General features: G+C 31.5%; 1 protein-coding gene across 10 annotated transcripts; it reads right to left on the reverse strand.

The window, feature by feature from the left end:
• Nucleotides 1–24,618: 24,618 nt before the first annotated feature.
• LOC143242747 (RNA polymerase II-associated factor 1 homolog) lies at nucleotides 24,619–48,938 on the reverse strand. 10 transcript variants are annotated; one of them, XM_076486232.1, is made up of 7 exons: nucleotides 48,819–48,938; nucleotides 47,090–47,352; nucleotides 41,531–41,597; nucleotides 41,114–41,215; nucleotides 38,247–38,352; nucleotides 32,282–32,350; nucleotides 24,619–24,870 (listed from the first exon to the last, which is right to left on the reverse strand). In XM_076486232.1, exons 2-7 carry the CDS (start codon nucleotides 47,112–47,114, stop codon nucleotides 24,841–24,843), a joined length of 399 nt encoding a protein of 132 aa, XP_076342347.1. In that variant the 5' UTR covers nucleotides 47,115–47,352; nucleotides 48,819–48,938; the 3' UTR covers nucleotides 24,619–24,840. The 10 variants fall into 10 exon arrangements, with proteins under 10 accessions (XP_076342347.1, XP_076342341.1, XP_076342344.1 ...); XM_076486226.1 differs by lacking the exon at nucleotides 48,819–48,938 and adding an exon at nucleotides 48,246–48,795; XM_076486229.1 differs by lacking the exon at nucleotides 48,819–48,938 and adding an exon at nucleotides 48,246–48,795 and having other exon boundaries at nucleotides 47,090–47,430.
• Between the last annotated feature and the right edge of the window lie 23,151 nt (nucleotides 48,939–72,089).

The raw sequence follows: 72,089 nt of genomic DNA on the forward strand, positions 1-72,089 counted from the left end.
CAGTAGTTAATCCATGAGAAACAAATAAATATATTCACCTTATAATTACACATTCCAGTAATTAATCCATAAGAAACAAATGAATATATTCACCTTATATTACACATTCCAGTAGTTAATCCATAAGAAAAAATATATATTCACCTTATACTACACATTCAGTAGTTAATCCATAAGAAACAAATAAACATATTCACCTTATAATTACACATTCCAGTAATTAATCCATGAGAAACAAATAAATATATTCACCTTATAATTACACATTCCAGTAGTTAATCCATGAGAAACAAATAAACATATTCACCTTATAATTACACATTCCAGTAGTTAATCCATAATAAACAAATACATATATTCACCTTATAATTACACATTCCAGTAGTTAATCCATAAGAAACAAACAAACATATTCACCTTATAATTACACATTCCAGTAATTAATCCATACAAATAAACATAGTCACCTTATACCACATTCCAGTAGTTAATCTATGAGAAACAAATAAATATATTCACCTTATAATTACACATCCCAGTAATTAATCCATGAGAAACAAATAAACATATTCACCTTATAATTACACATTCCAGTAGTTAATCCATAAGAAACAAATAAATATATTCACCTTATAATTATCTCCAGTAGTTAATCCATGAGAAACAAATACATATATTCACCTTATATACACATTCCAGTAGTTAATCCATAACAAATAAAAAACATAGTCACCTTATAATTACACATTCCAGTAGTTAATCCATGAGAAACAAATACATATATTCACCTTATAATTACACATTCCAGTAGTTAATCCATAAGAAACAAATAAATATATTCACCTTATAATTACACATTTCAGTAGTTAATCCATAAGAAACAAATAAACATATTCACCTTATAATTACACATTCAGTAGTTAATCCATGAGAAACAAATAAATATATTCACCTTATAATTACACATTCCAGTAGTTAATCCATAAGAAACAAATAAATATATTCACCTTTATAATTACACATAGTAACATAAGAAACAAATAAATATATTCAACTTATAAATACACATTCCAGTAGTTAATCCATGAGAAACAAATAAACATATTCACCTTATATTACACATTCCAGTAATTAATCCATGAGAAACAAATAAACATATTCACCTTATATTACACATTCTGGTAATTAATCTATGAAACAAATAAACATATTCACCTTATAATTACACATTCCAGTAATTAATCTAAGAAACAAATAAACATATTCACCTTATATTACACATTCCAGTAGTTAATCCATAAGAAACAAATACATATATTCACTTTATAATTACACATTCCAGTAGTTAATCCATAAGAAACAAACAAAACATATTCACCTTATAATTACACATTCCAGTAATTAATCCATAAGAAACAAATAAACATATTCACCTTATAATTACACATTCCAGTAGTTAATCCATAAGAAACAAATACATATATTCACCTTATAATTACACATTCCAGTAGTTAATCCATAAGAAACAAACAAACATATTCACCTTATAATTACACATTCCAGTAATTAATCCATAAGAAACAAATAAACATATACACATTCCAGTTAATCCATGAGAAACAAATAAATATATTCACCTTATAATTACACATTCCAGTAATTAATCCATGAGAAACAAATAAACATATTCACCTTATAATTACACATTCCAGTAGTTAATCCATAAGAAACAAATAAATATATTCACCTTATATTACACATTCCAGTAGTTAATCCATAGAGAAACAAATAAATATATTCACCTTATAATTACATTCCAGTACTTAATCCATAAGCAGAAACAAATTCCAGTAGTTAATTCATGAGAAACAAATAAATATATTCACCTTATACATTCCAGTAGTTAATCCATACAAATAAACATATTCACCTTATAATTACACATTCCAGTAGTTAATCCATAAGAAACAAATAAACATATTCACCTTATAATTACACATTCCAGTAGTTAATTCATGAAACAAATAAATATATTCACCTTACAATTACACATTCCAGTAGTTAATCCATAAGAAACAAATAAACATAGTCACCTTATAATTACACATTCCAGTAGTTAATCCATGAGAAACAAATAAATATATTCACCTTATAATTACACATCCAGTAGTTAATCCATAAGAAACAAATAAACATAGTCACCTTATAATTATACATTCCAAGTTAATTCATGAGAAACAAATAAATATATTCACCTTATAATTATACATTCCAGTAGTTAATCCATAAGAAACAAATAAACATATTCACCTTATAATTACACATTCCAGTAGTTAATTCATGAGAAACAAATAAATATATTCACCTTATAATTCCAGTTAATCCATAAGAAACAAATAAACATAGTCACCTTACAATTACACATTCCAGTAGTTAATCCATGAGAAACAAATAAATATATTCACCTTATAATTACACATTCCAGTAGTTAATCCATGAGAAACAAATACATATATTCACCTTATAATTATACATTCCAGTAGTTAACCAAATACATATATTCACCTTATAATTACACATTCCAGTAGTTAATCCATGAGAAACAAATAAACATATTCACCTTATAATTACACATTCCAGTAGTTAATCCATAAGAAACAAATACATATATTCACCTTATAATTACACATTCCAGTATTAATCCATGAGAAACAAATAAACATATTCACCTTATAATTACACATTCCAATCCATGAGAAACAAATAAACATATTCACCTTATATTACACATTCCAGAAGTTAATCCATGACAAACAAATAAATATATTCACCTTATAATTACACATTCCAGTCCATGAGAAACAAATAAATATATTCACCTTATAATTACACATTCCAGTAGTTAATCCATGAGAAACAAATACATATATTCACCTTATAATTACACACCAGTAGTTAATCCATAAGAAACAAATAAATATATTCACCTTATAATTACACATTTCAGTAGTTAATCCATAAGAAACAAATATACCTTATAATTACACATTCCAGTAATTAATCCATAACAAATAAATATATTCACCTTATAATTACACATTCCAGTAATTAATCCAAAAGAAACAAATAAATATATTCACCTTATAATTATACATTCCAGTAGTTAATCCATATGAAACAAATAAACATAGTCACCTTATAATTACACATTCCAGTAGTTAATCCATAAGAAACAAATAAATATATTCACCTTATAATTACACATTTCAGTAGTTAATCCATGAGAAACAAATAAATATATTCACCTTATAATTACACATTTCAGTAGTTAATCCATAAGAAACAAATATATCACCTTATAATTACACATTCCAGTAGTTAACCTATAAGAAACAAATAAACATATTCACCTTATAATTACACATTCCAGTAGTTAATCCATAAGAAACAAATAAATATATTCACCTTATAATTACACATTTCAGTAGTTAATCCATAAGAAACAAATAAACATAGTCACCTTATAATTACACATTCCAGTAGTTAACCCATAAGAAACAAATAAACATATTCACCTTATAATTACACATTCCAGTAGTTAATCCATAAGAAACAAATAAACATATTCACCTTATAATTATACATTCCAGTAGTTAATTCATGAGAAACAAATAAATATATTCACCTTATAATTATACATTCCAGTAGTTAATCCATAAGAAACAAATAAACATATTCACCTTATATACATTCCAGTAGTTAATCCATGAGAAACAAATAAATATATTCACCTTATAATTATACATTCCAGTAGTTAATCCATAAGAAACAAATAAACATATTCACCTTATAATTACACATTCCAGTAGTTAATCCATAAGAAACAAATACATATATTCACCTTATAATTACACATTCCAGTAGTTAATCCATAAGAAACAAACAAACATATTCACCTTATAATTACACATTCAGTAATTAATCCAAGAAACAAATAAACATAGTCACCTTATAATTACACATTCCAGTAGTTAATCCATGAGAAACAAATATATTCACCTTATAATTACACATTCCAGTATTAATCCATGAGAAACAAATAAACATATTCACCTTATAATTACACATTCCAGTAGTTAATCCATAAGAAACAAATAAATATATTCACCTTATAATTACACATTCCAGTAGTTAATCCATGAGAAACAAATACATATATTCACCTTATAATTACACATTCCAGTAGTTAATCCATAAGAAACAAATAAACATATTCACCTTTAATTATACATTCCAGTAGTTCATGAGAAACAAATAAACATATTCACCTTATAATATACATTCCAGTAAAGTTAATCCATAAGAAACAAATAAACATATTCACCTTATAATTATACATTCCAGTAGTTAATCCATGAGAAACAAATAAATATATTCACCTTATAATTACATTCCAGTAGTTAATCCATAAGAAACAAATAAACATATTCACCTTATAATTACACATTCCAGTAGTTAATCCATAAGAAACAAATAAACATATTCACCTTATAATTACACAGTTAATTCATGAGAAACAAATAAATATATTCACCTTATAATTACACATTCCAGTAGTTAATCCATAAGAAACAAATAAACATAGTCACCTTATAATTACACATTCCAGTAGTTAATCCATGAGAAACAAATAAATATATCACCTTATAATACACACATTCCAGTAGTTAATCCATAAGAAACAAATAAACATAGTCACCTTATAATTATACATTCCAGTAGTTAATTCATGAGAAACAAATAAATATATTCACCTTATAATTATACATTCCAGTAGTTAATCCATAAGAAACAAATAAACATATTCACCTTATAATTACACATTCCAGTAGTTAATTCATGAGAAACAAATAAATATATTCACCTTATAATTACACATTCCAGTAGTTAATCCATAAGAAACAAATAAACATAGTCACCTTACAATTACACATTCCAGTAGTTAATCCATGAGAAACAAATAAATATATTCACCTTATAATTACACATTCCAGTAGTTAATCCATGAGAAACAAATACATATATTCACCTTATAATTACATTCCAGTAGTTAATCCATAAGAAACAAATACATATATTCACCTTATAATTACACATTCCAGTAATTAATCCATGAGAAACAAATAAACATATTCACCTTATAATTACACATTCCAGTAGTTAATCCATGAGAAACAAATAAACATATTCACCTTATAATTACACATTAATCCATGACAAACAAATAAATATATTCACCTTATAATTACACATTCCAGTAGTTAATCCATGAGAAACAAATAAATATATTCCCTTATAATTACACATTCAGTAGTTAATCCATGAGAAACAAATACATATATTCACCTTATATTACACATTTCAGTAGTTAATCCATAAGAAACAAATAAACATAGTCACCTTATAATTACACATTCCAGTAGTTAATCCATAAGAAACAAATAAAATATATTCACCTTATAATTACACATTCAGTAATTAATCCATGAGAAACAAATAAATATATTCAACTTATAAATACACATTCCAGTAGTTAATCCATAAGAAACAAATAAATATATTCACCTTATAATTACACATTCCAGTAATTAATCCATAAGAAACAAATAAATATATTCACCTTATAATTACACATTCCAGTAATTAATCCATAAGAAACAAATAAATATATTCACCTTATAATTACACATTCCAGTAGTTAATCCATAAGAAACAAATATATTCACCTTATACATTACATTCAGTAGTTAATCCATGAGAAACAAATAAATATATTCACCTTATAATTACACATTCCAGTAATTAATCCATGAGACAAATAAATATATTCACCTTATAATTACACATTCCAGTAGTTAATCCATGAGAAACAAATACATATATTCACCTTATAATTACACATTTCAGTAGTTAATCCATAAGAAACAAATAAACATAGTCACCTTATAATTACACATTCCAGTAGTTAATCCATAAGAAACAAATAAATATATTCACCTTATAATTACACATTCCAGTAATTAATCCATGAGAAACAAATATATTCAACTTATAAATACACATTCCAGTAGTTAATCCATAAGAAACAAATAAATATATTCACCTTATAATTACACATTCCAGTAATTAATCCATAAGAAACAAATAAATATATTCACCTTATAATTACACATTCCAGTAATTAATCCATAAGAAACAAATAAATATATTCACCTTATAATTATACATTCCAGTAGTTAATCCATATGAAACAAATAAACATAGTCACCTTATAATTACACATTCCAGTAGTTAATCCATAAGAAACAAATAAATATATTCACCTTATAATTACACATTTCAGTAGTTAATCCATGAGAAACAAATAAATATATTCACCTTATAATTACACATTTCAGTAGTTAATCCATAAGAAACAAATAAACATAGTCACCTTATAATTACACATTCCAGTAGTTAATCCTATAAGACAAATAAACATATTCACCTTATAATTACATTCCAGTAGTTAATCCATGAAACAAATAAATATATTCACCTTATAATTACACATTTCAGTAGTTAATCCATAAGAAACAAATAAACATAGTCACCTATATACATTCCAGTAGTTAACCCATAAGAAACAAATAAACATATTCACCTTATAATTACACATTCCAGTAGTTAATCCATGAGAAACAAATAAATATATTCACCTTATAATTATACGTTCCAGTAGTTAATCCATAAGAAACAAATAAACATATTCACCTTATAATACATTCCAGTAGTTAATTCATGAGAAACAAATAAATATATTCACCTTATATACATTCCAGTAGTTAATCCATAAGAAACAAATAAACATATTCACCTAATAATTACATTCCAGTAGTTAATTCATGAAAAAAACATATATTCACCTTATAATTACACATTCCAGTAGTTAATCCATATGAAACAAATAAATATATTCACCTTATAATTACACATTTCAGTAATAATCCATAAGAAACAAATAAACATAGTCACCTTATAATTTACTCCAGTAGTTAATCCATAAGAAACAAATACATATATTCACCTTATAATTACACATTCCAGTAGTTAATCCATAATAAACAAATAAATATATTCACCTTATAAATACACATTCCAGTAGTTAATCCATAAGAAACAAATAAATATATTCACCTTATAATTACACATTCCAGTAGTTAATCCATAAGAAACAAAATAAATATATACACCTTATAATTAATATAAAGAAATATATTCACCTTATAATTACACATTTCAGTAGTTAATCCATGAGAAACAAATAAACATAGTCACCTTTTAATTACACATTCCAGTAGTTATAAGAAACAAATAAACATAGTCACCTTATAATTACACATTCCAGTAGTTAATCCATAAGAAACAAATAAACATATACACCTTATAATTACTCATTTCAGTAGTTAATCCATGAGAAACAAATAAATATATTCACCTTATAATTACACATTTCAGTAGTTAATCCATAAGAAACAAATAAACATAGTCACCTTTTAATTACACATTCCAGTAGTTAACCCATAAGAAACAAATAAACATATTCACCTTATAATTACACATTCCAGTAGTTAATCCATAAGAAACAAATAAATATATTCATTTTATAATTTTACATTCCAGTAGTTAATCCATAAGAAACAAATAAATATATTCACCTTATAATTACACATTCAGTAGTTAAACTGTTTATAGAACAAATTCACACCGTAATTAAACTATACAGGAGTTAATATATAAAACATTTATTCTGAGATTAAAACATTCTTATTTTATCCATACGAATTATACAAAAAATATGTTTATCCGGTAGATAAATAAAGTAGTGTTTAGTACAATAATTATATATAAAACTAATTTATCCGTTAGTGAAGCATGCTAATATTTATCCATAAGTGGTACAAAACACATGGTATGTATGTTAGAATCCATGATAAAACAAGATATCGTATGATTCAGAGTATATAAAGAAACAGTGTAATATAAATAATTAGGTGATTTAGTTCACTTATCCATGTATTTCACATTGATTTTTTTTACTTTTCCACCTTCCACTCCCATCTTTGCTCAATAAATTCTTTCGGTAGAGCAACAAATAATACTAGTTACCATATAAGACAATTGTATTGTGCAACGCTTAGGGTGTGGACAAATATATAATCAAACTATAGTTGGAAATCTAAAAAATAATCAGATAAATATACATGAAAATAAGATCTGATCGTTATAATTTTTTTCAAGCATTTTTAAAACTACCCAAGAACCCCTGTCCCCCCCTGTACCGGAAGTGTTGACTATAATGTGGCAGAAATAAAGTTAAAATTATGTTCCGTTGCAAAAACATTACGGTACTATAGCTGTATACACTTATGGTAGTTTAGGTTTCTCCATATGTACCACCAGATGACTCTTGTTGTTGCTTTATTGTCTTTAATTGAAACGTATTAAACGGATTTCGTTTGTTAAGCTCTTTTCTGCTTCAGACAGCATAAATATCGTCCAGAGATCATCCAAATGTTTAACAGAACAGCACATGAAAGCATGTCCTCATGTCTGTTATCATCATCCGATACTGACAATGTTTTGACAAAACAATAAAGAATAACATTATACATATATCCACCAAGTTTAATCTCATCATTTTAACTGAGTTATAGAGCAAAAATCAGTCGAGTCAACAGATGGGTATTTTTTTCTCGTGACTTGTTATGGTAACCCAAACGTTTTACGTTTGGTCATATTCCAAATATATAACAACTTTTGTCAAAATCCATTCAGTCGTTTTCGGCAATTCTGCAAACAAACAAACACACAGGAGTGAAAACATAATGACGGTGGCAGTAATAATGTCTGGAACCTGTTTCTGTGTAATGTTTTTTAAAAATGCTTCGCGTAATTGGGTGCAATACTAAAATAACTTAAGTGTTGTGCATCTTTGTGCAAAGCAAATGGTGATAACAACTGATTAAAACAAACTACCCACAGGTATTATACCTAAACGTCTCCTCAATACTGACCACAGCTAACTTAATATCCGGTTCTTGTGTTCTTATTTATAATGATTGGATACCCTCACCAAATGTGGTGTTGGATACCCTCACCAAATGTAGTGTTCCATAAGTTGGATACCCTCACTAAATGTGGTATTCCATAAGTTGAATCTCACTAAATGTAGTGTTCCATAAATTCCCTCACTAAAATGTAGTGTTCCATAAGTTGAACCCTCACCTGTATTCCATAAGTTGAATACCCTCACTAAATGTGTGTTCCATGTTGGATACCCCTCACCAAATGTGTAGTATCTCCATGTTGATTACCCTAAATGTGGTATTCCATGTTGTTGATAAATTCCCTCACTAAATGTGGTATTCCATAAGTTGATACCCTCACTAAATGGTATATTCCATGTTGGATAACCTCACTAAATGTAGTGTTCCATAAGTTGGAAACCCCCACTGTTGATGATGAAATCCTTTTATTTATTTTCCACATGCTCTTTCCACATCTTTGAAAGGTTTTCCACACCACATTTATTTGTAAAGTTCCACACACACTGAGAAGTGGATCTCTTTTACTTGAAAACAAATTAATGTCTTAGAATAACAGAATAATGTCATTTGTTGATGATTTGATGATGCCAAAATATAGTCAGTTTACCAAGAAGTAAGAGATAGCTCACCAGATAAATAGTTGTCCTGACTAGCTAAACAGTAGTACGTGTTATGGTATAGTTGACTTGGACTGAATATAGCAGTTGTAGTGTGCAGTTAATTGACATGGTTGATGCAGACTGGACATATAGCTGGACTGGAACTATAGCAGTTATGGTATGGTTGATTTGGGCTGAATATAGTAACTATAGTATGATTGATGGAGATTGGACATAGTAGTTATAGTATGGTTTAGTTGGACTGAACATAGCAGTTGGTGGTATGGTTGACTTGGACTAGATATAACAACTATAGTATGATTGACTTGGACTGGACATAGCACTTACGGTATGGTTGTCCTGGATATAAAAGCTACAATAACCTACTTTTATTTTAACTTAAATTGTTATAAAACTATTTTAATTTTCTTATATTTCACACAAAATGTCAACAAGTTATTCACTATTTATCAACAAATAAATTAATTTTTTTCACTTTGAAAACATATATTCAGAGAAGGGTTGGAATCATTTATTCAACTCTGACGAGACAGAATGCCCGTGGGCAAAAAAACAAGTAACAAAGCCACATCTACTAGCCAGAGGAAATCGAACCCCTGAGCGTTGTAAATCCGGAGACTTACCGCTGTACTAGCGGGGGGCACAAGTAACCTAATCAGCTCAACTGGGAGATAAGACTTTAAACGTTTTCTTATATTACGTTCTCATCAAACGTGTTTCTGTACTTTTTGTTTCCAAAAACATTTTGTGTTTTCTTCTTGTGGAAAAAAAAAACTACTTTATTAAATCTTCAAAATGGAAATTTCTGGGGATTTCTAACCTGTTTTCAAATGTTATGAAAATTCCTTTGACGTCTGAAGTCGAAAGGAGATTTCTGGAGCATGCGAATGTCAATGGCGGTGAATATTAACATCTCAACGAATACATCAATACGTTACTTTATGTCAGTTTAACGAATACATCAATACGTTACTTTAGGTTTAAAACAATACTCTCTTATCCCACTTTTTATTTGTAACGTATTATAATTTATTTCGAAGGAACCTCTGACTCATATGTCACGTATTACGATTTCAAATAGCCGGAAATATGAATATGAATTTATAAGTCCATTGGATGTCCACGTATATCACATTTATTATATTGTCCAACAAGACCGATCCACACAATTTTCTTCCTTAACATAAATATACAGCAATACACTTTAATAACAGTTAATACCAATATTGCAAATAATGATTTATATACAAGAGTTTTATAAACGATACTGAGTCTTCTATCTGATCTGTTACTGAATATTTTATCGACGATTCACAATGAGCGAATTAATCCTATGTTGAGGTACACTCGACTCTCGCAGTTTACAAGTTGCCTTTTCTCCAACGAAGATATCTAATATTCTAATACTAGTGTACGAAGTCAATTCTCTGAAATTGAACCGTTGATAATTTCTATAAACGATCCTGGTCAAATAACTGTAGTTTTCAATTAATAAGCTTTAACCATAATTATAGTTTCCGAGGTTTATTGTTTAATAACTGCAGCAATCCAACAATATTAAGCAGTCTCTTGGCATCTAGATTTAAAAAAGAATTCTCGAAAGTTCAGTTCGATGTAAAACATATATTGTTGATTCCTACACTCGAAGATCTCCTACGAATTTAGAGAATAAGTAGGACTTTTAATATGAGTATAACAATAAAAAATAAAATACATTTCTAAATAAATATACTTAATTAAAACAGAAATTGATAATTAAAAATATACATTACTGAATTCATTACAGTGTGTTTACCCAATTAATATAAATATTACGTACGTTACAAGAGCGATATGAATCATAAATGGTCGCTTTCAGTTAAAGACTTTGTTTAATATTACACATACATATACATAAATATTTGCAAATGTGTTTTTTAAAGAAGTTAAACAGAATTAACATATACATGTTGTTTTGACTAGTTAAGCCTGGTAAGAACAAGCTAGATATCGTGGAGGGTTACTTAGAATTTATATGATGGACGTTATTATTTGCTATTGCACAAAGGGCTATCTGTGCTCTGCTCACCACAGGTATTGAAACTAGTGATATAAGTGTGCATACATAGCACTGGGGAAGGGAATCATTTTTGAAGAACCCAGTAGAAGTGTTACAGATTTTAATTAGAGACAGACTTACTTCGTGAACAGTTAACAACCAGGAGACGAAATTAGCTCTAAGTTTTCATTAGTACATGTTGCTATTGCTCCTGTAGGGTTTTTCAAACTATCGGCAATTGAATTTGTAATTTTATGAATATTATTGAACGACCAGCTTAGATTTTAAACGTATTTCGCTGAAAATTATATATGTTTATCTCTTTCAACCGTCACATTTTCTTTGAAAATTTTCATTTCTTTTAATTTATGACTTAACTTGTCGTAGCATTAGATATTAAAATATTGCCCCTATCTATTGGCATAGTGTCATATCTGCAAATTGGCAAAGCTATCACTGCGTTTCCATACACGTGGGTAGAGCACAGATAGCCCACCGTGTACTACATGCGCTGTACAAGTAACTCTCAAATCCCAGTGTTCGGTTTAAAGGAATAATCCAAGAGGGTGCTGTTGACTAACTGCCTCTCTCTTTGTTTATAAACTCAAAATTAACATCACCTGTACCCAGACATTTTTTTTTTGTATAGCTGCGTGAAAATTCTAAAGAAAAAACTGTTAGTAAAAAATAATTGACTTTACCTACACATGGTAATAAATTTACAAATAACTTTTACCTTAGTCACGCATAATTTAAATCCAATAAGCCTAGAATTAATTTTGTTGTATTCATAACGAAAAACCACAAACATAGGCCTTTACGTAAAATATAAAATTAGGTAGACCTATGATGGTTTTCCTGTTTGTTTTTGAATTTCGCGCAAAGCTCAAGAGCTATCTGCGCTAGCGTCCCTAATTTAGCAGTGTTAGACTAGGAGGAAAGCAGCTAGTCATCACCACCCACCATCAACTTTGGGCTACTCTTTTAGCAACGAATAGTGGAATTGACCGTAACATTATAACACCCCTAGAGCGGAAAAGGCGAGCATGCCGGGCCAGTTTTCTATAAAACAGGCCATACGGAATGAGTCAATTTGCATACATTTATTAATTAGCAATAACTTTTTCCTAATAGCGACGTATTCATCCCTAAACTCTTCGTTCTAAATCAAAGTTAATGGTTATTGATCCAAAAAAATATTTTGAAACATCAGTTTTTTGGACTAAAACCAGCACAAGGTTTTAGTAGTAGGTCAATGGAAATGTCATTGCCTTGCATTACGGGATTTTATAAATTGGACCTGCAATCTAGAGTCTGATTTATGAACTGGTAGTTCATAGTTAGGTTGCTCTGAATTGTCTTTGAGCTATTTTGAAAACAACTGAAAGTTCGACATTATGATGTACTCGAACAATTTAAAAGTCCGGCATATCCAGGTGGCTAGAGTGATCGACTCGAAATCTGAGGATCGCGGGTTCGAATACCTATCACACCAAACACGCTCGCCCTTTCAGTCATGAGGAGTTATAATATTTTGATCAATTCCACTATTAGTTGGTAATAAAGTAGCCCACGAGTTGGTGGTAGTGAGGACTAATTGCCTTTCCTCTAGTGTTATGCTGCAAAATTAGGGACAGCTAGAACAGATAATCCTCGTGTAGCTTTCCACGAAAATTCAAAACAAACAAACAATCATTTATTCATTCTCTTCTTCAAGATGAAGGTAAAGGTTAAAATGTTAAAAGGTTAGATGTACAACATTTCCCTATTGTGGGTAAAAATACATAACTAATGTAAGACATTCTTATACAACAAATGGAAACACAGTCTAACATTCTACAAACATTCTTATACATCAATTACGACAAATGACTGGATATACCATATATCACAACAATCATTCTTAGACATCAATAAGACAAGAGAATAAATACACCATCTATCTTTCTATACCCATTCTTTACATCTATAAGACAAGAGACACTGGCTACGCCGTCTATCATTGTACACACATTCTTATAAATCTATAAGACAAGAGATTGGATACACCGTCTATCATTGTACACACATTCTTATACATCAGTAAGACAAGAGACTGGATACATAGTCTACCATTCACACACATTCTTACAAATCTATAAGTTAAGAGACTGAACACACCGTCTGGACACACACATTCTACACATAATTAAGACAAGAGACATTCTTGTTTAACAATAATAAAAAGAAACTGGATACATAGTCTACACATTCAACACACATTCTTACAAATCTATAAGTTAAGAGACTGAACACAATAATTCTAATAACAATAATAAAAAGAAACTGGATACATAGTCTACTACACACATTCTTACAAATCTATAAGTTAAGAGACTGAACACACCGTCTGGACAATAACACATTCTACACATAAATAGACAAGAGACATTCGTTTAACAATAAAAAGAGACTGGACGGCCTACACACACTTATACATCCATAAGACGAGATACTGGACACACCGTCCATCATTCTACACACATATTTATACATCTATAAGACACTGGATAGACCTCTATTTTTCTACACACACTTTCCTATACATCAATTAAGAAAAGAGACTGAGTCATAGTTTATCATTTACACACATTCTATACATGAATTAAAACAATTAACTGGATACACCGTCTATTCTTTTGACACACATTCTTATACATCAATAAGACAAGAATCTGGATACACTGTCTGTCATTCTACACACATTGTTATACATCAATAAGACAATTGACTGGATACACCGCCTATCAATACACATTTTAGACATCAATTAAGACAATTGACTGGATACACCATCTATCATTCTTTACACATTCTTAGACATCAATAACACAATAAACTGGATAAACCGTCTTTCATTCCACAACATTTTATACAACTATAATACAACAGACACTGGATACACCGTCTATCATTCTTCACACATTCTTAAACATCAATAAGATAAGAGACTGGGTAATCCGTCTATAATTCTATACACATTCTTATACATCAATAAGACGACAGACTGGATGCAACGTCTATCATTCTACACACATTCATTTTAATCAAGTTACAATTGACTGATACACCGTCTATCATTCTTACCACATTCTTAGACATCATAAGACAAGAAACTGGAAACACCGTCTATCATACATTTTTAACATCAAGAAGATAAGAGACTGGATGCATAATCATTCCGTACACATTCTATACATGAATTAAAACAATTGACTGGATACACCGTCTATCCTTTCACACACACATTTGTATACATCTATAAGACAAGAGTCTGGACACACCGTCTGAACACATTCTTACACATCTATAAGACAAGAGACACTGGATACAATTGCCCACCTATCATTCCAAACACATTTCTACATGAATAAAACAAGAGACTGGATATACCGTCTATCATTCTACACACAACCATACACCACACACAAATACACCAAGACTGGATAACTGTCTATCATTGTACACACATTCTTATACAACAGTAAGATAAAATATAATTACTGATTGAATGTTAAGTTTAAAATAAACTCACTAGTGAAAGGTAAACCTTATAATGTAAACTCACTTTTATTTTAATAAATAAGTTACTACTTTTATTTCTTTCCAAATGACGGAAATATATATAAAAGCACTAATTAGAGGCTACCAACTATTGTTTTTATTACTAACCACTTGCTAGTGAAGGATTTGGAGAAAATTCTGAACCTGTTTTGAATGTAACTTTCATTCATACAAGATTCGCTATTTATTACCAAGTAGATTTCTTATCTTCATCCGCTAGCAGAAAATAAAGTTGAGGTAACTGATTCCTCCGATAAAAAAAATAAGTGACTAAAATCTATGAGCTCGTGTACCAACTAGGAGTAGTAAGTGCGAGTATTTTGTCCATTTCATTTTGACTTTTTTTTTATGTTTTATCCAGCTGTTTGTGACAGACGTTTACCAGGACCCACAATGAACTAAAGCACGACAAAGTAGATATACCCCCTGCAGCAAATGTATATATCGCAAACCTAAAACTCCGGTTCGTTCTTCTCAAATTTGTCAGGTGTAGACGTGTCGCGCGCTAGATATAAATCCACGTGGTTGGAAGCTTCACAACTTGAGTAATCTTCGTTCTGATGCTTTCCACACATATCTGTGTTTGAACTTTTATTGTACACCGAAAAAAATATATATATATAATAATTGAATTGAAAACAGCAATTTTCTTTAAAGTAAAGAAAAAAATTCTCAAGAGCTTATCTTGTTAGGCTGTAGATTACATATTGCAGGTGGCGTTAACAGTGTGATTCTTGTTAGGCTGTAGATTCCATATTGCAGGTGGCGTTGTGTGATATCGGGTATGCTTTACACTATTAACTTTGAATTAGTGTTCTTAGACTGTCTTTTGTTTTGAAGTTACAAAGCTACACAATGGGCTATCTGTGCTCTGCCCACCGCGGGTATCGAAACGCGGTTTTAGCAGTATAAATCCCCAAACATACAGCTCTGCTGCTGGGGCTCTGAGTATGTTTTCTATCATTAATACAAAATAACAATAATTGAAGCTATCCGTAAAGAAGAATGTTATGTTCTTTCAATTTCTATTATACAATTTTCTAATTTTGAAAATCTATAAGAAACTAGATAAAAGATCGATCACGTGTTTAAACGTATAACTATATAACAATAGGTCCAATACTAATTTATTATGACAAGTATAATTATAATCACTAACCGGTTACCCGTGACGCCAGTGGTTAAAACCGCGTGTGACGTATTCATGACGTCATATCTGTACCCTGATGGATAAAAATAAAGGTCTCCGTGACAGGAAACGAAGGCGAAACTGAAAAATCATGATCCTATTGCAAATCCTCATCCAGACAAGATAAAAATTTCGCGAAGTTGTTGCACATCGCGTAAAAAAAAAGTGTTTCCAGTATCATATAACCAACAGTTCCATTACAGTATCATGCTTCTTCATCTTGTAAACGGTGTTCACACCATAACAGTTGATCATATATAAGTAGCGTTTCGACCACTACTTTATTTATTGTATTTTGTCGGCATGAAGATTCTGGAGAAATGCGTCGTCAGCGATGGATGTGGTAAATAAAGTGTGGTTGGAATGTTATTATACATTACTTTCATTTTAAGCTCCTTAATGTACTGGAAAAAGAACCTAATGTTAGAAACATAATAGGTCTAGTACTGATGTCTTTTGAGAAATACAATTATGAACAAAACGATTTTATTTCTTCGACAACCAGCCCCAGGTAACTAATGATAGATCGAACTTCACAAGAAATTGTATCATTAGAAATTATACTCATTACTTTTCTAGTACGTTATTTGTCTTATATATCTATTATCTGTTGAAAACACAAAAAATTACAGCTTTATAGTAACTATTTGTTTGTTTGAAGTTAAGCACAAAGCTCAAATTGTCATCTGTGCCCTGCCCAGCACCACGAATATCGAAAACCTGGGTTATATGTCATAACATATAACGCTTACAAAGAAACAAACAAATCTGGTTCAAAGGCGGAAGACTCGACATGTCGTCCTTACACTTGTGTTTTACAACCATTTAACTAGGTTTCATTATGAGTGGTGCCTAAACAATCTATCAAAAAACAAATAAATAAAAGTTTTAATGAACAAAGAATACTAAATATCATGCTAATAAATTTTAAATCATATTAGAAAGTACTTATCTGCCTGTTTGTTTATTGTGTAAAATAAGAAATTATGCATATGAATGAAAATACGTATGCATCCAAATTTATTAAATTTTAACGCGTAAAAGTAGTAGAGATTTACGATGAATTTCATTCATTTAAAACTGCAATAACTTAGTGTCATCTATCGGCTAATTTGAAAACTAAAAGTGTAAAGTGTAATTTAGTCCCAAAATTATGAATCGATCGATGAGAAATTACCATGTTTTGGTGTCGACTTTGAAGAAGAGAAAACTATTCGACCAATTTTTCACATAAACTTTGCATAAGTTTGTCCTTCGTTGATAAATACAATAAAAGTTTCAAAATACTGTTCATGAAAAGTGTTGATGGAAAGTCTTTCCAAAACATTATTGAGGCCAATTTCACTTTGATTGTTATTTCCACGGTAGAAATGGTTGTAAACATTTCCATGACATCTACGATACCCCAAATTTGAGAAGGAACAATAAATGTTACACAACCATTTCTTATTATTGTTATTGGTTAAGATTTGACCAATCATGTCTAAGTTTGTATTTGATCACTGAATGGTCTAAGCCAATGAAAGTGGCTACAATTAAAAGTATCTAATCGTTAACATCTCTCTCGTGATTCTAGTCTTTTGTGATTGGATGATTAAATTCTAACGTGATTGGATGATTGTATTCTAACGTGATTTGATGACTGTATTCTAACATGATTGGATGAGTGTATTCTAACGTGATTGGATGATTGTATTCTAACGTGATTGGATGTGTGTATTCTAACGTGATTGGTGGTGTATTCAACATGTGATGATTGTATTCTGACGTGATTGGATGTGTGTATTCTAACTTGATTGGATTATTGAATTCTAACGTTTTGGAACTTCCTTTTCCACCCCTGTACATTCAACATTAACTGCGTAATAATATGCAATTTTCACACTTTGCAATGTTGCACTTGTAATTTACACTAGGTAAATATAATTTTTGGATATTCTCCCATTATATTTTCAGACTAATACTAAAATTAGGTCTTTTGCGGGTTAATCACTTTAGAGAAGACAATGGGCTTTCATGAAAATATTTACCAATTTGAGAATAACTTATTTTCAAATCTAGATTTATCTGATGAGCACAAAACTCATTGTTCAAAAAATAGTAATTCTAAGTTATTGTTGAAAACTGTAATTCTAAGTTCTTAGCTGTAATTCTAAGTTAGCAGTTTTATTGTATTTTCGTTTGCCATATATTATTGTGAAGGTTAAGTTAGCCACTAATTTCTGTACGATCAAAGCCTAATTTTAGGGTTAGATATATACTTATATATTAAGTGAATGGAAACAACATATTTCTGTATTAAACAAAAGTATCAACACAGTATTTGAAGCTTACTACTTTAAAAATATTTATTTTAATTACATTTACTCGTTTCCTTAGCCTGAGGGTGGCGGGTCGAACCCAAGTCGCAAACGTGCTCGCTCTTTCAGCTGTGGATAGATTATAATGTGACAGTTAATCCCACTATTTGTTGGTAAAAGAGTAGCCCAAGAGTTGACGGTGGGTGGTGATGACTAGCTGCCTTCTTCTAGTCTTACACTGCTAAATTAGGGACGGCTAGCGCAGATAGCCCTCGAGTAGCTTTGCGCGAAATTCAGAGACAAACAAACCTTAACCTTTTCCTTCCTGGGAAAAAAAAAATGTACACTCGATGTACTTAAGCCTAAATGTTGAACTTAAAAGTATGAAAATATATAAGAATTATTAATTGGGTCATTTTACGGATTCTTAGTTATTTAGTTTCAAGAGTGCGCTGTGTAACTTCTAGTGACCCACAATTTCTTGTACCCTGGTTGATGACATCAAATGACATTTACCACAACCTTTTCTACGTAGTTCGATTGAAGATAGTTGAATCTTGATCACATTTGCTTTCAGTTATTCTTACAAAGCCATTCAACCATGTTTGTCTTCAGTCGGACACCAACGGTTGACAGACATATATTCCTATTGATTCTCACGTTTTATATACTGGTCTGTTGTTTTCAGATTAAATGTCGTGAAATTTAATTTTGCCTTTCACGCAGACAGTGGCATAATCAGTTGTTTCGGTTTGTTTTAAATACGTAAATGTTGGGAATGTTGTCGCGTGAGTGTAGGATATCCAGAAACAAAGCTAATCAGTTTGTTTTGTTTTTATAGCAAAGCCACATTAGACTATCTCCTGAGTTCACCGAATGGAATCGAACCCCTAGAGTTGTAAATCCGAAGATTTACCGCTGTGACAGCGGGGCCTACTAATCAATATAGGATTTGATGGTCTATTCCCTCCAGTAGTTTAGCAATAAGTCTGAGAGCTAACACTGATAAAACCAGAATTTGATATTTGTGGTCGGCACAATATAGATAGCCCATAATGTAGCTTCACTCTTAACAACAAATAAATTCATGCTCTATAAAGAAACAACCCAGAATAGATAATTTTTTAAACTCTGTAGATTAATACAGAAGTTTTGAAACATTTTAGGTAATTGCTCTAGTTTTATTTACAAAATGCCACAAAATTATTTAAATTCAGTGTAACAGTAACTATACAAATCTATGAATTTGGTTACTATTTCAACTATCTAGGAACGCAGACCAAAAATATTTTGCTTTTTTATTTATTCGTTTTGAATTTTCACGTAAAGCTACACGAGGGCTAACTAGCTGTCCCTAATTTAGTAGTGTAAGACTAGAGGAAAGGCAGCTAGTCATCACCACCCATCGCCAACTCTTACCTCTTTTTACTAACGATTAGTGGATTCATAGTCACATATAACATCACTACGGCTGAAAGGGCGATCATGTTTGGTGTGACGGAGATTCGGATCCCCGCCAAGTTACGAGCCACGCCATCTCGGCCATGCACCTTTATTTATTTATTTTGAATTTTGTCAATACAAAGTTACACAACGTAGGCGTACTCTCATTACTTCTAGTATTGAACGCCAGTTTGTTTGTTTTGAATTTCGCACAAAGCTACTACTAGAGCTGCTAGCTGTCCCTAATTTAGCAGTGAAAGACTAGAGGGAAGGCAGCTAGTCATCACCATCCACCACCAACTCTTGGGCTACTCTTTACCAACGAATAGTGGGATTGACCGTCACATTATAACGCCCCATGGCTGAAAGGGCGAGCATGTTTGGCGCGACCGGGATGCGAACTTAACACGCTTTATGCTGGCCCCAGTTTTGTCGTAACTATGTAAACTTACGGTTTAGTTTGAGTGTTTATTTATTTATTTTAACTTTGTAATAAAAAAAAATGTTACCAAAGTTCAGAGCTTTTGTTCTTTTGAACTATCGTTTTCTTAAGAGAAAAATAAATTATCCATTAAAAACAATCTCAACAAATGTTGTTACCAAAAGTTATACACATGTATAGAACTACGTTCCTGTGGCTCGGCTCTGAAACTCGCGTTGAGATCACTGCTATCGACACAACGTAGATTGTGCACCTTTTCGCTGTAAACAAATATACAGAACTCTTAAATTACTATTTCTACGTAAAACTAAAGACTTGTTCCCTTTTTCAATAATTCAAAAGAGATAAAATTAGTTAATAATATTTTAAGTTGAATATGTATTATTAAATAATATATGAAAAAAACAACCAATAACCATTATTTCTACTTTTAAACTGCAGCCACGATGTAATGATTACGAACAATATGATCCTTCTAACAATATGTCTTATTACGAATATTTTTTCGGGTACAAACCAAAGCACGTCTTAATTTCGCAACTGAACTGTATAGTTATTTTCCTGAACACCTAATATGAGTTATCAGTAATAAACAAGATGTTAAAATCAGATAAGGAGAATTACTTGTTACCTTAACCATCGTTTTTTTTATTGTTTAAGACTTTTTTTTTATTTTAATGGGAGTCTGAGAAATATGGGAAAGATTTTTATTAATTTCATTCTATTTTACTTTCACTAGATGACGCTACTATCGCCATAATTTCATTCACACCTTTGAAACCAACCTGTAAGGATACGAAACGCGGAAGATTAAGAAAGTAAGTAAAAGTTTGAAACAACATTTCAGCTTTAACGAAGTATTTTGACATTATTGAAAAATGTTTTTGTTTAGAAATAACATGTTGGTTAAAATAGAATAGGTGCCTTAAAGAAGATTAGTTATAATACTTTAGTAATATTATGTTTTTGTCATTGATAAAGCACAGTCTTACTACCACTGTGTTAGTGTTACGTACCGTTTCTAACTAGAAGTAAAGCTGTGTATTTAGAGAGCAACGCTGCGCCATTAATTTTTCATCATACGGATATAATACTATCCCAGACATTTTGTTAATTAAAACGCGACATCTTGGACTAGAACTATAAAATATACTGTTTTTATTGTGGAAGCATACAGTGAAAGTGGAGTTAGCGGGCTGGAAGTACGTTGTCCCTGGCGCCAACTCGCGTGTAATTATGAATAATTGTAAGCAGAGCGTAGCACGACTCAATTACTTTAACAGTTAAATTTATAACGTAGTTTAATATATAATACACAATTCTTTATATGCATGATGTTAAATACATTGCAAAATTACAAGCAGAATAATTGAATGGGGATGTCCAAATAACACGATTTAGAAGCACATAATAAAGCAAGAATATTTATAATACTATAATAAGCACAGTAAAATTTATTCATTACTGGTAACAAACAGTGTATTTAACATCATTGCAATACTATACAGGCACCAATGTATTATGACTAAAGTACAATATAAAACAAACTAAAAAACACTGTAATACTATAACAAGCACAGAATAATTATGAACACATTGTAATACTATAACAAGCACAGAATAATTATGAACACATTGTAATACTATAACAAGCACAGACTAATTATGAATACATTGTAATACTATAACAAGCACAGACTAATTATGGAATACATTTGTAATACTATAACAAGCACAGAATAATTATGAATACATTGTAATACTATAACAAGCACAGAATAATTATGAATACATTGTAATACTATAACAAGCACAGAATAATTATGAATACATTGTAATACTATAACAAGCACAGAATAATTATGAATACATTGTAATACTATAACAAGCACAGAATAATTATGAATACATTGTAATACTATAACAAGCACAGAATAATTATGAATACATTGTAATACTATAACAAGCACAGAATAATTATGAATACATTGTAATACTATAACAAGCACAGAATAATTATGAATACATTGTAATACTATAACAAGCACAGAATAATTATGAATACATTGTAATACTATAACAAGCACAGAATAATTATGAATACATTGTAATACTATAACAAGCACAGAATAATTATGAACACATTTGTAATACTATAACAAGCATGCAGAATAATTATGAACACATTGTAATACTATAACAAGCACAGAATAATTATGAACACATTGTAATACTATAACAAGCACAGAATAATTATGAACACATTGTAATACTATAACAAGCACAGAATAATTATGAACACATTGTAATACTATAACAAGCACAGAATAATTATGAACACATTGTAATACTATAACAAGCACAGACTAATTATGAATACATTGTAATACTATAACAAGCACAGAATAATTATGAATACATTGTAATACTATAACAAGCACAGAATAATTATGAATACATTGTAATACTATAACAAGCACAGACTAATTATCAATACATTGTAATACTATAACAAGCACAGAATAATTATGAATACATTGTAATACTATAACAAGCACAGAATAATTATGAACACATTGTAATACTATAACAAGCACAGAATAATTATGAATACATTGTAATACTATAACAAGCACAGAATAATTATGAATACATTGTAATACTATAACAAGCACAGAATAATTATGAATACATTGTAATACTATAACAAGCACAGAATAATTATGAATACATTGTAACACTATAACAAGCACAGAATAATTATGAATACATTGTAACACTATAACAAGCACAGAATAATTATGAATACATTGTAATACTATATATAACAAGCACAGAATAATTATTAGGTCAGTTCTTGGGATTGAGCCTGTCGTGAGAAAGTTAAACAATGAAGAATCAATCAAAGTTTTCATGTTAGTCACACACATTCTTTAACGTTTTAGGTTTGAAACATTATTTTTTGGACCATTTGGTTCTGGACAAGTTATTAGAGCTCTCACTAACTTATACCTTATTGTACTTTTCAGTCTTGTGTCCTTTCTGAGATATTTTATAAAGTGATATAACAGTAATTTTGAAAATGTTTTCCTACATTTCCTTCTAGTGTAGAACAGGAGGGTGTTTGTTTGATCTCTCTTTACAGTTAGCTATAATTGTGGTAGGAAGCAGTTCGTTAACACCGTGGTGGAAGTGGGTGTTCTGTAAGTTTTTTAGTTAAAATAGATATTTATTGTACTAATTTCATGTAAGAACATTTTCTATGACAGTTGGCTCATTCTGAGACTTAAGAACTGTGCTGTAGTTTTTTTTTAAAGTGATTTTGATATTTTCAAGATTCATAGTTTATTAATGTTCAGTCAAACATGTAGCAAGTCATGTTTCGTCTGATGAGATGTAATTTGGCATTAGCACTCCCAAGTAAATACAGTACTAACTCTACTGTTAGTAAACTTAATACAGTTTTACTACTGTTACCTTGTACGTTAAAACACAAAATTATTTACTTTAACTGATAGTAAAAGACTTAGGTCATCGAAAGACTTTCCAAACAGTTTCATGTTGTGCTTTACCAAACCTCTGTCATGTCTCTAATATTGATTGCTGGGTGACGAATTAGTGAAAAAAATTACCATAAATTATCATTAAAAAAAATGAAAAGCGACACATCCAACGTTTGTTTTGCTTGTTACACTTTGTATTTCCTTCTATAACATTTTTTTTTCAATAATACTGTGAGATTCTAATCTCAAAATCAATTTTAAAGTTTTAAAGATCCATTTTATACAGACTAGTTAAATCCAGTTTCTGAGTCCTCCACAATAAGTTATCGTGTATTTTAACTGTATCTAGTTACCTCAAACTTACCACTGCATTTTACCTCTTATCATCATGAATATGATAGTACCTTTGGATATCTTTGCATATGTTCACTAGTATAAATCCAACTTTTTACAATGCTCGGGCATGGCCACGTGGTTAAGGCACTTGACTCGTAATCCAAGGGTCTTGGGCTCAAATCCCCCGTCACACCAAACATGCTCGCCCTTTCAGCCATTATAATGCGGTAGTCAATCCCATTATTCGCTGATAAAAGAGTAGCCCAAGGTGGTGATTACTATCTGTCTTCTGTCTAGTCTTACACTATTAAATTAGGGACACATAACCCTCGTGTAGCTTTGTGCGAAATTTCATAATGATAAGGTAAGATCCTACTCACATGAATCCAAAATTTAAATTTCAAGCATAACATCTTTAAAATATATGCATAAATTCTCACCAAATTTTTATTTTTGTAATTTTAAGTTTTAAAACATGGATTATATATATTATGATCTATGATTAATTTACAGATTCTATGAATAAGGAAACCTGTCAAAAAGCATAATGAAAATTATAATCTGTTGAAGTGTGTTCTGACTTTACTGGATAAAAGTCATTTTAATCATTTTTTACAACTTCATTAACAATATATTTATAAAAAACTAATGCTTCTATTATTAAAACCTATATAAAATAAGTTACAACAAAATAACAATTATTCATAACATCTTTCCTGAAATAGTAAGTTCAGGTTTTTTTATATTATTTTAAAGAAACATTAATATTGCACATTGATGTCATTTCAAAATTTTATTGTAATCACCCTTTCAAGACAACAACTCTGAGTTCTATCTTAAAACATATTATTTTACCTACATAGTAGTTGGATCATTTGTTAAGCCTTAATATGCTGTGCTCATAGATTATTAATTGAAAAATAACTTGTATGAAGTTTTAACATACTATAAAACACTTAGCCTTTCTTTACCATGTTTACATTCTACAATCTATGATATCAAAACTTCATCAAAGGTCAGTAGACTTAAAATAAAATATGTTGTATACTTGTGGTTTCCATTTACATGTTATCTCAGTAAAATATGCTATATAGATCATAAAATTACTGTGAAAGTAGCCAATAGAAATTTCAAATCATCATTGTGCCAATTCAATGGATAATATTATATTTGAATTAAATTAAGAGTTTACACAGTACACAATTTTATACTATTTTAATCATCAAGTGTTAGAATAAAACTGTGATCAATAGCTAGAAATACAAAGTCTAGTTTGTGGATTCAGTTATTTACATTACAGTAGTTGAATAAAGGAGAACAGCAAGAGAAATCCATTCACTTTATAAAGTAACAAATAATGCAAACAAAGCACTAGCAATGTAAAATGTTAGAAATAATTGTAAAGTAAAATTAAAGTCAAGTTTTGCTTTACAATTAAAATGGTAAACACTGATTGCAGAGATGCCAACCATTACGATTTGAGCGTAACCATTATGACTATACGTTCATCCAGACAAATATTACAACTTGTTGCAACTCCCAAATTATTATATATTATATAGGCCTATACAATAAAGTGATAAATTGTTCCCCAGGGCTTGAAAGGGGTGAAAAGGAAATTTCTAGTGAGATACAGATAAATTTTGATAATAAATAAAGACATAGTCCAAATGGCTACTTGCAATAATCATGTTTGTGCTTGAAATAATAAAAAATATTTGTATCTCTGACCTCTACCAATAGTTTGAGTGTGGTGCTTCCCCATACTGGGTACATGGGGAATCTATAGTTACGTCATCAGTGCTTGTCAGCCACTCAAGCTCGTGTAGATGGGTATTTCTATTGGCATAGAAACACCAATGTGATCGATTCACAAGATAAAAAAAAAAAAAGAGGCCTCGCTCACCAGATTGTCTTGTTTCTGGCAAATCTAAAGGACTAAAACTGTGAATCAAAAATTTAGAAAAAGAGTATAGTGCAAAATTTTCGGTCATTGCATCAAAAGTCAGTGACAGTTATGTGTTTTGTACAGTTTGTCATATCGATTTTTTTGTGGTGCATACAAAATTAGCATCTCACCATAAAAAGGCTGAGGTGAAGACAAAAACGATGCAGATAACGACATTTATGAGTAAAAATTCAGAATATGAAACCATAAATGCAGAAGTGATGTTCATGTAATTCGTCATTGCTCATAATTTACCCATAGCTGTAGCCGATCATGCAGGACATCTATTCAGAAAAATGTTCCCAGACTGATATAGCAAAAAAATATGGTTGTGCTAGAACTAAAACTACAGCCATTGTACAAATGTTTGGTTGTGAAGATGACAAAATGATTTCAAGCATACTTACTAACAGTGTTTACAGTTTAGCCACAGATGGATCCACAGATATGGATGACTCAAAACTGTATCCAGTGGCTGTACGATATCTTGACCCTTTACTTGGAAAAATTGTTTGTTCTCTTTTGACAATGGTGGAATGGAAAGAAGCTTCAACAGGAAAGAATATTTAAGCTTTTGGACCATGAACTGACAAAGAGGAAAATTCCATGGGAAATCTGTCTTAGTTTTCTTCAGACAATGGCTGGTATAGGTAAAGGTGTGATGGGACACATCTCAAGATGACAGCCCAGCATTTACTTCATGGGCTGTGCCTGTCACCTCATGAATATTGCTGCCCAGAAAGCTTCCAGAAAACTGCCCTGCCTAGTTTCTGATATACTGATATATATCTACTATTTTCTGGACAAAAGTGCTAGCAGAAAACAACATTTCAAAGAGTTTCAAGGATTGTATGACAAAGAAACAAGAAAAACTCTACAACTTGTTAACACAAGATGGCTATCACTTGGGATGTGCCTCAACAGAATATTGGACATGTGGAAGCCATTGAAGAAGTATTTTTCACTGTGAAAGGAAAAACTAGATTCAAAGGAGCTAGGCATGCAGCTCAGTCAGGTAGCAAGACTAACAGTCAGGATATCCTCTCAGCCACACAGAGAGACACAGTCAAGACACCCTCTCGCCACACAGGGACACAGTCAAGATATCTTCTCAGCCACACAGGGACACAAGACAACAGTCTCCAGGGACACAAAAACAGACAAAGAAACATTTGATATCACTCAATATATGTTTAGGCAGTCTGACCTTGAACTAAAGAAGAGACAATCAATGAAAAAAAAGAGAAGAAAACAAAAGCTAGCAAGGAAGTAACCAAGAAAAGTTATGTGCAGAGCAAGTTAGATAAGTTGACAGTTTCTTGGACAACAAAATGAACTTGTTATTTTGTCTTTTACTTCAGTCGGCAATTCCTTTATTTGAGAAAGCCAATTTGATATTGCAAAGAGAAGAACCTTGCATACACATTATGCATAGAACTCTGATTACACAAGTTAAAAATATACTTGTCAGATACATCAAGCCAGTGAAGGCAACATCACTGAACTTGATTACAACAATGAATCCTTATACAAATCTGATGAGGCAGTTTCTATTGGAAATGCTGCCAAGGAATACATTGTTAAATATGAAAAGGACCTGGACCTGATCAGCTTCTACACCAGTGTCAATAAATACTATATTGCAGCTACAAATTACATGATGAAACATTTCCCTCTAAATGATGAACTTCTGATTCATGCAGAGGTTGCTGATCCAAAACTGAAAGTAAGCAAAGATTTCTCTTCTCTACACTTCTTCACAGACAGGTATTCTGTCCTTGCAAATACACATGAGCACAACACTATTGACAAGTTGGAAGGGCAATATTTGAACTATTAAATTGATATTTTCTCAGAAACTGTCCTTCAGTTGAATGTTGACAAGTTTTGGGTTCAGCTGTCTACAGTTAAGGATGGAAATGGTAACCAGAAGTATGACTTTCTGTGTAGGGTTATGCTTGGAATTCTTACAATCTTCCATTCTAATGCTGACAGTAAAAGGATATTTAGTTTAGTGACTAAAAACAAAAGCAAGTTCAGACCAAACTTGAGCACCTCAGTTTTGAGCAGTATTATAATGCACAAGATGTGTATGCAGTCAAATGGACAATGTTGTTGTAACTCCCAACCATCCAGAGACATTCTCATGAAAGCAAAGGCTGCAACAGCTGCAAAACTATTACAATAAGCATCATAAACATGATATAAACTAGTCCTTACACAAAGGCTTTTTCTGCTTACTGTTTGTGCATGTTCAGTGTTGTTTTACCAGTACATTTGTTACTCTGAACTAAATAAAAGACATAATTTCAAAATATTTTTTTTAAATTTATTTATTAAATACACAAAACACAGTTATAAATGAGCAATCTATAGCAGTAATAAATAATAATAGTTATAATAATAATATAATAATAAACAGCTTAGAGACATTGGTCAGGCCTAGTAGCCACAAATGATAAAGGACTCTGTCTACAATCATTATGCTCAGTCATTTGAAATAGTTGGCATCTTTGTGATTGTACTTTAATGTGAGAATGCTTTCTAATGATTTACATTTGAAATTGTGACTGTTGAAATTACATGGAAGCAAAAAAAGTTACTAATTTGTTCATAAGTAAAGATTTAAAACAGGATTTGTGGCATTAAACTTTGAATAAAGAGTGATAAAAAGAAAAGACTGTAAAATAAAAATTAACCAATATGCACAACAATTCTTAGGCAAGATTTGCCTATTGTCATCTGACTGAATAGTGGGGTTTGAAAACCAACATTTCAGTACATCAGCAACCCCAAAATGCAAGACATTTCTGTTGCAACAGAATGTAAAATGCAAGCCCTTAGATTAACAATATGTCATATTACCAAAATGACCCCAAGCTCAGATAAAATTAACACCCCAGTGTAACCCTTTATAATCTAGTGGGTAGTATAATGCCACCTTTGGCCTTGGATTGTGAGAGTCAATAAGTAATAAAGTCACAGTAACTAAAATACAGAAACTTCAAACACACCTTGCTCACTTTGAGATATTTTAAATTATAATTTTGATTTTTTAGTTAAATGATGATTTGTAATACAATAAAAATAACTATATAACTATTAGTATGTAGCTATGCACACGGGTGTAGATTTTTTTTATACCCCGATGGGGGATGATTTTTGCAACCACTTATGTGGACTGTTAAATTTGCAAATTGGTAATCTGTGATTACGTGAACCTGAAAGCTGTAAACATGCAGTTACAGAGTAATCTTGTTGCCACGATACTTGCATGTATACTTAGGTCTACTGTCTGATACTTATGAACTATCGCTTAGATCGAAAAGCTTAGAAGCATGCCTATATTGAAGATGTACATTTCGGCTACTGAAAATGCCTACATCTAGGCCTAATTATTTAATTCGATTGGTAAGAACACGAGAATCACAAGAACAAACACACAATTTGTAGGTCTGTGATGCAATAAAACAATTCAACAGACCAAACTGAAGGGGGGGGATGATTGTATGCACTATACCCCCTACCTAAAATGAAGGGGGGATGTATACCCTCCATCCCCCCAGGATCTACACCCCTGGCTATGCATGACCTGCAACTGTTGACCTGAAAGCCAATTTTTGTACATATACTATAGCATGCCTAGTGACATCATGCTCTAGGCTATTTTGTTGAAATATTTAGATGTTTGTAGTTAACCACAGAGCTACATAATGGAATATCTGTGCTGTGCCCACAATGAGTACTGAAACCCAGTTTTTAGAATTTCACATTTGCAGATATAAGATTGAGTCACTAGGAGGCATTGTTGAAAGAACTGCTGCAGTGAATAAAACTGTCTAAAACATTAAAACCACTTTAAATACAGTATTCACTTCACTATTTTAAAATGTGAAAGTTATCTATGTCCTCTTTTTTACAACTTTATGTACATGTTTAAAGTAGACCTCATAATATTTATCTTTGTTCAAAGCCAAATTTTATGATACCCATATTTACAATGGCCTTGAAATATACAACAGTTATTTCAATGGGAAAAAAATGCCCATGACAGTTACTTTTATGATGAGTCATGGGTCAAAGGATGTCACATATATATATATATAAAACCTAAAAAAAAACAACTTTGTTTAACATCTTCCACATTCAAAATTTTAAAAAGCTTAGCGACCTATGTCCAGCAGCAACCAATTTCAAGTCTTAGCGACAACAGACAATTGTATGCTTTATTTCTTGACTTATTGTTTTATATTTCAATAAACATAAGTTTAATAATTTATTCCTAAATAGTAATAATTTATATACATATATAATGTACAATAATTGAAATGTGACTGTATATTACAAAATACTACTCCACTAAAACACAGCCAAGACAGAGAAGACTAAAGGTCAATTTTATATTATTGAATACATATCATGAGTACACTTGCACCTCATCAATGCAATTTATGTAATGTTAGCTGGGCATGACTGGAAGGATCAACATAATATAAAATATTAAATATATAGCATTATGAGACTTAATCAACTTAAACTAAACATTTGTATTTTTGTGTTATACTATGTAATCATTCCAGCATGAAAACAAAAATAATTTATATTTCCTATTTTTTTTTTATGATGGTTATGATGTTGGTCAGTTCATAGACCCCAAAATGGTATAGAAAAAACATGAAATGTCAAATCTTACTAAAACAAACATTTGAAATGTATTTAGGAGGTTCTAGAGATTAAGCAAATAATATCCAAGATTTTACAACGAAGAATAGTTTTCTTAACTATAACACAAAACCCCTTTGTACTTGGACTAGTAACAAAACAATTTTCACAAACAAATATTTAGTAAAAATATTTAATTAGAAATCTGATTTTCTGTGTACAAAAACTTATAATCTTTACCTAAAGTTTACCAAATTTTGTGAAGACACGTGCTGTATCAAAAGTTATAGTGCAAACACTTAACATGTGCAAATATGTAGACTAACTCATGTATATTATATTGAGTCTGTAGTGAGAGTTAATAAAATAAATAAATAAACAATGAAGGAAACTGTTAAGTTACTACTTTTTCATGGCATACAAATAATAAATTTTCAATAACTTATAAGACAAAACCCTGCTTAACTTTGAGATGTCTCAAAATGTATTTAGAAATTTGAAAATTGCAAAAGAAAACATGGGAATAGTTGCCTTTTAGAGTTTTGACATGATCAAATTCTCTGCTTTCAAATTATATGAACTAAGATAGCCTTAAACAAATATAAAATTACTAGATTTTTGGCTTAAAGTCTTTTACTAACAAAGTGCACTTGCATAGGTGTGAAATTTAATACGTACCACCAACAATAAAATTATAATGGGAAAAAATTAGGGCTAACAGTTTCTATTCTTTTTTAAGTACTTCATCTGAAACAAATGTTAATAAAACTTAAAAACAAACAAATAATTAAAATATCAGAATATCATTTACAGTTTTATTTTGGAGGTAATTTGAGGCTCTAAATCACAATTTTTGAAATGTTGATGTTGAGATTTGGCACACTAATTTTAGGCATTGAGTATGAAGGGTTAAATAAGGGTAAGTTTCCATTCTTGTGGCTAAGATCATTATTATTTTATAAATACTTCCTATTGGTTTAGGTAATACAATTATTAATAATAATAGGGATAACTTACACTCTTGAATAAAGCTATTATTGATACTAACCTCAAAGTCAGGAAATAGAGGCAATACTTCCAGTGGATAGACTCCAGGTTTACTGAAATGTTTCTCAATCTAACAAAAAAAAATATATATATATATATATTGCCACTGTTTGTATAGATCGTATATGCTGCATAAAATTCTATTTACTCTGAACTGTAAAACAATTTTCTATTGTATAAGTAAATGGCTTGATTCAGTGTGCTGTTTTCAAGACATACACTACAAATCAGCATTATATGATGTCCAAGTCTTATTTTTCTATTTACCCATCCCAGAAATCAATCAAAATGGTTTATTTTAGTGGCAAGTAAAAAATATTACATGATAAACTAGATTTACTTTTCTTCTTGGTAAATTTTATAATTTTAAATATGCAAAAAAAAGTACATATTTGTGTACTGGTTGTTAAAACTGAGTCACTGAACAATCTGGTTGCTCAAAATTATGTTTTCCACTAATTAGCAAGAGACTGTGTTGAAGTAACAACACTGACTCCTTAATATAGTAACTGATAAAAACTGTACATACCAATCTCTTTTATTCATCTCCAGTAAAGAACTATCTACATCTATTTTCTATAAAGTTGACCATACAACTCTAACAAGGAGTTTAAACTCTCTTGTAATACCTTAATGCAGGTGTAGCTTGAAAAATTAGTTCCATACATTGGCACAACTAATGGCTTTCAGTTTTGCATCAGAGTATCTCCTACCTCAGAATTCTGGGGACCAGTAGTTATATCACAGTTTCAAAACCACTACTCTATAGTATGCACTACCTGCATTTGTAATTGCTCATATAATGGTATGGGAACCAAGACTACGTTCTTCAATGTTTAATAGTTACCCTTCTTATTGTTGCATGACAAGTAACACTCAAGTTAGATCACAATCTTTGGAAAGCTCCTGCCAGAGCTCTTTTAATGTGAAGTACAACCACAAGGAAATCATCATAAAGTATATGGTTGTTGTCACTGCTGCTGCAATGTATTTCAGAATCTGGATTTTCACTATTTCGGTAGACAATCCATCTGCTTGACCTAGTGAAAACGTACAAGGTTGTCCTCATACAGCATTGTAATTCTAAATGTGGATATCTCTTACACATTATTGAAATTCATAAGCCATTTAAATGATATATGGTTCATTTGAATGGTAAACTTTATACCATACAATCAGTGATACTATGGTTTGACAAATACAAGATGACAGTAGTTAATTCTTTGTATACACAGGATAACATGTTATACTCCATCCTGACAATGCTGCTATGATTAACTAGAATATTTGTTAACAATGAAATCCCATTAGATTGACTGAACAGTTTGGATAGTCAACCTAAAATTTACTTCAGCTGGAGAAATTGCACAATATTCTCTCACAAGATGGAGCTGTTCCTTACTGTTATGATCCATAAACATTCCAATGCCCCCCTCAAAATGTGACTGAGAAATTCAGAGTACATATAAGCACATACTATTCTGATATGTACTTCAAGCATGCTTTCTTTACCTATTGAAAAACCATTGATTGTATACTGTAGTCTACAAAAAAACACTAAAATGTTATCCATATAAATGAGACATTTATCCAACTCTAATCCTCTCTGTCAAACTCTCAAAATGGCAAGTACATTATGCAACCCAAATGGTACAACAAAAGTTTATAAAAACTTTTTTAATCTGGGAACAGTTTACATCTGCTCTTGTTTCACTAGCAAGTTCCTGGAAGCAAGGTGTAATGCATTAGACAAGTGGACATCTTCCAGTATGTACATGAATACCCTATTTTGACCAGACTTTTATGACCAGACACACACTAAAGATTTAACCACATACACTTCCTTTCAGTACTAGATACACACATACTGTTTACACTTACTTAGATACATCTATTGACTATGTAGCGCATGTTACTGATATTGGATACAGTTGGCTATAAGATCCGACATACATGTTGGAAAATTTATTCAATATTTACTATGTTCTTGTTACTACAACGAGCCCAAATTATCTGTACAATTCTCAAATAGTGATGTCAGATGTTTAGGTACCCATGGATCTGTCCTTGGTCACAATGCATCTGAAGCAACACAAGCAACAGTTTATTCTAGTCATTTCCATTGCATTCAATGAGCTGATAATTATTTTAGCAGCAAAATGAATAGCCATTTCCCTGTAATTACAGATTAGTACTGACACAAAGCAAGCCTTTGGTGTTGTGAACAAATGCAGCTTTATTTATGGACAAAAACAATGTGTTTCACATATTGGTTCCACTACCACATCAAACACCAACTACACACTAAACTGGCTTTTTAAAAGAATCTGAAATACTACTTATAGATTGAGAAGTAATAGTGCTCCTTTCTGAAGATATTTATGCTAACATGTTGGCACTGGATTGTTTCATTAAAAGGCCAAAGCTTATTTCACAGGTCACGCCGATTTTAATTTCCACAACAAGTCTAAACCTTAGATACCAGTGCCTAATTTTAGATTAGAGACAACCATATTCATCTCTTAGAGTAGTGGTTTTACTTGAACTACCTGATACAAAGAAGAAACAACTAGAGTTCTACACCAACCAAAAATTCACTTTCTATCAGTGTAATTTTATCATCATATAATAAATGCCATTCAGTCCTTTATGAAACAAACTGATCACCATATCTTGGAATTCGATTGGACTCCTATACTCACCAGCTCAATACCCAAACTCCAACATGGACATCATTAATTTATGTTGTGGCTTTATATGACTTCCTGTGACTGTTGTGGGATTTTATAGAATTGCATGTTCTCCCTCTCTTACCTTACACAATTTTACAAATAATTCCTCTCAAAATGTGCATTTAGTTTACTGTCAAAGCATGGACTTCATCCCTCTTGTTCAAAAAGTCACCTAGAGATGTGGAGAAGAAACACTTCATGCTGCTATGAAAAACTATTCATCGAGGCTCTGAAAAGACCAGAGTTAAAATTCAGATGGTATTGGTGGAAGGAAAGCCTGTTTGAGTTCAAGCATTTTGAGATACTGGCATTTCTAATGGTTAATTTGACTGAAGGAATATTAGCAAAGCTACTAATGGATACTTTTTCCTCAAGCATGGCATCCCATGGTTTTATCTGATGTAAAGCTCATATAGTGGATCTCTTTGGTGCTTGGCATAGTCATGACTGATCCACAGACAGCTGTGATCTCTGAAAATTATTCTGGTTGAATTCGTACCACTGAAACTACTGATGTAGGCTTCTTCCTTACATGTGAAAAGCTTGATATAACTACTGCAAATCTAGTTGACACAGAAATGGTAATTAGTGCAAGTAAAGCTATATGAATATCCCCATACAGTAAAGGAGGGTGACCCTTAAAAAGCTTATAGAAAATGATATCACTGACACTTGCCGCTTCCATTGTGAAACATGTAATCCAGTTAGGAAGTGCAAGTCATCTATAAAAAACAGTCAACTTTCTTGAAGTTTTTGCTTTTGAGTTCTGAACTTGGTTTGAATGATGGTTCATTTCTTTATGAAGCCAAAATGTTGGGACAACTCAGATAAAATTCCCACAGTTAGTCATTAGGCTACTTATCTTCTAAATGTCTAGTTTGATCAATAACTGGACTGTTTAGGCACAGCACAAAGCATTTCTGATTTGTTCATTCAAATGGTGACCTTCTTGAAATGTTTACCCTTTCTTTACTGAAAAAAATATAACTGATATCCTTGTCCTTCACTTTTTACAATGAAATATTTACTTAAATTGCATGAGAACAGTATAAAGTTCTAAGTAATGTATGAAGATTCTGCATGCAACAAACCATATAATTTGACTTATTAGTAGTATTTTTTTGTTTTTTAAAAATTTCAGAACTTTTATTGTGAGACATTATTTTGAAAAACAATTAAAATACTTCCCATTTACTTCAATTTTCAAATTCTTTAATTGTTGTTTTGAAAGTTCCAATTTATAAAGTAGCAAACAAAAGATTTTTAAAAAAAATAAGTATAGTGTAGTGTAGAGATGGCAGTGCTAGAAAGTACAGAAACAAGGTGCGGTTGAATACAAAAAAACATACAAAACTTCCTACACAAGTAGCTATGAGTTAATATTACAACCCTCCCTTGTTTGTGTATTTTCTAGCATTGCCACCTGTACATCATACTTAATTTTTGTAATTTCAGTTTTACTTTTCCAATTTAAAGCAAAGATAAAATATACATTTTATATAATAAATACTTTACAAAATGTTTTATAAGAATGTAGAATACTTAAGCAAAAGATATTACAATGAAATCTTTTTGAAATTTCAAAGCTGCAAATTCAAATATATCACATATAAAAACAAGATATTCAAGAAAAATAAATTTCACCCACTTTTTTTTGTTATTTATTGACAGACATTACAGAAGTCATTTTATAGGATATTAACCAGTTACTCCTATTTAAAATCAGTTTTTAACATATGATGCTCAAAGATCCTTGAAAAAAAGCACCAGTTATAAAATGTTGAGTAAAAAATATATTTTACTAAACTTGTTTCTCATCATTCTGAAATATGGTCTCCATCCTTCAGTCAGCATTGATAACTTCAAAAATGAACAAAAAACATTTTAGTTGCAGAAGCTATACAACCTATAGAAAGTAATTCCAAAGTATTTCCCCTAGAAGTTTGTTTTTATTTTGTAATGCAATTTAACAACAGGTACATCAAAGCAGTTCACAAAAACCTCATTGAGTTAAAGTATATTAAAGTTTTGTAAATATCTTGAGAAAATATGAATAAATGTAGACAAACAGTTAGAAAATGACCTTTAGGATGTATTATGTCCTGAGAGAGGATGCCTCCCACAGTGCAAGTGTCCAATGGACAGTGGAACACATGCCAAAGACTTGTGTATCATCCACCATCTTGAAAACATGAGAATTCTGATCAAGGATAAAATTCTGCTGGTAATGAGAACCAGATATTTTTTTAAGGTGTACTATTACTGGGATTTACATCAGATGTCTGTGCATTCTATTGTTCTAACAGAAAGCTCAGAACTGTCAGAAAGCAAACCAATAAATAACCTTAAATCTCAGCAACAAGATCATGAAAGGTTATTTGGCAGATTTGATGACAAACATTACCAAACTAATCACTGCCCTATAGGGTAGAGGACTGTATATTTTATATAGGCTGTCTAATACTTTCACTTTGTCAGTGCCAGCACAAAAAAAGCAAATGGAACAGTTAAAAACAAAACTGTCATTAGGTAATTTCAATATTATGAAATGTTTTAATTTCTTGTACTGATTAAATCTTGCTTTTTTTTGAATATTTTTTATCACATTTGAATTCATTGTATTCAAACAATTCACAGAAATAAACTTATTATTTATTAAAAACTGTATTTGTTAAATATAAGCTGAATTTGACCACGAATATTGTTAGTAAAAATTACAAATAGTGATGTCATTTAGAAAGGTGAGATTCAAGGTCATCAATAGATCTTTGTTAAATTTTCTGATTTTTCTTGTGACTTATAGCTAAGAGTAATGACTACTGCAATTAGTAAAGTATCAAAAAAAGTATGTAAATGAATGTTAATGAATTGGACAGATGTAGAGTACATATTGAAAAATATTAAATAAGGTATTTTAATGTTATCTCAAAACAACATCTCACAAAATTTTGAAAACTTCCCAACCTGTAAAAACCATAAAAATAAGATATAAAAATTATTCCACATTATTTAAGCAGAAATGAGATATAATTTAGTAAGTTTGTGCTAGGTTCTTTGCATTTTATCAAGTACTCTCATTGAGACAGGACAAAAAATCAGGTGATATTAACAACATACAGAAAAGTAGAAGGATAAATACATTTACTGTTAATGTGCTTGTTGACTATTTTCACACATGCACACACATATATTAATGTATTAGGAGAGTTACTAAAATGTTATTATACTACTTACAGGTTTCTGGGCATCTTCAAAAGTTTTATTAATAGCATTAATTTGACTTTCTCTGTCCATATAAAGGTTTTCTTCTTTGAACAATTTCTTGACATTGTATCCAACTCTGCAGAAAGGTAGGTGAAATAAACAATAATTGAAATACAAATGTAAAGTGTGAGTCTAATGAGTGTATTGTATGACTGATCTGTAACTACAGTTAAACCTATGTTTAGAGATATTATAGAATAAGAAAACTCTTCAAGAATGTAGTTTTTTAAATCACAGTAAAATTTAATTTAATAGCTATTTTCACAAATGTTAAAAGACAATTAACTAAATATTAAGAAAAAACAGTAAATTAGCATATACTAAAAGTATAATTAAGTAAAAACTGCAAGACAGGTATCTCAAAACTCTGATAATACCTAATTAAATTTAACTAAAAATCAATACGTTTGGAAAAAACATACTTCAAAAGAAAAAGAATATACTTGAATTTCAAGAATATGCTTTTTTAATGGTTACATTAAGATGGTAAACTGTGTAAAACATTTCAGTTCAATTTCAAATACAAGAAATAGTCTAAGTCCTATGTACTGTATAATCACTTTCAAAAATTATACTGTCTGACAACTAAGAACATTTGAAGTTGAATATTTTTAGACTACATAAGGCAAGAACATAAAGTGAGCATAACAGATCAGAGAAATACCAACCAATTAAATCACTGTTTATATATACCTATGTGTCTCATTCAGAGCTACTTACAATGAAGACTTTTCAGTGTATTTACTGATCAGATTCAAGAATATTATTAGAAATTGAAAATATGTCAAAAGGCATGTACAGGACATACAAATTTTCTTGGTTGAAATTTACAAGTTTGCTCATTAACCAATTCAATACATAATCCTTAACATGTGGGTGCACATATTTTCAGCTTTTAGCTCTTGTTAGACATATATGCTTGAACAATACATGTATATGCTAACTGTTATGACCTAAATGTTAGCCCTATTCAACATTTTAAGCTGCTATACTTTCATTACATTTTTTTAAAGTTTATGAATGATTAATCAGATGATAAATGTTAAAACTGCTATAAGATAAAATTTGGCAGACTTTTAGTAATGTAATCCAATCATGTTACCGTATCCAATAATATAAAATTGGCCCATTCTTGGTTGTGTTTCAGTGGACTAATATTTTGTATTATACAGTAACATTTAAACTATTAAAAACACACACACACACACATTATTACTATTTAGAGACAAGTTTTGAAACTTTTCTTAAAATATAGAACAATAACTAAAAAGTAAAGCAAACAATTATCTCTTCCAGTTATGACCTTTGAACTTGGTCGCTGCTGGTCATAGATTGCTAAGTTTTTTAAAATTTCTAATGTGGATGATACCAAACAAAATATTTGTAAGGTTTTATATAAACAGTTGAATAACCAACAAATCATAAATAACTATACTGATGCAATGCCAGTCAACAGCCAAAGAGAAGACTCAGGTAAGTAATATATTTCTTATTTTTCATGAGTATTCTTTAACTATTATTATAAAAGTAAGTAAAATGTATAAAATTAGAAACTTATTAGATCAGGCAAGATTAGGTAAGATAATGAAGCAAAAACATAAAAATTCTACACAGGGTATGCTAGCAGGCAGCTCATGCATTAAATAATTTGATACCAGTATAATGGGAGCTGTTTGTTAATGGAATAATTTAAAACTTATTTGACAGAATTATTAGTAAGACATGATTCAAATATCAATAAAACATATAAATTGGTGTATACAGTTATTAATTTTAAGATATTTAGGATAAACAAATACAGTTTCCTGTTACAACCTGCAGTCACTCAAGAAAGAAAAAAAGTAATTTAGATTTATTTCCTGATTTTTATTGTGGTTATGAGGTTGGTCAAATTGATCAACCTAGTTTAAAGCTAGGGTAGAGAAATTAACAGCTAAAATATAATGATTTCCTTTAAAAAAAATCATAACTATTTATGAGATTTCACAAATTATGCAAACCAAATATGACAATTCTAGGATGCATAAAAGTATTTTTAACACTAACATAAAACTCACTTTGAACTTAGAGCAGTCAACACTGACTACACATGTTCCTGGAGAAATTTATTTTAAAAGTACTTAATTAAAACTCAACTTTTATCTCCAAAGACTCGTAAAATGTACTAATAGTACATGAAATTTAATGAATATATGCTTACATTATCAAAAGTTATTGCATCACTAATCTCTTGGTTACTTTAATGCTCAGCAGTTAAGTGCAGTACACCTAGCCCATATCAAAAGCTAAGTAGTTAAAAACAGATTGAGGACTAGCTTAGAAAATAGTAATGTAAAACATTTAGTACAGCTGTCTAAAGAAGGAAAATATCTGTTACCTTACACGTTTGTTTAATGAATCCAGTGAAAAAGATCAGAGAAAAAATGGAACACTGTGTTAATGTTACAACAGCTCAAAGTTTTATAAAACATAATGAAACATAATACATATACCTAACTGGTATGTAAATAAGCTTTAGCTTTTTAAATAAGAACTGACTGTTGTAGAAGAAACTTAAATTGGAAAGTTGTAATTATACATGCATTCTGATGTACAGAATAATGATCTTGAAGTAACAGAACTTGCTTTTGTATTTAATAATAATACCAGAAGCTAATACTTTTAAAATGAGAAAAAAAGTAAAGACATTAATTTCATAACACATGGAAAAGCAACAGTCAAAATTACAAATAATATAAATGTATATAAACAGAATACCAAGAGCATTATATTACACCCTAATTTTTCTTACGCACAAGTAAATATACTCCATTTTCAGGACTCGTGTATACACTTACTTTGTTTCAGTTTTGTCGTTAGAAACTCCATATCTGTTGAACTCTGTAGAAATGTACTCAGTTTTCTTCAGCCAAGGTCCAGCTTTGTTGTGATGTCGTGATCTAGGCACACAATAAATTATCTTAATACCTTTGATTAAATTCTTTCAGAAAATGAACAGTAAGGTTATACTTCAATAATCATTCAGTTTTATCTTTTTACTTAACTTCAGAAAACAAAAATTTCAACTTTTGTCAAGTATTACTAAAACAACAAAATTCATATATTACTTGTATTAATGAAGAAAATCAGAAAATATGCAACTGATGGTATCACATGCAAATATGTTGTTATCACATTACTTTTTTTTACATGATATACCAATGAACCTATATAACAAAGATACTTAAACCAGTTTGTCGATGAACAAAACAAACCTTTTGGAATCTTGTGGTCCAAGGTTGTCTTCTTCAAGAAGCTTTTCATCTTCAAGGTCTAATGATGCTGAAAAAAATAATAAAGTTATGGTTATCACTACTAAAAATAAAAATCATGATGACTTTTCACCAGTATTTACTAGACACATTTTATACGAATTCAAAATTGAGATATTAATAAGGTGAAAAAAGAGCTTCTTGTACCATTTCACACATTTACAAAGGCAACCATTTTATCCAATTTGCATGTCACTTTTTTCAACTAGCCTCATTTTGATAGTATAATCTAAACCCACATCAGGTTTAGTTATTGGTTGTTTAGTTTTGTAATCATCCTTTCCACTGTATTTCATTTCACCTTCATGTATTGTAGTAAGCAAAGTAACACGACATTTGTCTTTCCATTGAATTGCTAAAATATTTCCTTTCTTCTTAATATCTCCCTTTTTCAGAGGCATGTCTTACTTTCAAAGAGAATGTTGCATAATTCCAGACTTGTGTAATAATTATCAATATATATGACCTTTCCATAATATAATCAATCATTTGCATTTGGTTTTGTTATTTCAAAGTGCAAATATCTAAAATCTTCATGAATCAATCTCAAGTAATGTATTTTGGAAAACCGGAGTTCCTACAAGAGGTCATTCTTCCAATAATCAACCAACACGTGCTTTTTTTAAATGAGAAATAAGCATCGACAAAGCAAAAAAAAGTGTAAATTTCCTCAATACTTTGTATCTTCCCATTTCTTACTTCATGAAGTAGAGGGAGTGTTACTTTAACTTTCTTCAGAATTCAAGGATCTCTAAAACTCATAATATGTGTTTCTCACAAAATATGACTCATTATACTTTGATCAAATATAGCAGTAAAAAAAATTCATATTCTTTAGATTCATCCATGAGACTAAATTTATCTGCGAGTCCAGCATTTATACCATCAAAAGAATGAATAAATGGATCCAAATCATGACAATTTACCCACTGGGAACCAATGGATTTTGATTCACTATTTAAATTGCATTTAAAGCTTTAAATTATTATATTTGATGATGATGAAAATTTTTCTTCTTCATTTGAATAGTTACACTATGAAACACAAATTTTGTTCCTGGATAGTATGGGTTATATCTTAATTGCTTATGTTGTAAAAGTATAAAATTCAAGTTTGATTATGTTGAGATCACTTTGACTTAGAACATAGTGGCAAGCACTACTGCCATGCAAGGTAGGTGCACTTATCAGACAAAGAATATGTTGGAAAGGAATCCAGCTTTCATCTTTATGTGACCTTGCAGGCCATGAGAACAGTTCGTTTCTTGATTTCTTCATAAATGACACCAACACATCGGAATGTTCATTGGATCTATCTTTTATGTTTCCCATATACCATTCATGATCGTATAAGCATGCCACATATTTCCCTGGCTGATAATTGTCATTGCTATCATTAGACTCCATTTGAGCTGCTGTAGCATCACTTTCACTGCTACTACCAACAGTTACAACTGTGTACACATCATCATCTGATAACCTTCTCATATAGAATGTGTTGGTAGAGTGGGGAATAAAGCTATGATGTGACCTAATACCTACCACAGTTTTGCATTTTCATAGTGCTCAAGTAGATCAAACTTTACACAATTCTGCAGGACTGATTCCTGATTGACAAGAAAGAACTGAATGCCCTGAATGTGGTTCTTTGCCCAATGGTGCATATCAGACACTTAAAATTTGATAATTTATTATTTTACACAACATTGAACTTTTTGAAGATCATGTTCAGAGATGTAAGAATATATGGTAAAGTCTGATTACAATATTTCAATGGTATTCATAAATTATTTCAAAATTGTATGGATATATTTGCACACAGTAACACACCTGAATTGAAGTTTGTTTTTTTTCAAGTAAACAACGTATGGTCACAGGATACTTTAAAAATTATAACTCAAAAGTAGGTTGAACACCATCCTGATTGTTTTTTGTAGATCATATTCAGAGATGTAAGAATATATGGTAAAATCTGAAAAGGCTGAATAACTGGTGACATGGTCAAACTGTGGCCAGAAGTAGGGCTATTTTTAGTTAAATTGTAAAAAGTTGCATGCAACTACATTCTTTTACAGGAGATCTAATAGACTTTTAACTACAACAATTGCTTATTTATCAACTGATATGTCATAGGAAATTTGTAAACAAAATTCAGCTTTGTATCATATTATGTCTTAAGAGCTATGACTTCTTAAATAAACCAATGTTTTTTATGATTTTTGGTTTTCAGGTGAGTTTACAGCCTCACTATGCAAATCCTCAGAGAGATAAACTTGGTTTGAGACCATTTTTGAATTCTGTGAGATTAATTCAGTCAGTGTAGCACATTTCAGCCTTCTACCACCATTACTGTTGCAGCTTTAGGTAGCCAAGTTTGCCCGAAAACGAATTCGCCACAAATAAAAAAAAATAATTAGATTTTACAGTGCTGTAAATCAGAAACTATTAGAGATACTGATCTAATCTTTGGCAATATTTCATTATATAGGTAAATGAGCACATGTGAAATTTTTCGAGGAATTCTGTGGGGGTCACCTCCAGCCCCCTTGATGATTTGACATGGAATTATCCTACAGTTATCTGATCCTCATCTGAATAACAAAAAGTAAAAGAAAGCTGTTGGAAATGCTGAACAAAATCTTCCAAAGACACAACAAGTTGAAAAAATAAGTTAAAAAGCAAGAGGCCAAACATCCAGGCTCTAAGGTACAAAATGTAGAACAAAGCCAGCCACTTCCTGCACAATAACAGCAATGCTGCATATAATAAAATAACTTAAACAGGAAACTAATTTTGCATTATATTATTTACAAGCCCAATACCAAATCGACTGCATTAACTTCATTTACCTCCTTCTATTAACAAACATTAAAAATGTTAAAATTAATTCAGTAAAGACAAAGTTAATATTTATTTGAGATTTAACATGAAATATTAAGGCATATCATAACACAAACAAGAAACTAATTTTCTAGTATATGATTTACAACAGCAATATAAGAAGAACTGACAGCTATGATCAGAAAACTTTGAAATTAAAACAAATTAAAAAAAATATCACTTTATAAAAATATTCAGCCTAGATCTTATTTATATACATACATATATTTTGTTCTTTTAACTGTGAAAGAGATCTTAAGACAGACTTCACAGTGAGTTTTAGCACTCAATTGTTAATTTTATGGGGCTATGAGTAGATGTTAGATATTTTAATGAGTGTCTTTTATAATAATTTTGAAATATTAATACCTGATTCAAAACATCAACAACTAATAAAACTACTGTAATGTCAGCTAATATAACACAATTTAACAACCATGTATACACATAAAACAAAAGAAAAAAATCTTAACCTTTCTGGGTAACAAACTTTTAATATTTAAAATAACTATTAACCAAGATATCATTCAATTTACTACTTGTCATTAAATTATAACAGTTTCATGGAATTTTGTCTTTCACTTGTAATGCTGGTCAAGGATAAATACTAAAGGAACAAAGCTAAACATTTTTATCCTTAAATATACATCACACATATGACATGTTTAGTTGTGTTTTATTCAACCATAGCAAACATGGATTTGTATAAAATTTAAGAAGAATAAGTTTTATCAGAATGATTATATTTTTATTTCAAAATATAGCTTAGGGTTTATATTTAATTATAAGGTCTATGTTTGTAAAACAATATTGGTAGTTTAGCATTAAAACACAGTTGTCAGTGCTAATAAAACCAAGGCTAGCACACTCTATAACTGTAGAAAACATGGTTATTTTGAGTATCAAACATTTTGTTTTTATACTAAAATAAATATAACTGCAATAATTTCAATGCAAAAACAAGTAATTTTGAAAATGATTAATATTTGCTTAAATGTTGTTGTTTCTTTATATTAAGCTACAGAAATAAGCACTACAAATACTGCAGAATAGTTTTTACAAATAACATTATAACTAAGTGTAAGCTTGTTATGAGTGTTATAAATAAACTGATTTGAACTCTGTTATAGAAAAGTATAATATATTGATATCAAATTAAGTAAATGAGGCCTTTTGACTTTCAAGAACGAAATTAATGCAACATCATAATTAGATAACTATCATAAGTGTATTTCTATATATCATCTTGCATATTTAAATTTGTAGTAATTTTGGTTAAACATGTTTTATTTTGGGGTCATTTGCATCAATGGTCATCAGATTTATTGAGTGACAACAGGCAATCTCTGATATTTTGACAAAAGACTGCTATAAGCTTACATTTGATGTCAGATGGTAGATCTATTATAGTTTTATATTTATCATATCATGATACATAAGCCATAGTAAGATAAATACATTGCAACACACACAATCTGTACTACACCTCTAATTAAATAAGGTAAAACAAATATTTTTCAAACAACATACACAACCATTTTAACAAAAGTACATTTGTGATAAATAATAAGTCATTTACTTGAATTTAACACAATTCAACCATTCCATCCAAAGATAAAAGACTTTAAAATATTAAATTTACAACACTAAAGATGATACTAACAGTTCCTTTCACAGGTTTTCTCTACACTTTCTGCAAGTTGACCTTCTCATAATGTCAGCATATGTACAAAGACACATTGATTCCATTCCACTCCTACGTCACTGACATGTATTTTCATCAGCTAAAACAATTTTTTATTTTTGTGAAGGTTTGCTCAACTATTTTCTACACTGCCAAAAAACCCAAAATATTTCCACAATACTAAACTAAAGAGCATCAAATGCCTTCAAATTTGAGGTACTGGAATTTCATTTTAATGTTAGCATTTTCGAATTTGCTTACACAAACTGAAATTATATTGGTGACAAATACGTGACTATTTGCACATAATTTTCTCATTCAAAGGAATATTTTGACTGTAAGTGTTCTGATAAGGTATGCTTAAGCAGCTTAAACTATCCTTGTTCTTTCTTTACATTCAGAAGGGGACATAAATCAGGTATGTCTTTATACAAATGTTTTCACTTCTCACTAGCTTCAAGACTTTCACCTAAGCACAGTCCAAAATCTGAACTGGCTCACAGAAGTGCTACATGTATAGTGTGGCTAGGAATGTCACACTGTACATGGTTGATAAACTCCACTAAAAAACACAGCATTGGGAATGTGTTATACAGGCCACAGTAAAAGGGTCCTCATGGTCTTCACTTGAAAATCAATGAGGCAGAATGAAAATCCATCAAAGTGCAAATTAATGTTGCACTCTACACTAGATATACCCATTGCCTATTGGGATATACCCTGTGCAATCTACATGCAACTATCATATTTTGGAACAAAACCTTTTATTTTATGACTTATAGGTAAACAGCTATTGGAGATTAAAATTTAAAATATATTTTACAATATTCATAACTGTATTATGTATCACTTTATAAAATGTTACATAACATTTATATACATTATTATATCCCTAATAAGAGAGTGTACTAATTCTCAGTTGATAACACTTAACCATACCTGCTTTATGTCCTTTCTGTCGCATTTACTTTAGGATATTCAGAAGTGAATGTAAATAAAGATTAAGAATTGTTTAGCTGCTTAAGCATACCATATCAGAAGACTTACAGTCTCAATATTCTTTTGAAGTAATTAAAGAGGTTTGGATGTGTACATATATGTAGATCTTCATTTTAGACAAAACTATTTCCAAATTAACATCACTCTTGCAGAATAGGATGGATATTGCCACACTGTCTTTAACTGACTCTGATCTCCAGGCCCTGTGAAGGAAAAGATGTTTCTCTCTTTAGATTCTGGAAAAATGAAGCTTCAGTGAAAGCGTCATCCACACATTGTTTCTTTACAGACAAAGGAAAACCATGAAAAAGAATGAAAACTTGTAACATAGTCAGTGTAATCCATTAAGACAACACAGTAGCAAAAAGTTTAATAAAAATGAAATGATGTTCACAAAATAATTAGTTGTGAACAAAGATGAGAACAGTTATGTCCAATCAATCCCGAGTAAACTCAAACTTTTGAAAGTCTCCACCAATTTTCAACTTAGAATTAAAATTTAAAAGAATTACTCAAAATTCCTAATGAATTTGTTTTCTGTAAATTTATGGACATCATTTACAAACATCTCCTTTGAAAAACTAATTTTTCCAAATTTATTTCCAATACCAGTGCTTCAAAATCATATACTTTTTCTCTTATACTCCTAGCATTACAACAGTAATAATCAACTTTATCCTTTTCTACTACTTCTGTACTAACTTACCATGCTAAATTTTTCATTTCCTCGTATTCCTTTTGTGTTAAGTTTTTTTTCTGGCCCTCACCACTGTTTAGTTTAGTTTAAAACCTCCCTTATAGCCGAGTTAATAGTCTTAAAAAACAAGCCAGCTGCTACAGTATTTAAATGTAAACCACCCATTCCTAAAGCTCCCTTCTTCCGATGAACTTGATCGATACAAGTCCAGTCGGTCTGCTCATCCTTACAGTTTACTTACTAAAACCTAAACCTAACATTTAACCCTAGTGACCTACTTATAACTTCATTTACACAGTTAATTCTTGGTTATATTCTCCACATAGCATAATCTAATTATTTTGTCCTCATTTACCAACAGATTATTCTAACCATATATCTTGTCGATAAATCACCTACAACTTCCATATCCTTCTCTGATCCTTTTGTTTTCATTCTCTCCAACAGTTCATATGCAGAATCCAAATTCTGAAATTTGTTTGTCAACATAATAGGTTCATAACAAGTAAATTCATTATTTTTTACTCTAATACTAATAGCACTCTTTCTATCATCCTGAAAGTCACTGTCATCTGATATATCCCTTTCATATTAATAAAGTATTCACCCTCTGACTACTGCTTCCATTTCCCATAATCTACAATTCTTTTCATTGCCTCTAACTTCTCCAAAATTCTACATAAAACTCGAATACTTTCGCCACTAATTTTCTTTAGCACATAGCGACCTGGCATATCTTGGTGCTTAAGGTACTTGGCTCGTACTCTTGAGCGGTTAAAATGGGATTTACCGACTTTATAACGTCCTTTTGAATGAAAGAATACACATTAATAAGGATAAAAGAGCGAGCATGTTATGTAACGGGTGGATTCGAACTCCCAATTCTTTGTTAATATTTATCCAATTTTTTTCTTTTAATGTCTTGTGGGAAAACACTCATTAAAAAAATGAATAACATATATGTATTGTTACCTGCATATTTTCTATGACTGTGATTGGACATCTACCAAGTAGAATTCAACAATGACTTGCAAGTAATGACGTCAATACTGATTATACTATAGAGTATCTTAGCAACGTTAAACGTAGCGAAAAGAATTTCGGAAAGTTAGTGAAGAACAAGAAGCCTAAAAAATATTGATATTTCGTCTTATAAAAAGAGAAGTAAGATATTATAATAGAATTAACATTAAAAATTATTATTTTTGCTTAATTATATTTGCTGTCAAAACCCAACCCAAATGTATGAAAAATTTATTTTATCTCTTACAAATGTGAAAAACCTGTACTATTATATCCAGAAACGAAATAATACAGCAGTTCCTTTACACAACTTGTTTCCAACCGAAAACCCCTCAGTCACTGCTTCTGTTAATTACGATTGGAGAGGCTAAAGCGGTACAATTGTATCTGTAGGAAATAAAATCATAATATAAAACTAATACAGATGTTCTTTTAATTTGGGTTGTACGAGTTCTTGATAGGGGCCATTTCCAATGTAATACTGTATACTAGAAACAAAATTTATGGAAATGAAACCAGCAAGAAATCGTTGTACTGATTCATGATGAGGAAAAACCCACTTGAGAAAAATGTATTCTAAAGTCGGCTGGTATTGGTATTAACACTTTAATTGAAATGAAGTACAGTGTGAGTTCCTCTTCCCCCCAAAGTATGTTATGGGTTACTGAATTATGTGTACATGAATAAAAGTGTTGTATCTTTTTGCTTCAAGACAAATAAACACAGCTATTTTGTAATAGAAGTTCAAAGTTACTTCTGTTGACATGTTTTTCATAATTTTTTAGACATGGTTTCTAGTCTTTTGTGTTAATTTGGGTGAAAATATTCAAATTAATCAAAGATGTTGGCCGTGAGTATAAAGCAGATATAAGTTTGTTTTGTTTTGAATTTCGCGCAAAGCTACTCGAGGGCTATCTGCGCTAGCCGTCCCTAATTTAGCAGTGTAATTCTAGAGGGAAAGCAGCTAGTCATCACCACCCACCGCCAACTCTTGGGCTACTCTTTTACCAACGAATAGTTGGATTGACCGCTGCCTTATAACGCCCTCATGGCTGGGAGAGCGAGCATGTTTGGTGCGACCGAGATTCGAACCCGCGACCCTCGGATTACGAGTCGAACGCCTTAACACACTTGGCCATGCCGGGCCAAGTTACTCTATTGGAATGTTTTTCATAATTCTTAGACATAGTTTCTAGTTTTTTGTATTAATTTGGGTGAAAATCAAATTAATCAGAGATGTTGACCGTAGATATAAAGAAGACATGAGACTGGTAAATGTTATTTAGTGGCGGTGTGATTTAAACATTCTAACTCAGTACATTTAAGTAATTGATCATTTAGATTTGTAAACATTACTTGTAATTTAAAAGTAAATTTATACTTAAACAGAAAAAAAAGGGAGAATCTTACCTATCGTAATAAAAACTTCCTGTGCAAACACAAATAAAACACCTTCTTAAATATTTTTATGAAGATGGTATGTTGATACTTTTTACAATTTTATTTATTTTTTTATTTAGTTTATTTGGCACCATAAAACAACATCAACTGCCCTTGTGGATACATGTCAAGAGAAATCATGGCTGTAAGTTGTGAATATGGATATACTTTGTTTGTATTCATTTCATCTTTTCATATAAAATTTGAGGGACATAATCTGTTTGGTAGAAATATGTCTTTAAAATAATTTAATGAGAAAACTCTAGATAAACTAAAAATACATTTGGTATCTTCCCAACTTTAAAGCTCTGACTGAAACGAAGTGTTTTTGCTGGTTTATTGTTTAGTATATTTTACACGAGACGGTAATTAAAACCCGACTACGAATATGAACTTTCTTACACAGAGACACAAAGCAACTTGGAATAGATCTAAAGAATATGTTTTATTATAATATGCGAAGTAAGCAGTACGTGCAATGAGATTTTTGTGAATTTCAGTAAGAAGAAAATATTACAACAAGAAAACACCTATACTAATTACATCATGACATAAAAGACCACAAGTTACGTAAAAATTTTTCGGGTCTTACAAATTACTATACATGGTAGAAATGGTAGGTGTTGTTTAATGTCTTGTGTTGGTGTTCACTGATTGATGGCCCCATATTCGAGCACAATGTATCGCTGAATACGTTTCATACTTTTAACTGAAGGGTGTTTTAACTACCTTAATCATGATTGTTATTCAGTTAAAAATAGTTACATAAGAGTGGTAACTATTGCTAATAGTTATCTGCATCTATTTGACAATTGTAAATAAAGAACGGCTCTGTCTGAAACTTAGGAAGGATTTGAACTGGATTTTTATACCTTCTGTCATATAATGTGCCATTTCTTCTGCTTTTGTTTTGGAGACATTATTTTGGATGTTTTAACAGCTCTCTGTTAAGAAAAGTTATTATTATTATTATTCTCACAAGCATCGCCAGTATCTGAGGACACCATTTCGAACACTTCCATGCCTGTTCTCTCTTCACTTATTATAGAAGTTAAGGCTGTCTGTGCTATTATATTTTGTCACCATGTTTTTTCAGCCTCCTTTTGCTCTTGTATTCAGCGTTTCGTTGCATCAAGTTTCAGAATAAATTTACGTATTTTATGCCATAAACGCAAACGAAACATTAATATAAACATTAATAAGTGCATTATGGGAAATACCACATGCCAAACTCTTGTTTACTATTTTACCAATGTATAGAGGGTCGAACGTCCTCATCACCTGGCCGTTTCTACATTACAAGTTTTGTTGAACCAAGTTGCTAACGCATTTTCTTTCCGATTATCACAAAATAAAATCAGATGTAAATTTTAATTGAACGTGAATTATATTAATAAATTTCATTTTCGCTAAAAATAGTATTAACATTTTAATAACTATGGTTCTGTTTTTCATACTTACCGAAGCAACCTTAAACTTTAAAATGTGTTTTCCTCACAACAAAACCATATTGGGTTATCTGTTGAGTCCAGCGGGGAGATTTGAAAACCCCTGTTTTCGTCTTGTAAATCTGAATGCTTCCCGCTGTACCAGCGGCAGACTGTAGATATGGCACAACATTATCGATTTAAAAGAAAGACAGATTAATATTTATCTTAAATGTTGCTATGAGAAACTATTAATAACTCTTTGAATACTATTTCACTAACGAATAGTGGGATTGGATTCATCGTCCCATAATAACGCCCCACGTCTTAAAAGACGAGAATATTTGGTGTAATGCAGATTCGAACCTGCGATCTTCAGATTACAAGGCGGGTGCCTTAACCACGTGGCCAAAACGGGCCGTTTTACCACGAATCTGCGATAAGAACAAAACATGCAAATACCGTTTTCTGAATTAAACATAAACAATCTGAAATAAATACATATGCTGGCTATATGTACACACATCATAAAGTCCATATAAAACTATTTATTAAAAGATAACTACTTAGTATATTTTCCTTTTAAAATTAATATGTTATTCTAATTGTACTTTTGTTGTTATAATAAAAATACAATTTGTTTGTGATATAATTTCAAAGTTTAACTTACTTTTTCATATCTATAAGTCTCAGTAACTTTTCACAGTTCCTGGTGGCTGTACTCAACCAGTTTCTTCTGCTCCCTCACTACTAGCTATTTAAAAGGAGACAAACGTTAATTAAATGATTGATATTTTGAAATTAAGAACAAATTTACACAACTGGTTATCTTTGCTTTGCTCACAACGGATATCGAAGATTCTCAGTGTAACTATTTCTTGAACGGCGAAACTTATGAAACTGGTAAAACAAGGAAATAAAAGTGATATATTCCAGTATTTTGGTATTCATATCCACAAGAAAATCATTTCGATATTTTGGATATTACTCCCAGGGACAAGCGGTAAATACACGGACTTACAACGTTAGAAATCTGGTTTCAATACCTGTCACAGACAGAACGCAGAGAGCTATTTATGTAGTTTTATCTTAACTTTATGGAGAGACAGAAATTTGGTTAAATATATATATTTGTTTCACTAGGATAAGAAAAAAAGAATGGCCAGGATCAAGCCTAAAAGCTTTAATAATACTCAGAAAAGCTTTAAAGAAAAAGGTAAAATATCTCTATTTTTTGGTTGTCTAATATTAAAAGTACCAGCAAAATCTTTCAAAATTTGTGAAACGTTTTTCTAAAATATTTATTTTATCATTTGGTAGACCCAAGAACAAAACCGCCTCCACCTCCCACTTATCAAATTTACACCAATTGCAAAACTGCAAAACAAGCATCGAAAGTATGGAATTAAAAAACCCAACCTAAGTTCAGTTACTTCTCTTCGCCAGAACAACCACAAAAGATTTCTCAAGCAATTTCAATTCAAAATCGGAGAAAAGAAATCTGCAAAGAAAATATTTCATATCAATATATTTATTTCAACACATGAATTTCCACTTTCTAAAACTGAACTTCTTGTTCCTTTTCAAGCACTAAACAAAGTCAGATGTCTTAGTAAAAAACTAAACAGTTGTTTTATCTTTACGAAATCAAACTGAATCTGAGTTTCGTTTCAAACTTTAAATAATCAACCTACATGCCGCAATAGTGGCAATAATTATATATTTTGTACAAATTGTATATAATTTCCAGTATCATATCCACCAGGATGTAACAATTCAAATAGTAGTCTCAAGCGATTTAACGGAGAACAATCGTTACAGTAACATTTCCCTTTTGGCTGTTACGTCTAGAATATTTAAAGATCCGGTGTAATAGTTTTAGAAGCAAAGCAGCATTATCATCAGTTAACAATAATTTCCAAACTTAATTATTGAAGTAGAAGAAAAAAAGTAACATTTAATTTAATTGAAAACTCAATATACACACGGCATATTCATCTGACACAAGCGACTAATCATGTACAAGTCGTAAATAAACATCTTCAACTCTTTTCTTGTCAGAGCAAATAAAGACTACATGAGCCTAATATTTGAAGCCGTAGTTATAGAGAACCACGAGAAAAATCCTGGACATTAGAAAACTAACACATATCTTATACTCTGTATACCTAACCATGTTCTTACCAAACGAAAGTTAGTTAAAAAGGATCAAAATGTAGAAAGGAAACCATATTTATTACAAGCCAAACACATTGAAGACAAAGGAAAATCTTGTTCATCATCTCGTCGCGATCCAACAGCTAGGTTTCTTTAGTAAGCTTGGAAACAAATCAACATATTTTGGACTGTGTTTTAAATGATAATGAGCTATTGTCACCTCATGATAGAATATAAAATAATCTGACAATTGGAATAGACTACACACAGACAAAATAGGACAAAAATCGAATCTCACATCACAACCAATCAATTCTGCAAACTTAGTGGAATTGTTAATTTACAACCAACACCACAATTGGGTAGTGAAGGATTAAAAAAGTGAAATAATTCATATTAGTCTTATTTTATAGATGTACGTTTCAACGAATATTTGAATTAAACATCACCCTCACGTGCTGTTATTGATCATACTAGGCTAAACACGAAAGTTGGAAGTGTGAACACCTTTTGAGTTCTTACACTTTTAACATTTAGAAACATTCCCGTACCATGTCTAACAGGCATATTTCAGATTTAAAAAAAATTATGACAAGTCTCGACATATTCTTACAAAGAAATGTGTCTCTATTTCATTATTCATTAAATCCGTTCACTTTTTGCTATTTTCAATTGTTTCCGGATATCATTGACTCTAGTACTTCATGCTTAACATAATATTTTATGCTGAATTTTGTTCTTGTACATTCTCTGCTATGACCAAAATTTCAATATTCTTATATCTTCTACATGCTAATGTATACAATATTTTAGATCACGTTTTGTTTCTCCATTACAGTTTCTTCCACGTAGAAAGTCATATTTATAAATTTAAATATTTTATAGTTACCGAATGTTACTTTTTGTATTACCTAAAATCTGATTTATCTTTGTTATCGATTAAAATATAGGATAAGATATTTGGTGATTTTCAACACGTTAAACAAAATAATAATTAAACCTACAACATAAGACACAAGAAACATTCCTTTTAATGCTTCAGTAAAGAAGTACTTTAGGCTCAGTAAAGCAATGAGTTGGTAAACAACAATCTGTATTTTTAATGAAGTGATTTAGTTTGGGGAGAACGTACAACGCTTTTCGAAAGAGTGTTGGTCTGTCTTCTTCAGATATGGTATTTAGCAAAGCAGTACATGGTATATATACAAGAGGTACAATAATTTAGAGTAAAAGAAGTGTTTCCATCATATGAAAAGATTATATATAAATGTCAAGGTTGGTAAAGTCTATGCTTGGTGAATGAACGAAGCGAAATATGGTTGATATTGCTAGAGACATTATCACGGTTTGGAGAAATGCCGTTTGGTTTGTTGATCTCTGTAGTTTCTAAAGAGTATATTTTCGTTTTCAGTTGCAGGATAGCGTACGAGTAAAGTGTACAGTTACAAGGTATTTTGTGACAAGGCTCAAATGGCTGGCATGTTAAAAACGATATTTGGAATTCATCCTTACTCATATGACCTTTATATTCTTTTTTATGATTTAGTTACAAGAAATGTGATATTTGTCTATTATATTTCACAATACATTCCTATGGGATTCTACGTACATGATATATTTTGTTCCTTCATTAGTAGTTATTTAGGGTTAAAGAATAAGACGTTTATATTATTTCAAGTTTTAATATCATTTTCCATTTATTAAAGAGGCTGGTAATTTCATAAGAAATTTCTGGTATGAAATGGTTTGTTTGTTTCTGTTTTTAATTTCGCGCAAAACTACACAGGAGCTATCTGCGCTGCCATCCCTAATTTAGTAGTGTAAGACTAGAAGAGAGCATGAAATGGTATGCCGGTAGAATGGATTTGGTTGTTATAATATATTGTGTGGTTTTGAACGTTAATACAAGCCCTATTATATAACTTTGGCCTAAACCTTTAGGTAGTACTACATTTTCTAAGTAGTGCAATTCAGTTCTAAATCTTCTTTGTGAGTTCAGTGATTGTAGGATTCTCTTCCTAAAACTAAAAAATAATCGTTCTATTCATAACTTACATACATGTATTTAAATATCTGTGTGTGTATAACATGGAATAATTCGCAAAGATACTAGTTAAAAATTTCTTAGAAGTCAAATTGTTAATGAAAACAGCTTTATATTATTTTCTCTTCAGGTTTAAAATCAGACAAAACCAATCACAATGTTACTGAAAAAAATTGCCTTTGTCAGGATACCACATTTTTCCTAGAGCAATCAGTGACACCCTCTGTGAGCTCCAAGAAAAATCAGTTCCTCCAGAGATTGTGACAAAGGGACGCTTAACACTGCATTTTGTAATGCCGTAATAATAGTAAAACGTGTACATGCCATGAATCACGAGAATAATTATACAATCTGCAGGATACAAAACAGAATGAAATACCAACTTGAAAACAAGAAATAAAAACATTTTTTACCTTCATTTTATTCTTATATGCTCTTGAAACAAAACACGTTAGAAGACTCTTCACCAAACGTCTAATTTACTAATATATTTCGTGAGTGCAAATCTAACTAAATATGAAGGAATGATATGTTCAGTTGATTAATTTCAGTTTCATTCATTAAAGGGAAAACAAAATTATGGAGACAAATATAACGAGATGATTCTTCAGAAAATAATGTAACCGTTAAATTAAAATTACAATAACAAACAGTTTGAACTGATAAAGATGACACATCGAAGAACGAGGTTCGCCATGGCCAGGTGGGTTAATACATTGAAATCGTAATCCCAAAGTTTCAAACTCGAATCCCTGTCGCACCAAACATGTTTGCCCTTTCAGCTGTGGGGACGCTATAATGCGAGGTTCAATCCCTTTATTCGTTGATAAAAGAGTAGCCCAAAAGTTGGCGGTGGGTGGTGATGACTAGCTGCCTTCCCTCTAGTCTTACACTGCTAAATTAGGGACGGCTATCAAAGACAGTCCTTGTGTATCATTGCACGAACCTAAAAAAACAAAAGGACAATACGATGTAGTTATTAAAGTCATAGTTTACCTCGTGTAAAAGCTGCTGTTATTGTGTTTTGAATTTAATTATTTAATCTAGCATATTCCTTACTAGATATCAAAGCAAAACTAGTTTAGATGTTATTTAATTTTGTAGAAATCAGTATTTTTTATCTTGACTTAGGTGAATCTTGGCCAATTAATGATACAATCTGGAATGAAGAAGAAGAATCAGTTCCTTCCGGGATTTTCATACCCAAAAGGTATGTATTCTCAAGTTCCTACCGGGATTTTCATACCCCATAGGTATGTATTCTCAAGTTCCTACCGGGATTTTCATACCCAATAGGTATGTATTCTCAAATAAATCCTGACTTTTATCTAAGTGGTTGCCAGGACGCTCTGCTCACAATACCCGGAAAACTGTTTTGAGCTCCTGTCACACCAAACACATTCAACCTATTTAGTCGAAAGGGAAAATTAAAATATGACGGTCAATTTCATTATTCGTTGATCTAAGAGTAACCCAATAGTTGACAGTGTAAGGTGTTGACTTGGTGTCTTTCCTTTAGACTACATTTGCTGAAAATATGGTTGGTGTATACAACCTACGTGTTGTTTCGCGCAAAATTTAAAAGAAACCAAATCAAATAGAATAAGTGACGAAAAAAATTAAAATTATAAAAATATTTTAAAATAGTTTCTTAGCAAATATGTAACAGTTCATGTATATTATATATTGTTGTTCTTAGTTGTTTTTATCTCACCATAAAACTTGTGTTTTGATAAGAATGCGTACTATTGATGATTATAATCTGTTATCAAGCAGAAAAACTGTTATCTTAAAAATTCAATGAAAAGTATGTAATCCAATGATATAATTAGGTTTCATAGTTACTTATATAACCTATGTATTTCTTCAATACATTGCACCTTTGCTGCTTGGCTACAACTAGTTAAACGCTACCTGTCATAACATCTTTGCCGTCAACATCTTGTAGAGTCGTTTTCACTTATAATTTGTTTTGGGACCTTAATTCTTGTATTTTGATTCAAGCAGACAAATTTGGTAACATATGTTTTATGTGACTTTGAAATAACCACAATTCGTTATCTATTCCACCATATAAATATTCAAGTACGTTTAATAATCATTTGACAAACCTCAACTACTGTTTTTCTCTATACACAATTGCAACCATTTTTCATTATAAGTAACTTTAACGTGGGTATTATAGCAACTTGTGAATGAGAGTAGAGAAGAATATGTTAATTCCATTACATCTGCAATATCCACTATTATCGAGGACCTCTGTATAATACCAGGACTCCACAGTTTGACTCATACACGACAGATCTAGTAGTTATTGAAATACTGTTCATACTGTTATATTGTCTGAACAATAATTGTTTTAGTGTGGATCGTGATATTTACCAATTTTATCTCAGTTGTTAACCATTAACATTAAGGTACTGATTTATCAATATAACACAATTCATTTAAATAAATATTGATCTTTTCTCATACAAGTCACTTTTGTGTAAATATACTATGACAAATTAATTATTTGTAAGTATTGCTTCTATTCCAGTGACTTTGTCCTGAAGAAAAATCATTGAAGGAGAGGATACAGAACAGCCTCAGTAGTGTGTTTCGTCGCAAACATCAGAACAAGCAGAAAAGAATGAAAGAGTCTGGTGTCACGACTCGTAAGTTCTAGGTTTTATGAATTAACTAGGATACCGTATTTTCATACTACATATACTCAACGTAATGTATAGCTTTACGAAAAAAGTCTGACTGAACTTATCGCTTCTTACGGCCCTCTTAGAAACCTACATTTCTTACAACACATATCCATGTAATCGTTTTTCACAGTGTACAGTTTAGCCGAAGGATAAACACTAAAGCTTTGCGATAAGTGGCTTTGTGGACAACGTTGTGTGCCTTTTGCCTATTTTTTACTCATACGAGTGAAAGCTATACTGACTATTTAACTCTATTTTACCTGAGACTAAATATCTAGAGGGTGAATAACTTGAACATCCAATTGACATTTAGTAGGCGTTTTCTTTTTGTTTTTGTATGAAACTCTCGTACATTTCAACACGAATATTCTCTGGTTGAAAACTGAGAGTTCTTAATTTCTCAACTCTCCTGGAAAGTCTCTCAGTAGCCTGATACCGATATTTTCAATTGATGGGTATTTTATGCTCACAAGGGCTAAATGGCAAGTCAGAATCACTTAACATTTCTAATTCTAAACAACTGACCAACTTATCATTACCATAAGAAACTTTAGCCGTCTGTTAGACCCGAAGAATGGGAATGACTGCCATTACTATAACCCGAGCACAACCGAACTTACGGGCTGTATTCAGCTGCATTGTGGCTCGAATATTAAACACTGAGAAACGCAACACTGCATACTGAATATCAGTTATTGCTGGCCCGTCCAAGTAGAATATAATAAGTATAAATTTATGTTATCTTTTAATCTCTGAAAGGATCTGTTTGAAGGAAGAGTGATGTGAAAAATGTAACAGATTTTAACATGTCCCTAGGGTAATCGACGATTTCTAATTTAAAATACGTTTATATTAAACACTAACTTGTATTGACTTTGTACATCATACAGCTTCGTTGGACTTCGTTGAACAACCATGTCGTAGTTTCTTTTTTGTTTATTTCTTACTATCATCGCTTCGTTGGACTTCTTTGAAAAACCATGTCGTAGTTTCTTTTTTGTTTATTTCTTACTATCATCCGCGTGGCATGACAGTAATTGGATGTCTCACCTTTTTAATTTATGCTTGTATAAAAGGGAAACAACAATCTGTGCTTTAACAACATTTTTTCTCTCCAAAACACACTCTAGTAGCAATGATAATGAAGAAATGGAGTTGGATAGCTCACCAGTTTGGAATTACACGACTGGTAGTGTCATTAAATTTGAAGAGGATGAAAAACGTGTTATAGAGAAAATAAAGTCTAAAAATAAACCTCAAGGATTTTGTATTGCTAAGAAGAAGTTAAAGAACAGTAATGGTAAGCAGTCTCTTGTTTGTATCAGAATAGCGTTTCTTTTATTATTATTATTACAGTAAAAGATGACCTGGAGAGATCACCCATTTTAATCATTTACACCACTTTATGGTAGTGTGTTGTCTCTCTATAACTTAGATACTAGACACTAAAATGTTGTCATTTAAGAAACGCTTAACATTGCAATTTCTACTGCCGTGACGTTAGTGAATCGTGCACATGCCACGAATTACGAGAAAGATAATACAATCTGTAAGATACAACACAGCATGAAGTAAGAACTTGAAAAGCAAGAAATTAAAATATTTGTGACGATTCATTTAGATTTTATCTGTTCTTGGTACAAAACACGTCAGAAGTCCCTTCACCAAGCATCAAGATGATTAATATATGTCGTGAGTGCAAATCTAGTTTGTTTGTTTGCTGTTGAATTTCGCAAAAAGCTACACGAGGGCTATCTGTGCTAGCCGTCCCTAATTTAGCAGTGTAAGACAAGAGGAAGACAGCTAGTCATCACCACCCACCGCCAACTCTTGGGCTACTCTTTTACCAACGAATAGTGGGATTGACCGTCACATTATAACGCCCCCACGGCTGAAAGGGCGAGCACGTTTAGCGCGACGGGGATGCGAACCCGCGACCCTCAGATTCCGAGTCGCACGCCTTAACACGCTTGAATATGCCGGGCCGAGTGCAAATCTAAAGAAAGATGACAGGATTATGTGTTCAATTTATTATTTTAAATTAATTAATTATAGTGGAAACAAAATTATCATGGCAGAATCCGGCAGAAAATAACGTGACGGTTAATTTAAAATTACAATGACAACAGTTTTGAACTGATGATGATGATGTCGTATTAAAGGTCTATATGATTTAGTTATTAAAGTCAGGATTTACCTGGTGTAGAAGTTGTTGTTATTGTATTTTGAATTTAATTATTTAGTGAAGCAGGTTTTGCATTGTAACTGAAACAATTTTATCTTAACGTTTAAAATTTCACTTCAATAGTTTTGAGCCCGACTTGGCCAGGTGGTTAATACATTGAAATCGTAATCCCAAAGTTTCGAGCTCGAATCCCTGTCGCACCAAACATGTTTGCCCTTTCAGCTGTGGGGACGCTATAATGCGAGGTTCAATCCCTTTATTCGTTGATAAAAGAGTAACCCAAAAGTTGGCGGTGGGTGGTGATGACTAGCTGCCTTCCCTCTAGTCTTACACTGCTAAATTAGGGACGGCTATCAAAGACAGTCCTTGTGTATCATTGCACGAACGTAAAAAAACAAAAGGACAATACGATGTAGTTATTAAAGTCATAGTTTACCTCGTGTAAAAGCTGCTGTTATTGTGTTTTGAATTTAATTATTTAATCTAGCATATTCCTTACTAGATATCAAAGCAAAACTAGTTTAGATGTTATTTAATTTTGTAGAAATCAGTATTTTTTATCTTGACTTAGGTGAATCTTGGCCAATTAATGATACAATCTGGAATGAAGAAGAAGAATCAGTTCCTTCCGGGATTTTCATACCCAAAAGGTATGTATTCTCAAGTTCCTACCGGGATTTTCATACCCAATAGGTATGTATTCTCAAATAAATCCTGACTTTTATCTAAGTGGTTGCCAGGACGCTCTGCTCACAATACCCGGAAAACTGTTTTGAGCTCCTGTCACACCAAACACATTCAACCTATTTAGTCGAAAGGGAAAATTAAAATATGACGGTCAATTTCATTATTCGTTGATCTAAGAGTAACCCAATAGTTGACAGTGTAAGGTGTTGACTTGGTGTCTTTCCTTTAGACTACATTTGCTGAAAATATGGTTGGTGTATACAACCTACGTGTTGTTTCGCGCAAAATTTAAAAGAAACCAAATCAAATAGAATAAGTGACGAAAAAAAATTAAAATTATAAAAATATTTTAAAATAGTTTCTTAGCAAATATGTAACAGTTCATGTATATTATATATTGTTGTTCTTAGTTGTTTTTATCTCACCATAAAACTTGTGTTTTGATAAGAATGCGTACTATTGATGATTATAATCTGTTATCAAGCAGAAAAACTGTTATCTTAAAAATTCAATGAAAAGTATGTAATCCAATGATATAATTAGGTTTCATAGTTACTTATATAACCTATGTATTTCTTCAATACATTGCACCTTTGCTGCTTGGCTACAACTAGTTAAACGCTACCTGTCATAACATCTTTGCCGTCAACATCTTGTAGAGTCGTTTTCACTTATAATTTGTTTTGGGACCTTAATTCTTGTATTTTGATTCAAGCAGACAAATTTGGTAACATATGTTTTATGTGACTTTGAAATAACCACAATTCGTTATCTATTCCACCATATAAATATTCAAGTACGTTTAATAATCATTTGACAAACCTCAACTACTGTTTTTCTCTATACACAATTGCAACCATTTTTCATTATAAGTAACTTTAACGTGGGTATTATAGTAACTTGTGAATGAGAGTAGAGAAGAATATGTTAATTCCATTACATCTGCAATATCCACTATTATCGAGGACCTCTGTATAATACCAGGACTCCACAGTTTGACTCATACACGACAGATCTAGTAGTTATTGAAATACTGTTCATACTGTTATATTGTCTGAACAATAATTGTTTTAGTGTGGATCGTGATATTTACCAATTTTATCTCAGTTGTTAACCATTAACATTAAGGTACTGATTTATCAATATAACACAATTCATTTAAATAAATATTGATCTTTTCTCATACAAGTCACTTTTGTGTAAATATACTATGACAAATTAATTATTTGTAAGTATTGCTTCTATTCCAGTGACTTTGTCCTGAAGAAGAAATCATTGAAGGAGAGGATACAGAACAGCCTCAGTAGTGTGTTTCGTCGCAAACATCAGAACAAGCAGAAAAGAATAAGAGTCTGGTGTCACGACTCGTAAGTTCTAGGTTTTTATGAATTAACTAGGATACCGTATTTTCATACTACATATACTCAACGTAATGTATAGCTTTACGAAAAAAGTCTGACTGAACTTATCGCTTCTTACGGCCCTTTTAGAAACATACATTTCTTACTACACATATCCATGTAATCGTTTTTCACAGTGTACAGTTTAGCCGAAGGATAAACACTAAAGCTTTTGCGATAAGTGGCTTTGTGGACAACGTTGTGTGCCTTTTGCCTATTTTTACTCATACGAGTGAAAGCTATACTGACTATTTAACTCTATTTTACCTGAGACTAAATATCTAGAGGGTGAATAACTTGAACATCCAATTGACATTTAGTAGGCGTTTTCTTTTTGTTTTTGTATGAAACTCTCGTACATTTCAACACGAATATTCTCTGGTTGAAAACTGAGAGTTCTTAATTTCTCAACTCTCCTGGAAAGTCTCTCAGTAGCTTGATACCGATATTTTCAATTGATGGGTATTTTATGCTCACAAGGGCTAAATGGCAAGTCAGAATCACTTAACATTCCTAATTCTAAACAACTGACCAACTACTCATTACCATAAGAAACTTTAGCCGTCTGTTAGACCCGAAGAATGGGAATGACTGCCATTACTATAACCCGAGCACAACCGAACTTACGGGCTGTATTCAGCTGCATTGTGGCTCGAATATTAGACACTGAGAAACGCAACACTGCATACTGAATATCAGTTATTGCTGGCCCGTCCAAGTAGAATATAATAAGTATAAATTTATGTTATCTTTTAATCTCTGAAAGGATCTGTTTGAAGGAAGAGTGATGTGAAAAATGTAACAGATTTTAACATGTCCCTAGGGTAATCGACGATTTCTAATTTAAAATACGTTTATATTAAACACTAACTTGTATTGACTTTGTATATCATACAGCTTCGTTGGACTTCTTTGAACAACCATGTCGTAGTTTCGCTTTTTTTGTTTATTTCTTACTATCATCCGCGTGGCATGACAGTAATTGGATGTCTCACCTTTTAATTTATGCTTGTATAAAAGGGAAACAACAATCTGTGCTTTAACAACATTTTTCTCTCCAAAACACACTCTAGTAGCAATGAAGAGATTGAGTGGGATAGCTCATCCGTTTGGAATTACACGATTGGTCGTGTTGTTGAATTTGAAAAGGATGAAAAACGTGTTATAGAGATATTAAAGTCTAAGAACAAACCTCACGGATTTTGTATTGGTAAGAAGATGTTAAAGAACAGTAATGGTTAGCAGTCTCTTGTTTGTATCAGAATAGCGTTTCTTTTATTATTATTATTACAGTAAAAGATGACCTGGAGAGATCACCCATTTTAATCATTTACACCACTTTATGGTAGTGTGTTGTCTGTCTATAACGTAGTTACTAGACACTAAAATGTTGTCACTTAAGAAACGCTTAACATTGCAATTTGTTCTGCCGTGACGTTAGTGAATCGTGCACATGCCACGAATTACGAGAATAATAATACAATCTGTAGGATACAACACAGCATGAAGTAAGAACTTGAAAAGCAAGAAATTAAAATATTTGTGACGATTCATTTAGATTTTATCTGTTCTTGGTACAAAACACGTCAGAAGTCCCTTCACCAAGCATCAAGATGATTAATATATGTCGTGAGTGCAAATCTAGTTTGTTTGTTTGCTGCTGAATTTCGCGAAAAGCTACACGAGGGCTATCTGTGCTAGCCGTCCCTAATTTAGCAGTGTAAGACGAGAGGGAAAACAGCTAGTCATCACCACCCACCGCCAACTCTTGGGCTACTCTTTTACCAACGAATAGTGGGATTGACCGTCACATTATAACGCCCCACGGCTGAAAGGGCGAGCACGTTTAGCGCGACGGGGATGCGAACCCGCGACCCTCAGATTCCGAGTCGCACGCCTTAACACGCTTGGTCATGCCGGGCCGAGTGCAAATCTAAAGAAAGATGATAGGATTAAGAGTTCAATTTTTTATTTTTAAATTAATTAATTATAGGGGAAACAAAATTATCATGGCATAATCCGGCAGAAAATAACGTGACGGTTAATTTAAAATTATGATAAAAACAGTTTTGAACTGATGATGATGATGTCGTATTAAAGGTCCATATGATTTAGTTATTAAAGTCAGGATTTACCTGGTGTAGAAGTTGTTGTTATTGTATTTTGAATTTAATTATTTAGTGAAGCAGGTTTTGCATTGTAACTGAAACAATTTTATCTTAACGTTTAAAATTTCACTTCAATAGTTTTGAGCCCGACTTGGCCAGATGGTTAATACATTGAAATCGTAATCCCAAAGTTTCGAGTTCGAATCCCTGTCGTGCCAAACATGTTTGCCCTTTCAGCTGTGGGGACGCTATAATGTGAGGTTCAATCCCTTTATTCGTTGATAAAAGAGTAGCCCAAAAGTTGGCGGTGGGTGGTGATGACTAGCTGCCTTCCCTCTAGTCTTACACTGCTAAATTAGGGACGGCTATCAAAGACAGTCCTTGTGTATCATTGCACGAATGTAAAAAAACAAAAGGACAATACGATGTAGTTATTAAAGTCATAGTTTACCTCGTGTAAAAGCTGCTGTTATTGTGTTTTGAATTTAATTATTTAATATAGCAGATTCCTTACTAGATATCAAAGCAAAACTAGTTTAGATGTTATTTAATTTTGTAGAAATCAGTATTTTTTATCTTGACTTAGGTGAATCTTGGCCAATTAATCATACAATCTGGAATGAAGAAGAAGAATCAGTTCCTTCCGGGATTTTCATACCCAAAAGGTATGTATTCTCAAGTTCCTACCGGGATTTTCATACCCAATAGGTATGTATTCTCAAATAAATCCTGACTTTTATCTAAGTGGTTGCCAGGACGCTCTGCTCACAATACCCGGAAAACTGTTTTGAGCTCCTGTCACACCAAACATATTCAACCTATTTAGTCGAAAGGGAAAATTAAAATATGACGGTCAATTTCATTATTCGTTGATCTAAGAGTAACCCAATAGTTGACAGTGTAAGGTGTTGACTTGGTGTCTTTCCTTTAGACTACAATTGCTGAAAATATGGTTGGTGTATACAGCCTACGTGTTGTTTCGCGCAAAATTTAAAAGAAACCAAATCAAATAGACTAAGTATCGAAAAAAATTAAAATTATAAAAATATTTTAAAATAGTTTCTCAGTAAATATGTAACAGTTCATGTATATTATATATTGTTGTTCTTAGTTGTTTTATCTCACCATAAAACTTGTGTTTTGATAAGAATGCGTACTATTGATGATTATAATCTGTTATCAAGCAGAAAAACTGTTAACTTAAAATTCAATGAAAAGTATGTAATCCAATGATATAATTAGGTTTCATAGTTACTTATATAACCTATGTATTTCTTCAATACATTGCACCTTTGCTGCTTGGCTACAACTAGTTAAACGCTACCTGTCATAACATCTTTGCCGTCAACATCTTGTAGAGTCGTTTTCACTTATAATTTGTTTTGGGACCTTAATTCTTGTATTTTTGATTCAAGCAGACAAATTTGGTAACATATGTTTTATGTGACTTTGAAATAACCATAATTCGTTATCTATTCCACCATATAAATATTTAAGTACGTTTAATAATCATCTGACAAACCTCAACTACTGTTTTTCTCTATACACAATTGCAACCATTTTTCATTATAAGTAACTTTAGTGTGGGTATTATAGTAACTTGCGAATGAGAGTAGAGAAGAATATGTTAACTCCATTACATCTGCAATATCCACTATTATCGAGCACCTCTGTATTATACCAGGACTCCACAGTTTCACTGACACACGACAGATCTAGTAGTTATTGAAATACTGTTCATACTGTTATACTGTCTGAACAATAATTGTTTTAGTGTGGATCGTGATATTTACCAATTTTATCTCAGTTGTTAACCATTAACATTAAGGTACTGATTTATCAATATAACACAATTCATTTAAATAAATATTGATCTTCTCTCATACAAGTCACTTTTGTGTAAATATACTATGACAAATTAATTATTTGTAAGTATTGCTTCTATTCCAGTGACTTTGTCCTGAAGAAAAAATCATTGAAGGAGAGGATACAGAACAGCCTCAGTAGTGTGTTTCGTCGCAAACATCAGAACAAGCAGAAAAGAAGGAGAAGAGTCTGGTGTCACGACTCGTAAGTTCTAGGTTTTATGAATTAACTAGGATACCGTATTTTCATACTACATATACTCAACGTAATGTATAGCTTTACGAAAAAAGTCTGACTGAACTTATCGCTTCTTACGGCCCTTTTAGAAACCTACATTTCTTACTACACATATCCATGTAATCGTTTTTCACAGTGTACAGTTTAGCCGAAGGATAAACACTAAAGCTTTGCGATAAGTGGCTTTGTGGACAACGTTGTGTGCCTTTTGCCTATTTTTTACTCATACGAGTGAAAGCTATACTGACTATTTAACTCTATTTTACCTGAGACTAAATATCTAGAGGGTGAATAACTTGAACATCCAATTGACATTTAGTAGGCGTTTTCTTTTTGTTTTTGTATGAAACTCTCGTACATTTCAACACGAATATTCTCTGGTTGAAAACTGAGAGTTCTTAATTTCTCAACTCTCCTGGAAAGTCTCTCAGTAGCCTGATACCGATATTTTCAATTGATGGGTATTTTATGCTCACAAGGGCTAAATGGCAAGTCAGAATCACTTAACATTTCTAATTCTAAACAACTGACCAACTTATCATTACCATAAGAAACTTTAGCCGTCTGTTAGACCCGAAGAATGGGAATGACTGCCATTACTATAACCCGAGCACAACCGAACTTACGGGCTGTATTCAGCTGCATTGTGGCTCGAATATTAAACACTGAGAAACGCAACACTGCATACTGAATATCAGTTATTGCTGGCCCGTCCAAGTAGAATATAATAAGTATAAATTTATGTTATCTTTTAATCTCTGAAAGGATCTGTTTGAAGGAAGAGTGATGTGAAAAATGTAACAGATTTTAACATGTCCCTAGGGTAATCGACGATTTCTAATTTAAAATACGTTTATATTAAACACTAACTTGTATTGACTTTGTACATCATACAGCTTCGTTGGACTTCGTTGAACAACCATGTCGTAGTTTCTTTTTTGTTTATTTCTTACTATCATCGCTTCGTTGGACTTCTTTGAAAAACCATGTCGTAGTTTCTTTTTTGTTTATTTCTTACTATCATCCGCGTGGCATGACAGTAATTGGATGTCTCACCTTTTTAATTTATGCTTGTATAAAAGGGAAACAACAATCTGTGCTTTAACAACATTTTTTCTCTCCAAAACACACTCTAGTAGCAATGATAATGAAGAAATGGAGTTGGATAGCTCACCAGTTTGGAATTACACGACTGGTAGTGTCATTAAATTTGAAGAGGATGAAAAACGTGTTATAGAGAAAATAAAGTCTAAAAATAAACCTCAAGGATTTTGTATTGCTAAGAAGAAGTTAAAGAACAGTAATGGTAAGCAGTCTCTTGTTTGTATCAGAATAGCGTTTCTTTTATTATTATTATTACAGTAAAAGATGACCTGGAGAGATCACCCATTTTAATCATTTACACCACTTTATGGTAGTGTGTTGTCTCTCTATAACTTAGATACTAGACACTAAAATGTTGTCATTTAAGAAACGCTTAACATTGCAATTTCTACTGCCGTGACGTTAGTGAATCGTGCACATGCCACGAATTACGAGAAAGATAATACAATCTGTAAGATACAACACAGCATGAAGTAAGAACTTGAAAAGCAAGAAATTAAAATATTTGTGACGATTCATTTAGATTTTATCTGTTCTTGGTACAAAACACGTCAGAAGTCCCTTCACCAAGCATCAAGATGATTAATATATGTCGTGAGTGCAAATCTAGTTTGTTTGTTTGCTGTTGAATTTCGCAAAAAGCTACACGAGGGCTATCTGTGCTAGCCGTCCCTAATTTAGCAGTGTAAGACAAGAGGGAAGACAGCTAGTCATCACCACCCACCGCCAACTCTTGGGCTACTCTTTTACCAACGAATAGTGGGATTGACCGTCACATTATAACGCCCCACGGCTGAAAGGGCGAGCACGTTTAGCGCGACGGGGATGCGAACCCGCGACCCTCAGATTCCGAGTCGCACGCCTTAACACGCTTGAATATGCCGGCCCGAGTGCAAATCTAAAGAAAGATGACAGGATTATGTGTTCAATTTATTATTTTAAATTAATTAATTATAGTGGAAACAAAATTATCATGGCATAATCCGGCAGAAAATAACGTGACGGTTAATTTAAAATTACAATGACAACAGTTCTGAACTGATGATGATGATGTCGTATTAAAGGTCCATATGATTTAGTTATTAAAGTCAGGATTTACCTGGTGTAGAAGTTGTTGTTATTGTATTTTGAATTTAATTATTTAGTGAAGCAGGTTTTGCATTGTAACTGAAACAATTTTATCTTAACGTTTAAAATTTCACTTCAATAGTTTTGAGCCCGACTTGGCCAGGTGGTTAATACATTGAAATCGTAATCCCAAAGTTTCGAGTTCGAATCCCTGTCGCACCAAACATGTTTGCCCTTTCAGCTGTGGGGACGCTATAATGTGAGGTTCAATCCCTTTATTCGTTGATAAAAGAGTAGCCCAAAAGTTGGCGGTGGGTGGTGATGACTAGCTGCCTTCCCTCTAGTCTTACACTGCTAAATTAGGGACGGCTATCAAAGACAGTCCTTGTGTATCATTGCACGAACGTAAAAAAAAAAAGGACAATACGATGTAGTTATTAAAGTCATAGTTTACCTCGTGTAAAAGCTGCTGTTATTGTGTTTTGAATTTAATTATTTAATATAGCAGATTCCTTACTAGATATCAAAGCAAAACTAGTTTAGATGTTATTTAATTTTGTAGAAATCAGTATTTTTATCTTGACTTAGGTGAATCTTGGCCAATTAATGATACAATCTGGAATGAAGAAGAAGAATCAGTTCCTTCCGGGATTTTCATACCCAAAAGGTATGTATTCTCAAGTTCCTACCGGGATTTTCATACCCAATAGGTATGTATTCTCAAATAAATCCTGACTTTTATCTAAGTGGTTGCCAGGACGCTCTGCTCACAATACCCGGAAAACTGTTTTGAGCTCCTGTCACACCAAACACATTCAACCTATTTAGTCGAAAGGGAAAATTAAAATATGACGGTCAATTTCATTATTCGTTGATCTAAGAGTAACCCAATAGTTGACAGTGTAAGGTGTTGACTTGGTGTCTTTCCTTTAGACTACAATTGCTGAAAATATGGTTGGTGTATACAGCCTACGTGTTGTTTCGCGCAAAATTTAAAAGAAACCAAATCAAATAGACTAAGTATCGAAAAAAATTAAAATTATAAAAATATTTTAAAATAGTTTCTCAGTAAATATGTAACAGTTCATGTATATTATATATTGTTGTTCTTAGTTGTTTTATCTCACCATAAAACTTGTGTTTTGATAAGAATGCGTACTATTGATGATTATAATCTGTTATCAAGCAGAATAACTGTTAACTTAAAATTCAATGAAAAGTATGTAATCCAATGATATAATTAGGTTTCATAGTTACTTATATAACCTATGTATTTCTTCAATACATTGCACCTTTGCTGCTTGGCTACAACTAGTTAAACGCTACCTGTCATAACATCTTTGCCGTCAACATCTTGTAGAGTCGTTTTCACTTATAATTTGTTTTGGGACCTTAATTCTTGTATTTTTGATTCAAGCAGACAAATTTGGTAACATATGTTTTATGTGACTTTGAAATAACCATAATTCGTTATCTATTCCACCATATAAATATTTAAGTACGTTTAATAATCATCTGACAAACCTCAACTACTGTTTTTCTCTATACACAATTGCAACCATTTTTCATTATAAGTAACTTTATTGTGGGTATTATAGTAACTTGTGAATGAGAGTAGAGAAGAATATGTTAATTCCATTACATCTGCAATATCCACTATTATCGAGCACCTCTGTATAATACCAGGACTCCACAGTTTCACTGATACACGACAGATCTAGTAGTTATTGAAATACTGTTCATACTGTTATACTGTCTGAACAATAATTGTTTTAGTGTGGATCGTGATATTTACCAATTTTATCTCAGTTGTTAACCATTAACATTAAGGTACTGATTTATCAATATAACACAATTCATTTAAATAAATATTGATCTTCTCTCATACAAGTCACTTTTGTGTAAATATACTATGACAAATTAATTATTTGTAAGTATTGCTTCTATTCCAGTGACTTTGTCCTGAAGAAAAAATCATTGAAGGAGAGGATACAGAACAGCCTCAGTAGTGTGTTTCGTCGCAAACATCAGAACAAGCAGAAAAGAATGAAAGAGTCTGGTGTCACGACTCGTAAGTTCTAGGTTTTATGAATTAACTAGGATACCGTATTTTCATACTACATATACTCAACGTAATGTATAGCTTTACGAAAAAAGTCTGACTGAACTTATCGCTTCTTACGGCCCTTTTAGAAACCTACATTTCTTACTACACATATCCATGTAATCGTTTTTCACAGTGTACAGTTTAGCCGAAGGATAAACACTAAAGCTTTGCGATAAGTGGCTTTGTGGACAACGTTGTGTGCCTTTTGCCTATTTTTACTCATACGAGTGAAAGCTATACTGACTATTTAACTCTATTTTACCTGAGACTAAATATCTAGAGGGTGAATAACTTGAACATCCAATTGACATTTAGTAGGCGTTTTCTTTTTGTTTTTGTATGAAACTCTCGTACATTTCAACACGAATATTCTCTGGTTGAAAACTGAGAGTTCTTAATTTCTCAACTCTCCTGGAAAGTCTCTCAGTAGCCTGATACCGATATTTTCAATTGATGGGTATTTTATGCTCACAAGGGCTAAATGGCAAGTCAGAATCACTTAACATTTCTAATTCTAAACAACTGACCAACTTATCATTACCATAAGAAACTTTAGCCGTCTGTTAGACCCGAAGAATGGGAATGACTGCCATTACTATAACCCGAGCACAACCGAACTTACGGGCTGTATTCAGCTGCATTGTGGCTCGAATATTAAACACTGAGAAACGCAACACTGCATACTGAATATCAG

Source organism: Tachypleus tridentatus, unplaced genomic scaffold (genome assembly GCF_004210375.1).
Source record: "Tachypleus tridentatus isolate NWPU-2018 unplaced genomic scaffold, ASM421037v1 Hic_cluster_2, whole genome shotgun sequence".
NCBI classification, from domain to species: Eukaryota; Metazoa; Arthropoda; class Merostomata; order Xiphosura; family Limulidae; genus Tachypleus; species Tachypleus tridentatus.

What these genes read in the sequence shown, in the direction of transcription:
- LOC143242747 (XM_076486221.1), bottom strand. Translation starts at nt 48,335, where the DNA reads ATGTTGACAAACAAATTTCAGAATTTGGATTCTGCATATGAACTGTTG. An exon ending in GAAGGATATGGAAGTTGTAG is followed by an intron (nt 41,598 to 48,241) that starts GTGATTTATCGA and finishes TATTTTTTTCAG; the next exon opens with CATCATTAGACCTTGAAGAT. An exon ending in AACGACAAAACTGAAACAAA is followed by an intron (nt 38,353 to 41,113) that starts GTAAGTGTATAC and finishes ACCTTTCTGCAG; the next exon opens with AGTTGGATACAATGTCAAGA.